Here is a 72,089-nt window from a genome sequence, read left to right as displayed (position 1 = left end):
TTTGTAGAGCATGAAGAGGGTGGCCTTACACCGGAGGGAAGCACGGCTGTATGTCAGTTTCGGCCCGGCCTGCTGGAAGACCTCCCCCTCGCTCTATATGGCACGATTTGTCGGGAATTTGTTGAGTAATATTTATCTTGAGAAAACATTTACCTTAACTAGACGATCAGCCACCGTCCTTCTGCTAGCATGATAAGCCCTGTAGGGAAACTAGTGAGAGAAATGAAATCAACTTGATTCAAATTAGGTATTCATAATCAGATATAAACAAAATATGATATATTATAACACATAGGATCATTTTATTGCATTTGGTTTCTGCTATTTTAAATATAACGCACATAATCTAAAAAAACGCACCTTATGTATTTTTATATATGAAAAAAGACGCACATGAATAAAAACGCACTAAAAACTTTATCACCTTAAATAGCATTTTCTGTGGAAGTTCTGATTCCACTTGACAATGTCCAATGTTCTGTATAATTAATGCCATCTAACGATATGCAACATATTGTGAACACGAAAATTGCATTCCCCTTATGAAGGACTGTTCTAAGTAATATAAACACACACAGGATCCCCTTCCTTAGTTTTGTTTTTGTTTCCTTTTTATAAACAAAACGCACCTAATAAAAAACGCACTTTATATATTTAATAAAATAAACCGCACATGAATAAAATGCACAAAAAACTTTTTTAACTTTTTTATTTGAAATAGTATACTCCCAGTATAATTTTGACTCCATTTGACAATGTCTTGCATAATCAATTCCACTGAACGATATGTAGTATACTGTGAACACAAAAATCGCACTCCTCTTATGAATGATTACTTTAGGGAATATAAACACCCAGATGAGTTAATATGTAGCGGATATTGCATGCATGTTTTAACATCTTTTAACATGTTTTTAATATATTTTTAATCCTCTATGTAATCAACTATATACAAAATGCCAAATGGCCAGATAGGTTTGTTCCAGGTTTTCGGGTTTACCCTAAGATGACGCAACAATTCTAATGAGAAGACTGATCCAGGACTATATATACCACTACATAATATACAAGACTTGACCACTGAGGAAGGAGTCTGTGTTAACTCCGAAACGCGTCTGGTGTATACAAGTCTCTAAGGAAGAAAAAACCGCAGTACACAAACTTTCGGAGCGCTCCCAATACTGCATACGAATAAGAAACAGTCTTGCCGTGTCTAGACTAAATAGACACGTGGAACGCCAATTAGTAAAGAGGGCCTAACACCTATAGACCCCGGCATCTAGTAGACTGTTTAATGTTCAATTACTCACCGTAGAACAAGCCGGAGATAAAATCTTCTGTGCCGCAACACGTGGGATGCCACGCTAGGCACGAAAACCTCGGACACCATCGCTCCAAACAGTGAGTAATACAGCCTTAGGCCTAGTTCACACAAACGTTTTTTTTTGTGAGTGTACGGGACGTTTTCTTGTTTTCCGTATACGGTCCGTTTTACGCAACCATTCATTTCAATGGTTCCGCAAAAAAAACGGAATGTGTTCCGTATGCATTCCGTTTCCGTATTTCCGTTTTTCCGTTGAAAGATAGAACATGTCCTATATTTGGTCGCAAATCACGTTCCGTGGCTTTATTAAAGTCAATGGGTCCGCAAAAAAAACGGAACACATACGGAAATGCATCCGTATGTCTTCCGTATCCGTTCCGTTTTTGCTGAACCATCTATTGAAAATGTGATGCCCAGCCCAATTTTTTCTATGTAATTACTGTATACTGTATATGCCATACGGAAAAACGGAACGGAAAAACGGAACAGAAACGGAAACACAACGGAAACAAAAAACGGAACAACGGATCCGTGAAAAACGGACCGCAAAACACTGAAAAAGCCATACGGTCGTGTGAACTAGGCCTTAATCAGCAACAGTGTAGTAGCAGATTGTTATGCCATAGCTACGATTACACCTTTACCAACTGAGAATATTATCCTTATCTGTATGGCATCATCTATACCGGAACGTGCATACCAATAAGTCGCTGTAAACACTGTCGACATAAAGGGGAACCACGCACACAAATAGTGCACCCAAGTTGGATATATAAGAAAACAATTTACTGGCCATAATCCAATAACGATATCCAAGACTGACAGTACTATTATATAATCACGGAATCGTTAGGTGCACTTATCCAATACCTACTGACTGGTCAACAAACTTTTAACAATCTTGCTTATATAGTCCTATATTAATGCATTTTTTTTTTGACATTTTTATTGATGTTTGTTAACCTCAGATATTTTTATTTTTTTATGTTTTTATGCAATAAATATCTAGCAGCATCACCCGATAGTGTTCTGTGTCATCTCCGCATGTAGGTATTTTCTTTCTGTGTCCGCTCCGTGTTTTTTTTTTTTTTTTTTGCGGACCGTATGCAGAACCATTCATTTAAATGGGTCCACAAAAAACGGAAATTACTGTGTGCATTCCGTTTCCGCATTTCTGTTCTGTAAAAAATAGAACATGTCCTATTTCCGCATTACGGACAAGGATAGGACTGTTCTATTAGGGGCCAGCTGTTCCGTTCCACAAAATATGGAATGCAGACAGACGTCATCCGTATTTTTTGCGGATCCGATTTTTGCGAACGGCAAAATGCATACGGTAGTGTGCATGAGCCCTTATTCAGGGAGATGCAATAACCAGGAGGCACTTTCCCTTACTAGTGACATAACTTACAGAAACGGATGCAAAATGAGCATAACGGATGCTCAAAATAAAGGATCTGTTTGAAAAAAAAAATTGTGTTCTGACGGATTAGAAGAATGGAAAACAAAATGGTGATGTAAATTGTGAATGGAACCTTAGGCATTTAGAAAAAGTAGCTATTTAATGGTATCTTATTTTCATCCTTGTGCTGATTTTTATTTTATGGAGTCTCATTATTGTTGCATCTCGATTGTAAATTGTGTCCATTCATGTCTACTAGTAACAGGAATACCGTTCAGGTTTTAATTATACCATCCCCACTATATATAGACATCTAGAAGACCATTAAATATGGCCACTGAAAAGGGAGCCTAGGCAGCTCTGACACGCGTCTGGCAGTGAAGCGCGATGCAGTGCAGGGCAAGGGAGAGTATCGGAGCATGAAATGCTCCACTCAATAGGGCCGGAGGGGTGAAGAACAGGTTATGACTGTGTTGCGCCTAAATTAGGAGTACTTCAGGCACAGACTGCGACTTCTCCCAGCTCACACAGGTCTAAAATTGTGGGCAGGGAAGGGGACGGGCTGGTAGGCCCATCTCATTCACTATTTTCTACGCCTGTTTAGAAAATGGTCTAAATGTAAGACAACTATGAATCTGGCTTACATTTAGAACTGGCGCAGGTTGTGCCAAAGTTATGGAGAGGCGTGCGCCTCTTGATAACTTGGGCGGATCTACCGCCAGTGATGTGCCTTTATTAAAGGGGTATTCCCATCACAGACAATGGGGGCATATAGCTCTTGGACCCGAACCTACAAAGAGAACGGCGCAGGGAGAGCTGTGGCTGGAGGACCCTGGATTTCCCAGGGTCTGTCCACCACCAAGCGCTGCTCCCACCTTCTCCCATAGAAGTGAATGGGAGCGCACTGCGCACACACTGCTCCCATTCATTTCTATGGGGCAGACGGAAATAGCCGGAAATAATCTAAAACGCTGGTCTTAATAAACATGCCCCAAAATGTATAAGGCTGAAAAAAGCCCTCTGTCCATCCAGTTCAGTCTGTTATCCTGCAAGTTGATCCAGAGGAAGGCAAAAAAAACAACAACCTGTGAGGTAAAAGCCAATTTTCCTCACCTTTTAGGGGGGAAAAAATTCCATTCCAATCAAGCAAATAGAATAACTCCCTGGATCAACAACCCATCTCTAGTAGCTATAACCTGTAATATTATTACACTCCAGAAACACATCCAGACCCCTCTTGAACTCTTTTAGTGAATTCACCATCACCACCTCCTCAGGCAGAGAGTTCCATAGTCTCACTGCTCTTACCATAAAGAATCCTCTTCTATGTTTGTGTACAAACCTTCTTTCCTCCAGACGCAGAGGGTGTCCCCTCAGTCCTGGGGATAAATAGATGATGGGAGTGATCTCTTTTCTGACCCCTGATGTATTTATATTTAGTTATTAGATCTCCCCTTAGTTGTCTTTTTTGTAACGTGAATAACCATAATTTTGATAATCTTTCAGGTTACTGTAAACCCCCATTCCAGTTATTACTTTAAGTGCACTTTTCTGAATGGATTTTACTAAAGGCAAAATCTGCCATGTGAACAATCGCTACGAGTGACTTTACACATTTTTTATGGTTCAAACAGTTTTTTTGCACATATTAAAATTTCAACATACACATTACAATTGAAAGAAAGAAACAGGTGCAATATCCTCAAGACGAGGGAGGAAATCTAAAGCAATCACAATCGCTTGCATATACATGTCAAATGCAATACCTGGAAAAAGAGGGATACATCACAAAAAACAAAAGACTCAACATACTAACAAACAGACATACAAAAACCAGACAGGAACAAAGGGGTAAGACAAGGGAGGGGAGTAGGGAGAATACCCTTATCTAGCCCATCAGAAAATACAGGGGATTTCCGAAACTGAAGCCAAGGTGACCAAACTCGTGTAAAGGTGGAGGAAACATTGTGGTCTTCTGCTCAGAGTTAATCCACAAGGATATCTACTGCCGAAACCCCGGTTATCCTGCGTAAAGTCTCAGTTGATCTTCATCTACAAGGAATGATTTGTTGCGTTGCTAAAACAAAGAGCCTCAGAATCCCTTTCTGTATTAGAGATGGATCTGGGAAACATGGATAGTAAAGCAGTCTCAGGCAAAGCAGGTATAGAAGACTGGCAAAGGAAGTTATGTAAAGAAAAAAAATTCCTGCCATAATGGGGCCACACCCTGGCAATCCCACCAAATGTGTAGCATCATCCTGATTGCGGAATTGCATTGCCAGCAGGAGTCAGGAACTGAGGGGTAGAATTGGTAGAGTTTTGCCGGTGTTCTTTACCACCATGTCAATATCTTGTAGTTGAGTTCTTGCATTTTACTGGACATCGACAGCTTGTTAGTCAGCAAAAGAGATTTGTGCCACTGTTCCTTGGTTATACTGGAGCCTAAGTCTTCCTCCCATGTAGATGGAAATTGGGGTGCGAAATAGTGATGAGCGAGCACCAAAGTATTTGGCCTGAACACATTGCTATATTCGTGTGCTCGGCCGAGCACCCGAGTATAATGGAAGTCAATGGGAGACAACCAGGCACCCCCCTGCTCTGAAGAAGAGTGTCTGGTTCATAAAAAAAGGTTAGAAAGTGATGGAAACCCCATCAAAATGGTTTGGAAACAGCATTAAGAGAATGGCTGGATGCATCTTAGACTCCTATTATATACAATAGACAACCACACAAAGGCTATATGCCAAAAGCCAGGTATGTGCAAGCCATCAATCTAACCATGAGACAGATGACAGGCTTAGTTAACATACCTTACAATGGCAGCCTTGTGCACAATAAGATATTCCAAACCAGCTCTCATCTGACTGAGAACCAGTAAACCTGAAAGTTATTTTGCATCTGTTGGATGGCTTGTGTGGACCTGCACACCTAGATCAATATCATTAGGGCGACAAAGTTTTCCGATTGTCCTAACATAAGAATATTAGACTGAGTCTTATGACAAGCTTATTAGTGTAGCCTTTTGCATGGAAAATTCGCCATTAGAATATTCGCGATCTACACTAGGATGATATCTGACACTGGGAAAGCTAGGTAATAACTCGCGATCTACACTGAGTTATTACCCAGCTTTTCCAGTGTCAGATATGATCACTGACTTACTACATAATTATTACATAATATTCGCTATATATTTTTTTTTTTGAATATTCCGAATATAAAAAAAAACTAATATAGCAATATAGTGAATATTATGTAATAATTATGTAGTAAGTCAGTGATAATATCTGACACTGGAAAAGCTGGGTAATAACTCAGTGTAGATCGTGAGTTATTACCTAGCTTTCCCAGTGTCAGATATCATCCTAGTGTACATCGCAAATATTCTAATCGTGAATTTTCCATGCAAAAGGCTACACTAACAAGCTTGTCAAGACTCGGTCTAATATTCTTGTCAGAAGACTATGAAACCCAATAGAGGGCGCTATTGAGTTATGAACAGCGCCCTCTATTGGTTTCATAGTCTTCTGACAAGAATATTTGTCTCGTCAAAAGACTGTGAAACCAATAGAGGGCGCTGTTCATAACTCAATAGCGCCCTCTATTGGTTTAATAGTCTTCTGACAAGAATATTTGTCTTAAAAATCAGATAAATCCCAGCAGACGTACTTGTTTCGAGGTATGCTTTATTCCATAATATAATAAATATAACAGGGCGCGTTTCGGCCCGTCCAGCCTCTGATATTGGTACGGTAGAGAAGACTCTGTCAGAGAGCACACTCACTCATCAGAAAGGAGGTACATTCCCTTGTCTCCACTGCATGCAATGTGGCAACGTACAAAAGGGCCAATATTGTCAACATCCTCGTACTGGAAAATCCTACAGGATTAAAGGTTATTACAACTGTAATACTACCAACGTTATCTATTTAATAAAATGCCCATGCAACATGTCGTATGTAGGGGAGACAATGCGGAAGGTTAAGGTTCGCATTAGTAAACATAAATCGACCATAAGAAAAAAAAATCTTCTATTTCCTATACCATTTAATTTTGATAGCTACAATCATTCTATAGCACAATTGAAATCAGGTCATTGAGCAAGTACATCTACCAAGGAGAGGAGGGGATCTCAAGAGGCTATTCCCTTACGTCCTAACCAGTGGCACAAATGGGGTATTCTGCCCCTGTGGATTGGTTAGGACAGGTGGAAGTTTAATGAACAATAAAAAAAACACTGGCATGCACACGCCCTCCCTGCCCCCAATAAAGAGGGGTGTGACCCTCCAAAGCATGTGTTTTTTTCTGTCCTGCGGACAGGACGGGACGGGTGGTGCACTCCTCCATCCCTGCGGTGGAGAGAGTGTTTTTTTCCTCCTTTTTTTATTTAAATCTCAGGGGTCTTATATGTTCCCTTGGGAACTGCGCCGCTCCTCCGATGCGGCTTAGGATGTCCTCCGGTTTTTTGCCGCTGTTGCCTCCCTTGTATAGAGCCCTGCTACTGTGGGGCTTACCTCATTTACTGAGCTGGAGTGCTGGAGCGGCGGTGGCGGCGTCCTGCATGTTCGGCTGGGCGCCGCCTTCCTGCGGAAGTGACGTCAGGTGACGTCACTTCCGGGTTTCGCTCCGGCCGATCGGATCGTCGGCCGGAGGTGTATTTTCATGTTATAGGGCCGTGGGGGGCCTTTAAATGTTTCAGGGTCCCTCTCTGGGTCCAGAATATAGAGTTTTTTTCTTTTAGTTTTTCTTTTAGTTTAAAGATATAAACTTAGAGGTTTACCCCGCCCCCTTTGTGGGCGGGGCTTTCTTTTTGGCGCCAAAAACCCTATTTAAACTGGATGAAGCTCCAGGTTCAGTCTCCTGGAGCGCAGCTTGCTGTTAACCTTGAGTGTGGTTTGGTGCTAGAGTGTTGCTAACCTCTGTGTGCTGAAAATCTTCTTTGTGCTTATTATATAGAGCTTGCTAGGATCTTCTGGGTAAAGATCCTGAAGCTTGCGATTAAGCTCTGTTTTCTTGAATTTTGCTAAATTCATGTCTCTTTTTAATTTTCAGCCATGTCGTCTACCGGTGGCGGTGAGCGAGAGCCCAGCAGGAAGTCCGCGGGCAAGAGGCGCCACCTGCAGCGCCATGACTGTCAGATCGTCCTGGAGGACTCTTACGATTTCTCCCGCTGCCCATCCTGTAGGGCCAAGACACTCCCCCAGCTGGAGCCATCTGTCCACGACGTGGTCGATTGGGTGAAGGGGTACATGGAGTCTAACATGAGCCAGGTCAACGCCTCCATACAGGAGCTGAAGAGTACCCTGGTCTCCAAACGTCATCGTCCCTCCTCCCCCCATCGTGCGATGGAGGTCTCGGGGGGTCAGGAGGCGAGAGAGGGTTCAGCCTCTTCCTCCTCGGATGATGAGGATGGATTCGCATATTTTTTTCCGCTGGAGAAGGCCCAGCGGCTACTAAAATCCGTCCGGTCGGGGGACCAGGACGTTGATCCGGGGGAAGCCTCATCCTCTGCCTCTAGGGGGCCTAGGGCCTTTAAAGCGGATGATTCTCTCCTGTCTCTGATGAAAACAGAGTGGAGAAAGCCAGAGAAAGGTCCAGTGTTGACCAAAATTATCCAGAAGGACCCTGATCCCTTCAGACGACGGGTCAAGTTTGCTGGACCCAATGGACCGGAAGGCGGACTGCGCCCTTAGGCGCGCTTATTCCTCGGCCTCCGCCTCAGTCGCAATTTCCTCGTCCGAAGTGGCGAATTTTCTAAAATCTAGATTTTCCCGAATCCAGTCTGACCTGGACCAAGGGGTCTCTATGGACGACATTCTGGCCTCATGTAAGACGGCCAGCCTTGCCATTGACTTCTTGTGTGACGCAGCTCCACAACAACTGAAGCTGGCATCCAAGTCCATGGCTCTTTCAACCGCGGGCAGGCGTCCGCTTTGGTTGAAACCTTGGAAGGCCGATACGACCTCAAAACATAACCTCTGTGCCATGGCATATGAACCCGGCAAACTCTTTGGTGCAGAGCTTGACCACATAATGGAGGGGCTGTCGGACAAGAAGGGCAAGTCCCTTCCAGAGCGGAACCGCAACCCAGACCCCAGAGGAATTGGGGTTCCCGTAGAGGAGGGAGATCCTCTCGGGGTTCTAGACCCCCAAGAAGTCCTCGGCGCTCTGATTGCGGGCCTCCTCGAGGCTCTTGGTATTTAGCCGGTCTGACTGGAGATCTCGGGCTCCCTTCTCCCCACATTCCCGTAGGCGGTCGCCTACAGCACTTTCTACCTTGTTGGCAGGATCATATCCAGGACAGTTGGGTCCTGCGTGTAATTTCTCATGGCTACCTTGTAGACTTGAGCTGTTTGCCTCTGGACAAGTTTGTCCAAACAAGGCTTCTTCCCAGCAACAAGCAGAAGATTCTAGAAAGCTACGTGCTAGAATACTTCCAGAAGGGGGCCTTAGAAGAGATTCCTCTCCAAGAGAGGGGAACAGGTATCTACTCCCCAGTTTTCCTGGTACCCAAGAGTACTGGTGGTTGGAGGATGATTATAGATCTGAGGTTCTTCAACCGTTTCATAAAACAAAAGAAGTTCTGTATGGAAACTATCCAGTCAGTGACCAATCTTCTTATGTCGGGAGATTTCATGGCAACCTTAGACCTCAAGGATGCTTATCTCCATATTCCCATCCATCCTGGGTCCAGAAGATTCTTAAGGATCGCGGTAAACATCGGGGGGGTCCTAAAACATTTTCAGTTTGTGGCCCTCCCGTTTGGGATTTCTTCAGCCCCACACACTTTCACCAAAGTAGTGGTCTCTGTGGTGGCCGCACTAAGGCTTCAGGGCCTGAGCATAGTTCCATACCTGGACGACTGGCTCCTCAGAGCTCCTTCCCAAGCGATCCTGTCCCAACACATCCAACAGGCTGTTACATTCCTACATCAGTTAGGATGGATAATCAATTGGGACAAATCCCAACTTCAACCAGCCACCTCGGTAAGGTTCCTGGGGTTCATGGTGGATTCAATCAGGATGACAATTCATCTCACTCCCGAAAGAAGGCAATCCGTGCAACAGACAGCCCGTTCTCTCTCTGTACCAAAACAGGTAACGATTCGAACGTGGATGAGGATGTTGGGACTAATGTCTTCAACCGCAGAGGCGGTACCTTGTGCATTATGGCACCTACGTCCGCTCCAGTCAGAAGTATTAGCCAAGTGGAATCACAGTCCGGTGGGACTCAATTCCGTGCTCTCCCTGCATTACAAAGTCCGATCCTCTCTGAGGTGGTGGTCCCACCTCACGGACGGCAAGTCCCTGATCCAACCCTCCTGGATCATACTTACTTCAGACGCATCCCTAGTAGGCTGGGGTGCGCATCTTCAGGACAAAACAGTCCAGGGAACTTGGACACCTCAGGAGAGGTTATTGTCATCGAATCTCCTGGAGATCAGAGCAATCAGCTCTTCTTCATTTTGCTCCCGTCATTCGAGGGAAGGCAGTGAAGGTACAGTCAGACTGCATGACCGCTGTACTGTATATCAACAAGCAGGGAGGCACGAGGTCACAAAGTCTCCTGAGAGAGATAGGGGTGATTTTGGATTGGGCAGAACTGAACCTCACCCACTTATCAGCCGTTCACATTCGCGGAGTTCACAATGTGATTGCGGATCGCCTGAAGCGAGGTCTTCCAACCGGAGAATGGTCACTTCATCCAGAAGTCTTCAAGGAGATAACGCTCAGGTGGGGCATGCCAGAGATCGATCTCATGGCAACGAGGTTCAACACCAAGGTGGAGAGGTATTTCTCCCTTTACAGGGAGGACAACCCGGTGGCAATAGATGCACTGTCAATCCCATGGAGGTTCAGGCTGGCCTACATCTTCCCTCCAATTTCAGGCAGGACCAAGCGTCAGTTATCGCCATTATCCCATACTGGCCGAAAAGAGCTTTGTTTTACCCAACTCTTACAGATGAGTCTGGGTCAATTTCTGAGGCTTCCCCCAGAGAGAGTACTGGTGTCGGGGGGCACCCAGGTCTCCTCAAATCTTCAAATGTTCAACCTGACGGCCTGGAGGTTGATCAGTCCCTTCCAGGGATAGAAGGGCTATCGGGGTCTGTCTTGAGAACCCTGGAGCACTCCAGATCAGAAGCTACCAATAAGGCCTACTCCAGAATCTGGAAGATCTTTTCATCCTGGTGTACAAGACATCAGCAAAGATCTGCTGAAGCTTCCATCCCGATGATCCTCCAATTTCTTCAGGACGGTCTGGACAGGGGGCTATCACCAGCTACCCTTAAAGTGCAGATTTCAGCAATCTCTGCTTGTCTCAACAGAGCTATTTCTCAAGACCCCCTTATCAAGAGGTTCCTGAAGGGAGCCTCAAGATTAAAGCCTACAGTAATCAGACCTATCCCGGCTTGGGATTTGTCGGTCGTGCTCAGGGGGTTATCATCTCCCCCCTTTGAGCCCCTAGAGGAGTCGGGATTCAGGTTCCTGACCTGGAAGATCACCTTCTTGTTAGCTGTGACCTCTGCAAAGCGAGTTGGGGAACTCCAGGCTTTTTCTGCCTTTGAGCCATATACGAAGTTCCTACAGGATCGGGTACTTCTAAAATTTTTACCTACCTTCATCCCAAAGGTTCCTTCCTTTGACAATATCAATCAGGTGATCTCCCTACCAACTTTGGCTCCACCCCCCTCCTCTGAGGAAAGAGGGCTCCATACCCTCGATATTGCGAGATGTCTTAGGATTTACCTGGAACGCTCCAAGGTATTTAGGAAGGATGAAAACCTCCTTATCCTTTTTTCCGGTACCCATAAGGGGAGGAAAGCCTCTAAGCCCTCCATCAGTCGCTGGATTAAAGAGGCAATTCGGGAGTCTTATATGTCTCAGGGCTCGGAGCCCCCTGAATTTGTAAGGGCCCACTCTACTCGAGCAGTGGCCACTTCTTTTGCAGAGAGAAGCTCGATCCCATTGGACGTGATCTGTAAGTCAGCTTCTTGGAGTTCTCACTCCACTTTTATCTCACACTATAGAGTGGATACCAGAATACATAGTTATTCCTCATTTGGCCGGACAGTGTTATCTTCCGCCAGGCATGAGGACCCTCCCATGGGGGTTTCTACTTGCTAAATCCCCATTTGTGCCACTGGTTAGGACGTAAGGGAATCGTTAATTTCTAACAATAATTTGTTTTCCCTTAGTCCTAACAGTGGCACACAAATTTCCCCCCCTATGTTATTAATTGTGATTGTTTGTCTACTTGTAATTACACATGCTTTGGAGGGTCACACCCCTCTTTATTGGGGGCAGGGAGGGCGTGTGCATGCCAGTGTTTTTTTATTGTTCATTAAACTTCCACCTGTCCTAACCAGTCCACAGGGGCAGAATACCCCATTTGTGCCACTGTTAGGACTAAGGGAAAACAAATTATCGTTAGAAATTAACGATTACTCAAAGGGGAGGCGTTCTGGATACACACCCTTGATACCTTACACCCTAAGGGTCTTAATAGGGAATATGAAGTGATGTGTTTTTAAATTTTGATTATATATGTTCTCTTGCAGACTACGACAACACGATCGTAAGTGGAAGACCCATTACTGTTGTAGTATTCACAAGGATATTATACTATTTATCTTTTGTTACAATTATGTCATTTTCAGTTTGAATTGATTGGTGCTGTCGTGTGACTAGACCTATAAATGCTACATGTTGTCAGTTATTAATGTGCAGTTGAAGAAGGCTGGACGGGCCGAAACGCGTCCTGTTATATTTATTATATTATGGAATAAAGCATACCTCAAAACAAGTACGTCTGCTGGGATATATCAGATTTTTGAGCTGGGGACGGCCCCTTCTCGTGCAAGCGTTTTTCCAAAGAGTGGTGAGCTGTCTATCTCTTAATTGAAGAATATTTGTCTTGTCATAAGACTGTGAAACCAATAGAGGGCGCTAGTCATAACTCCATAGCGCCCTCTATTGGTTTTCATAGTCTTATGACAGCTGAAAAACGAGGCAGATTCTGCTCATTTGCATGTCTTTCCCATATGCCCATGTTTAAGCAAATGAGTTTTTACATGACAAAACTGTGTAGAAAGGTTATTGAATATTATGTTTGGACAATCAGAAAACTTTTTGTTGCCCTAATGATATTGATCTAGGTGTGCAGGTCCACCCAGGCCATCCAACAGATGCAAAATAACTTTTATGTTTACTGGTTCTCAGTCAAATGAGAGCTGGTTTGGAATATCTCATAGTGCATGAGGCTGCCATTGTAAGGTATGCTAGCTGTTATCTGTCTCATGGATAGATTAATGGCTTGTACATACCTAACTTTTGGCATATACCCTTTTGTGTTGTTGTCTATTGTATGTTGTACATAAGAGGAGTCTAAGATGCATCCAGCTATTCTCTTAATGCTGTTGCCAAACCATTTTGATGGGGTTTCCATCAATTTCTAACTTTTATTTAATGAACCAGACACACTCTTCTCTTTTGAGCAGGGGTGCCTAGGGTTCTCCCATTGACTTCCATTGTATTCAAGCACCCGAATTATTCGGCCGAGCCCTCGGATCTGTCGAGCATAGCGATGCTCAAGCCGAACAGGTATTCGGCCGAGCATGCTCGCTCATCACTAGTGCGGCGGGTAAGGCACCCCATCCCTATCTTCTCAGTGAGAAACCTATTATAGATCAAAGAAATAGCATGTCTAGGAGCTGCAGTAGATACACACCTCATCAAATCGATATAAAAAAACCACATAGCTGCGATCCAGGTGCCACGGGGGACAGGAAGTTGCAGAGAACGCAGGACCTGGGTCTTGAAGGAACAAACAGAGATCTACTACAGGTTGAAGACCAGAGACAGTGTAGACCTCTTGGATTCTAATTATATTCCCACTAGGGGGCTGGGCGATAATAGGCTTCTAAGGCCTGCAGGAAAGTCGGGATGGTCTGTTAAAGGGGATTATGGTCCCAGTACTGTAACCATTTTGGTTCTGATTGAAAATTTACATCAGGATCAACAATTTCACACATTTATAATGGTGTTTTTCATCACTTTTGTGTTTTCACTGTATTTTTTGCACATATACTTTATTTTTATTTTTATGCTAAGTAGTGTGAGCTGTAGATGAGAGAACAGCAAGGGAGCCGTGCTGAACAGGAAGCTTCCTTATACTGTGGATTACAAAAGTAAAAGTGACAGTTTATGTGCCAGCCCTTGAAGCAAAGAGTTACTGAATGCAGCAGAAAGTTCAGCAACCACATGAGGGAGATTGCAGGGCTTTTGTAGGGTGGCGCATCTACATTGGGGCTCCATCTGAGGTAGACAACGTGCACCCCTTAGGCCGGGAAAGGAGAGATTGTACTGCCTGATTAAAAGGGTTATCTGAGATTAAAAAATGTCCCCCATATGCCCTGGCTCCTCACACTGAATATATTTACCTGGCTCCCTGCACCGCTGCTGCTTCTCCCCATACGAGGATGAAAACAACCGGTGTTGGAGGGGGGCAGGCGGAGACACGGACGAGCCTCCCTAGCGCCTCCCGTGATGCTAGGGAGTCTCGTTCCTGTCTGCCATTGGCTGTCCCCCTCCAACGCCAGATGTTTTCATCTGTGCACGGGGTGAAGCAGCAGCGGTGGTGCGGGGACCAGGAGCTGCGCAGGGAGCCAGGCAAGTATATTCAGTGTGAGGGGCCCAGGCATATGGGGGACATTTTTTAGTGTCGAATAACCCCTTTCAGGGCTTATGCACACGGCCGTTGCCTGGCCATGCCCGTATTGCGGACGTAGACATGTTCTATTTTCTTGCGGTGCGGACAGATCATGGACCCATTCAAGTTGAATGGGTCTGAATCAGTCTGTGGAATCCGCATGGATGTTGCCTGTGCATTGGGGACAGCAAATTGCAGTCCCCAATGCACGGAAGGTCTGAGCAACGGCTGTGTGCCTGAGCCCTAAAGAAGAAAGACCAGCCTCCCATATACAGGCTTGGGAATTGCATATACCAGCTGTAAAGACTGCATTTAATGTGTGAAGTGCTGCAAAGTAGCATCAGTAGAGTACCGTGGACTTGTTGCACTAAAACCCGGTGACTTGCATTGCCATCAGATCACTTCCGGGAACCCTGCTTTGCACCTCAAAACCTAACATATCACTACACTGGGAGGACTGCGACCATGAGTACAACTACTCCCATCCTCCACTGCCTCTCATGTGGCTCACTATATATGGCAGCACAGTGGCTCAATGGTTAGCACTGTTGTCTTGCAGCGCTGGAGTTCTAGGTTCGAATCTGACCAAGGACAACATCTGCATGGAGTTTGTATGTTGTCCCTGTGTCTGTGTGGGTTTCCTCTGGGTTCTCTGGTTTCCTCCCACACTCCAAAGACATACTGATAGGGAACTTAGATTGTGAGCCCTATTGGGGACAGTGTGATGCTAATGGTCTGTAAAATACTGAAGAATATAGTAGCTCTATATAAGTGCATAAAATATATATATATATATAATACATGCTAAGGCTGATTTCAGCCTGTAATTGTGGGAGGGGCGAAGGCCCCATAAATTCTCACGCGCACCGTCCATCCAGGCTGGTGTCTGTGGTGCTGAGGGCTGTTTCCGGTGCAGAGCTTGCTCCCAGCTATGTCAATATCTGGTGTCCCCCTAGGTGAGTTCGCGCTTTCGGTGCTCCGTCCAACCCGTTCTTTTCTTCAATGTCCTCCGGTCTCCCTCCCCTGCTTTCACCGACGCTGCTCTGCCTGTTTGCATCATTCAACTCCCGGCGCGGGGGTTCTCATCTGCATGTGGGGAGCGGTTGTGGGCAGCACTCACAGGTAAGCCGAATACGGCAGAAGCGCTGCTCTCACTCCTGCCTGGCTCCGGGTCACGTGGGCTGAGCAGGAGTAAGTTTCAGAGTACAGTCGTGGCCAAAAGTTTTGAGAATGACAAATATTTAGTTTTCACAAAGTTTGCTGCTAAACTGCTTTTAGATCTTTGTTTCAGTTGTTTCTGTGATGTAGTGAAATATAATTACACGCACTTCATACGTTTCAAAGGCTTTTATCGACAATTACATGACATTTATGCAAAGAGTCAGTATTTGCAGTGTTGGCCCTTCTTTTTCAGGACCTCTGCAATTCGACTGGGCATGCTCTCAATCAACTTCTGGGCCAATTCCTGACTGATAGCAACCCATTCTTTCATAATCACTTCTTGGAGTTTGTCAGAATTAGTGGGTTTTTGTTTGTCCACCCACCTCTTGAGGATTGACCACAAGTTTTAAATGGGATTAAGATCTGGGGAGTTTCCAGGCCATGGACCCAAAATGTCAACGTTTTGGTCCCCGAGCCACTTAGTTATCACTTTTGCCTTATGGCACGGTGCTCCATCGTGCTGGAAAATGCATTGTTCTTCACCAAACTGTTGTTGGATTGTTGGAAGAAGTTGCTGTTGGAGGGTGTTTTGGTACCATTCTTTATTCATAACTGTGTTTTTGGGAAAAATTGTGAGTCAGCCCACTCCCTTGGATGAGAAGCAACCCCACATATGAATGGTCTCAGGATGCTTTACTGTTGGCATGACACAGGACTGATGGTAACGCTCACCTTTTCTTCTCCGGACAAGCCTTTTTCCAGATGCCCCAAACAATCAGAAAGAGGCTTCATCGGAGAATATGACTTTGCCCCAGTCCTCAGCAGTCCATTCACCATACTTTCTGCAGAAGATCAATCTGTCCCTGATGTTTTTTTGGAGAGAAGTGGCTTGTTTGCTGCCCTTCTTGACACCAGGCCATATTCCAAAAGTCTTCGCCTCACTGTGCGTGCAGATGCACTTACACCTACCTGCTGCCATTCCTGAGCAAGCTCTGCACTGGTGGCACTCCGAACCCGCAGCTGAATCCTCTTTAGGAGACGATCCTGGCGTTTGCTGGACTTTCTTGGACGCCCTAAAGCCTTAACAAGAATTGAACCTCTTTCCTTGAAGTTCTTGATGATCCTATAAATTGTTGATTGAGGTGCAATCTTAGTAGCCACAATATCCTTGCCTGTGAAGCCATTTTTATGCAACGCAATGATGGCTGCACGCGTTTCTTTGCAGGTCTCCATGGTTAACAATGGAAGAACAATGATTTCAAGCATCACCCTCCTTTTAACATGTCAAGTCTGCCATTTTAACCCAATCAGCTTGACATAATGATCTCCAGCCTTGTGCTCGTCAACATTCTCACCTGAGTTAACAAGACGATTACTGAAATGATCTCAGCAGGTCCTTTTAATGACAGCAATGAAATGCAGTGGAAAGGTTTTTTTGGGATTAAGTTAATTTTCATGGCAAAGAAGGACTATGCAATTCATCTGAACACTCTTCATAACATTCTGGAGTATATGCAAATTGCTATTATAAAAACTTAAGCAGCAACTTTTCCAATTTCCAATATTTATGTAATTCTCAAAACTTTTGGCCACGACTGTACATTGCCAGTTCTTGCCTACCATCAGCAGGGGGCCAGAAGCTTAACTGCAGGACTGAAGCCGTGAAGCAAGATTCCACATTTATCAATATTCACAATGTTAAAAAAAAAAGGGAAATATACATTTAAAAAAAAGGGAGGTATACGTTTAAAAAAATAAAATAAAAAGGGAGGTATACGTTTATAAAAAAAAATAAAAAAATAATTCCACATGCATCTCATTTTCGGGGGATTAATCAATGCGGGCACTGGCGTTCATTATCCCCTCTTCCGAGGGGTTTATCTTAGGTTTTACAGCATTTAATTCCTTGCTATGTGGTCAAAAATATAAAAATTTTATTAGAGCATATTAAAAAATGACAAAAAATGAATAAAGCTAGTACATAAGATGCCGTAAAGCAAGATGATGAGAGTGGAGAACAGAAAAGAGCGCCACCCTGGGAGGAAAAACACACGGATGCAAAGATGAAAAGATATGGTATATAATGGTATATAGAATGGGAAAAGAAAGTACTGGGTACAGTGCCCAACCCATGAAATAAATGGATAAATGATAAAACCATAAAGTGCCAGGTGACCCCCTGACGAAGGCACGCCGAAACGCGCGTTGGGGTAGCGCCACCCTGGGTCTCTTTGCACACAGTCTGTTCAGGTGAGCTCTGGTCTCCTGCTGCCCCCCTCTGGCTATATGATCCTGTTGTTTTCCTACACTCGGTCTTTCTATGCAACATACTTCCATCTTACATGTGCTTGCATTTTTATGCCATTGGGGGTGCATGAGTTGACCTTGCTTTACCTGGCACTTTATGGTTTTATCATTTATCCATTTATTTCATGGGTTGGGCACTGTACCCAGTACTTTCTTTTCCCATGCTATATACCATTATATGCCATATCTTTTCATCTTTGCATCCGTGTGTTTTTCCTCCCAGGGTGGCGCTCTTTTCTGTTCTCCGCTCTCATCATCTTGCTTTACGGCATTTTATGTACTAACTTTATTCATTTTTTGTCATTTTTTAATATGCTCTAATAAAATTTATATATTTTTGGTACTATGAGCTCTCTTTCTATTTGTTTCTGCTGTTTCACTCGGGAGCTTCTACCGAGTTATACTTTTGGTGTATCCCCTGTGGCTATATTGGGTGGGCACTGTTCCTTACCTGTCCCGGGGATACCCTGGGTCATTTTTGTTTATCTTGCTATGTGGTCATTTACTTATGATGTTTCATTTTTGTTCTTGATTATGTCCGGTTTCGCATGTCGCATGTGCAGGATTATTACAAGTTCTAACAGAGATACCAAGCCTGCTTACGCCACATAAACAATCTTTGACCATTCAAGGTTTGTATGTTATTTATGCACCTTCCTCAGTTTCAGCATACGTTTCGCAAATTTCACTTGATCTACCTACCTCTGCTCCTCCATAAATGTAAAAAAAAAAAAAAAGTTTTTATATTCCATTTGACCTGTTTGCGTTACTCAGGCCACACTTCTTTTCTTTTCTACCGCCTGTTTACGTTTCATGCTATGTTTTTGTCTCTCGTCTTCTGCCTGTTTGCGTTATTCAGGCAGTTGTGTCGTCCATAGCCTGTTCATGTCAGTCAGGCCACGTTTGTTTTTCCATGTCTCCTGCCTGTTGCGTTACTCAGGCTAGGTTTTTCGTCACTTCTCTGTCTACCGCCTGTTTACGTTATTTAGGAAGTTGTGTCGTCCATAGCCTGTTCACGTCAGTCAGGCTACGTTGTCTTTACATGTCTCCCGCCTGTTTGCGTTACTCAGGCCACGTCTTTCCACCACTTCTCTGTCCACCGCCTGTTTACGTCATTCAGGTAGTTGTTTCGTCCATAGCCTTCACGTCTGTCAGGCTTCGTTTATTTTTTCAATTTTTTTTTCGTCACTTTTCTGTCCACGTTATTCAGGCCGCTCTCCCTCATCTTACATTCTCCAACCACTTTTCTCAGGGCACTCTCATCCACGTTCTTAACCTGTCTGCCAATTCACGGTCTCTTGGTTCTCACTTCAGTCTGTGTAGGAGCCGGTTTGCTTTTACATACTCCGACTTAGGGCACAGTTACTTCCTGGTCTAAGGCTTTCAGGTTCCTTCGTCACCACTAACTTGCCTGGTATTCAGCTACGCCCACGGATGGCCGCTTTTCAATACACGTCATCCTATTTCATGGTTTATTCAAACTGTCGCCAGGGTCACACGTCTAGACTGTCGGGTGCTTCCGACTCCAACTTTTCCCAGGCCAAAATTGATTTATAATGCTTTCTTTTAAGTTGATTGCGGTTCGTATCGATGATACAATCCAGCTTCGAGGTCGTCATCACAAGCATCGCCCACCAGCTTTGTGATCAGGTATCGAACCTTCTTTTACTAGGTTCTTATTTCACAGGTTCCATTTCAGTCTTCCGCACTTCATTCACTCCGTATCTTCTCACCGGACCACTATACACCCTGCAGCAGAATAACTTCTAGCCACAAACATGGGTTTAAGGTTCCTCCATAATCAGGGGGGATGATTGTCTTAATGGTAGTCCCTTACACTAATTTATTTCAGTTTCAGCATGTCACACCTGGCAGACATCGACGAGGCCTCGTCAATTCCAGAAACCCCAGCATCTGAGCATGCAAGTAATATGTCTCTAAGAAGCTGGACGGTTCCCAAGCTGATCGCTGAACTAAACAGAAGGGGCATCCATTACCCAGCTTCCGCTCGCAAAGCGGAGCTATATAGACTCTTGATTTCCGAGCCTTCTTCTCCAATGACTGAGCAGGTGTCCATGTCAACAATACAATTATCCTTTACACAACTGCATGCCACAATAAACTGCTTAACTTCCTCAATTTTGGATGTTCAGAACACGCTGCAGGTGGTGAAATCTAGAGGCTCGGCAGCCAGCCTATTCGCGCCTCCTCCCCCAGCCGCTTCCACGTCACATTCCAGCTCCCCAGGTAGAGTCCTCAACATGACGGAGGTAGCTCCATCCCATTTAGTCACAGATGGCATTAAGAGAGATATATTGGAAGGGAAAGACGTCAACCTAGCTGCCATTCTTATAGCCACACACGACACAGTGGAAAACAAAACGATCGCATGCGAAAATGTTTCCATAGTCCTTAAGTCCAGAGATGCCCCTCTGAACAAAAACGTATCCGTCCCTGAGTTTGTATTGGCATTCAGTCTATTTAGGGACATCATCTCTTCTGCCCACCCAGAGAGAAGGGAGGAACTGGATCTTTACATGTACAGGGTCACCGACTTTGGGTACAAGTATGGAGGGCATGCTTTTTACGATTATCATCGTTCTTTTTTAGCAAAAGCAGCCGCAGCTCTTGCCCAGTTCCACCGGGTCACCAATTGGGCGTCCCTGGACATGGAACCTTTTTGCCGTAATTTCGCTGGGCTTAAAGCTCCATGTATCACTTGTCAATCGATCCTCCATTCCTCAGAGTGGTGCCCAAATGTTAGTCTTACAGTGGCCCTAAGTCGACCTTTAGCCGGTCCCTCAGGGTCCCTACAGAGGCAGAACTCCAACACAGATAAAATGGGTCGCCCCATAGTGTTTTTAGGAAAAAGTCAGGTCTGTAATAATTACAATTTAGCGTCATGTAATTATAATCAATGCAGAGCACTCCATGTTGTTCCTCTTGCTTCAGAGCTCACCCCATAATGGCTTGCCCCCAGAGAACATCCAGGCATAAATGACTAGGCGGGTTTAATGTTGACCTGCTGGGGCTACTGCTTTGGGACCGTCATAGCCCTCGTTTCATCCAATTCTTACTTGATGGGTTCACGAACGGTTTCCACACACGGCTCGTTGCCCTTCCTCAGTCCACCTGGGAAGGTCCCAATCTAATATCAGCAGTCAATGACACCAGTTCAGTTGATTCTTTAATCCAGTCAGAAGTGGAAAAGGGTTTTCTTATCGGTCCTTTTCTCACGGTCCCCTTCGATTACTGGAGAGTCAATCCCATCGGTATTGTCACCAAAAAATTCTAATAAAAAATGCTTAATCTATGATCTCTCAGCGCCTCATGGTTTAGACATTCCTAGCCTTAACTCGTTAATTCCCTCCGAAGAAATTTCAATGACCTACTCCTCACTTCAAGAGGCCATTTCACTCATCCTATTAGCAGGTCAAGGGGCATGGTTGTCTAAGGCAGATATCGTAGATGCCTTCAAACTGCTACCTATTAACCCTCAACTCTGGAAGTTTTATGGTATAAAATGGGAAGGCCTCTATTACTTTGCTAACGGTTTGACATTTGGTTCCAAGAGCAGCCCTTGGTTATTCGACCAGTTCGCTCAGGTCCTCTATTGGATTTTGGTGAACCACTGAGAGTGCCCAATGGTTATTCACTACTTGGATGATTTCCTCCTGATAGAACAACCTGATGTCAAACCCTGCAAACTTAATAGCCTGTTACAACTATTCGAAGATCTCAATATTCCGGCAGCGCCATCCAAAATAGAAGGGCTCTCCACAGTAGTAACCTTTCTAGGCATAATCCTCAACACAGGAAAAATGGAGGCAAGACTGCCAGAAGAGAAGCTCGTTAAAATCAAGGAGATCATCTCCAAATTTGTGGGTTCCCAAGTCCTCATGAAGCAGGAGTTACAATCTCTCTTAGGCATGTTACATTTTGCAACCAGAATCATGCCCCAAGGCAAGGCTTTCATGTCCAGACTGTTGGATCTGATTCCAACAGCCACAGAGCAGGACTCTCCGGCATTCCTGGATTCCCAAGCCATGGCCGACTTGGCAATGTGGAACACCTTCCTGGCCAGTTGGAATGGGATATCTTTATTTGTTCCCCAATGGAATCCCACATCCCCAACGGTTTTCTCAGATGCAGCGGCCTCCAGAGGTTTTGCAGCCATATACCAAAACCAATGGTTTGCAGGCCATTGGCCCCCCGAAGTTTACTCACTCAAAGAGTACCTTAGATCCTCCCCCGTTGCTAGAGATCTACCCAATTGTGGCCGCTGCTCAAGTCTGGGGCAGGCTATGGGCCAATTCACCAGTAACCTTCATCACGGAGAATCAGGCAGTGGTGGATATCATTAGCAAAGGGCGGTCAAAGTCTTCTTGCATCATGCCCTTTGTTCGCAAATGTTGCTTTACAACTTTCAAGTGTCATGCCGACATATCCAAGGCATTCAGAATGTAAAAACCGGATTCCAAAAAAGTTGGGACACTAAACAAATTGGGAATAAAAACTGAATGCAATGATGTGGAGATGGCAAATGTCAATATTTTATTTGTAATAGAACGTAGATGACAGATCAAACGTTTAATCCGAGTAAATGTATCATTTTAAAGGAAAAATACGTTGATTCCAATTTTCAAGGTGTCAACAAATCCCAAAAAAGTTGGGACAAGTAGCAATAAGAGGCTGGAAAAAGTAAATTTGAGCCTAACGAAGAGCTGGAAGACCAATTAACACTAATTAGGTCAATTGGCAACATGATTGGGTATAAAAAGAGCTTCTCAGAGTGGCAGTGTCTCTCAGAAGCCAAGATGGGTAGAGGATCACCAATTCCCACAATGTTGCGCAGAAAGATAGTGGAGCAATATCAGAAAGGTGTTACCCAGCGAAAAATTGCAAAGACTTTGCATCTATCATCATCAACTGTGCATAACATCATCCGAAGATTCAGAGAATCTGGAACAATCTCTGTGCGTAAGGGTCAAGGCCGTAAAACCATACTGGATGCCCATGATCTCCGGGCCCTTAAACGACACTGTACCACAAACAGGAATGCTACTGTAAAGGAAAGCACAGAATGGGCTCAGGAATACTTCCAGAAACCATTGTCAATGAACACAATCCACCGTGCCATCCGCCGTTGCCAGCTGAAACTCTACAGTGCAAAGAAGAAGCCATTTCTAAGCAAGATCCACAAGCTCAGGCGTTTTCACTGGGCCAGGGATCATTTAAAATGGAGTGTGGCAAAATGGAAGACTGTTCTGTGGTCAGACGAGTCACGATTCGAAGTTCTTTTTGGAAATCTGGGACGCCATGTCATCCGGACCAAAGAGGACAAGGACAACCCAAGTTGTTATCAACGCTCAGTTCAGAAGCCTGCATCTCTGATGGTATGGGGTTGCATGAGTGCGTGTGGCATGGGCAGCTTGCATGTCTGGAAAGGCACCATCAATGCAGAAAAATATATTCAGGTTCTAGAACAACATATGCTCCCATCCAGACGCCATCTCTTTCAGGGAAGACCCTGCATTTTTATCCCGCTTTAATTTTCGTAATTTTTTCCAGGTTATGCCAGAAGCAGAACAAACGGGATTACCCCCTCCAGCTTTTCAGACTCTACAAATGGACTAGAGAACTTCATATCCACAGCCAAAACCCTCGTCCATAGGTCGCTTTCCGCTAACACGGCCAGAAATTACAAGACCGGCTGGAGCACCTTCAAAAAATGTTCCCATCTCCATCCAAGATTCAACTCAGATAAGACCACCTATTTAATGGCCTTTTTGGCATATTGTCATTAACATCTCAAACTTTCCTACAATTCAATTAGGTTATATTTGGCCGGGGTACAGTATCATTCAATGTTAAAAGATCCAGGCAGTAGATCGATTTTTACTTCCCATGCAATCAAGGCAACTCTCAGAGGTATTCAAAAAAGCAGCAGGAATCCCACCCCAAGCAGACAGCCAGTTACAGGGGAACTGTTCAGGAAACTCTCTCATTCCCTAGATGGCAATCCTTTTGGGCTCCAACCTAGCACAGTCATCAAGGCAGCTATGTATCTAGGTTTTTATGGATTCCTACGTCCAGGAGAGTTTACCGGGCCTTCTCCCAAAGGTTTAACCAGAAGCCAACTAGCATAGAATCATGATCATTACATCCTATATCTGCCATCAACTAAAACATCTCAAACCGGGCACCCTGCTCAAATCAAATATTTTCAAACATTCAATAAGTGGTGCCCTGTCCAAGTCCTTAATAATTTACTAGCAACCTTGAGTAATTACTCCCCGACGACCCGTTACTGCCATTCAAATCCAAAACCCTCACTACAGCACAGTTCGTATCCCATATCCGCATTTTAGCTACAGGGTTAGGTGTTGACCCCAAAACCATTTCAGGGCACTCTTTTCGCATCGGAGCTGCTTCGGCGGCTTCCAAACACAACGTGCCCTGCCACATCATTCGTAAAATGGGTCGCTGGCAATCGTCGTGTTTTAAGAAGTACATTCCTAACCCGCATCATGAAATTTCTAAAGCCTTCTGTAACCTAGTTTTGTAATTCTTGTTCAATAAACCAGGTCACCCTAATTGTGTTATTTTCCCCCCTTATAGGCCTACCCACGTTCGTGGCCAAGGGCACAATTCAGGCCACTCGCCAGACAGCAGGTGGATAGTCAACTTGTTACCGTCATGCTCAAGTTCCATTTCCGCAGCCACGACCGCAAATATATATAGTCCATATTTACAATCTGTTGGGGTGATTTATTAAGATGGACAATTTATAATCTTATTGTCACGACCCATGGTCATGGTCGTGACTCTGGAACCGCATGCAGTTGCCTGCGGTCTTGTCTTGTTGTCAATCACAGGTTGAGGGCTGTAGTATGTTGCCTCACCTGTGGTTGCCGCTGGCAACATAATGTATGTGGCAGTTTAGCAGCCTGAGCTGGTGCTAGGCAGCTGCTGTCAAATGCATGCGGTTACACCTGGTTTGGTGTGTGTGTATGTATGCACTTTGTATGTCTGTTTGTTGTGCACGAGGTTGTGTTTGTGTGCACTGTGTCACCTCCCTTCTCTTGTGGTTGTCCGCGGCAACGTCTAGTGTTGTGTGCATGTGGTGGCAGTGTCTCGGCCTGCTGGCTGTTCCTTAGGACATGATTGCCATGCATGCCGTTGCCGGCGGTAACAGGTGAGTGTGTTTATGTGCTTTTCCCTTTAAGTAGCTTCACTACCTTGCCTGGTGTAGGAAGGGTTAACTTCCTTCTTTCTGTGTGAACACTGGGTGTGTCCGAGTATGGGTGTGGCTACTTTGGGCTATAAAGCCTCAGTTGAGACCTGATGTCTGAGGGGTACTCCAGCCTTGATTGTAAGCTGGAGGCACCCTCCTTGTATTTACCATCTGCCAGTGAGGGCCACCCTTGTGGTTATAAACTTATGTTAGACATTATTGTTCTTTTATATTATATGTCTAGTGGTGTCTTTATGTTTATTGCAGCGTATGGTTCCTGGGTTCCTGTGTGATGTGTCCGTCTATGTTGTTGTGGACTGCAGCACTTGTGCACGGGTTCCAGGCTGTGTGTCTGTGGCAGGTAGGTGTGATACTGGTTTAAACTACCTGCCATTACCATATGTCTGTATATGTTCCCCTTCTCCTTTATAGCTTGGCCAGTGAGACTCCTGTTGCTCCGTGTCAAGGAGGAACAGGTCGTCTCACCCTTCTCCTAGTCCAGGGCCACCCTGATGGCTAGTAGGAATTACAGGTTCCAGTGTATGAGCCCTCCCACCATCAGGGTCGGCTCATACGGCTAGGAGACAGGGTCAGAATTAGGGATGTGATAGGAGGTGACCAGCTCCCTGATTCCTGTCCTGGCCTAACAGCTATACTTCAGAGAGACATCGCCTGGCTGAGGGTTTCCCCCATCCCCAACCGTGACACTTATATACATTTGGAACAATTATGGCAATGCAGACTCTTGCAAATCTTTCTTTAAAAGTTCCCGTAATTGCAAAATCTCTCCCTATATTGATTTGGATAAAAATGGTATAATGAATTAAGTCCTGTGCAAAAATCACTGTAAGGGACCCTTACACACATGAATTGTATCTGGCATTTTTAGACCACAAAAAAATCTCTACTGGAACTGCTTGTGTTTTTTCCGATACCTCATGTTTTTTTTATTGCTGTTTGGGTAACCTTTAAATAAAAAGTGAAAAAAAAAATGAAATGTTTGGATGGCATTTTTTCACTATAGATAAGGTGGAAAAACATCTGGAAAAAGTCCATGTAGGGCAAAAACGTGATGTGAATACAACCTAATAGGCTTTGATTCAAATAAATAAAACCTAGTGACAAGGTATTTGGTTTCCAAAGGCTGCGTCACATTGGTTGATCCACCACGAATGAAATACTCATGGCATAGTCTAGCGATGTCGTGTGTGTCTTTACTATTAATAATGCCTTCACAAAAATAAATATTTGTCTTGTCTCGGAACGGACACAGAAAAAAAATACATTCATGTGCAAGAGGCCTAATACTGCTGCGGAAAAACGAACAAACGCTCATTCATCAGGCAATCGTGATCTTTCAGCATTTGCTGGTGACAGATTGGGCTGTCTAATCACGATCTGCTACCGGCAAATAACTAGACAGCATGGGGATGAGCGATGGCTCATGCTGTGGAGAAGATCGCTGCATGTAATAGTGGCGGTCTCCTCCACTAGTGAGCAGGTGATTGCTGGGAAGGACCGCTTCCTTCCCAACAATCGCCTGCAGAATATGCTGGTGTAATACAGGAATTAGCATCGAGTCTAATTGGATTATCACAGGGGATGTACGGTATATTACCCAAATTGGCTCCAGACTGAGTTGCACTGTTGTAGCCTGTTCACACGAGCAAGTTTTCCACGCGGGTGCAATGCGTGACGTGAACGCATTGCACCCGCACTGAATTCTGACCCATTCATTTCAATGGGTCTGTGTACATGAGCGTTTTTTTCACGCATCAGTTCTGCGTTGCGTGAAAAAAGCAGCGTGTTCTATATTCTGCGTTTTTCACGCAGCCCTGGCCCCATAGAAGTGAATGGGGCTTCAGTGAAAAACGCATTTCATCCGGAAGCAAGTGCGTTTTTCACTGAAGGTTGTTTGTAAACCTTCATATACACTCACCTAAAGAATTATTAGGAACACCTGTTCTATTTCTCATTAATGCAATTATCTAGTCAACCAATCACATGGCAGTTGCTTCAATGCATTTAGGGGTGTGGTCCTGGTCAAGACAATCTCCTGAACTCCAAACTGAATGTCAGAATGGGAAAGAAAGGTCATTTAAGCAATTTTGAGCGTGGCATGGTTGTTGGTGCCAGACGGGCCGGTCTGAGTATTTCACAATCTGCTCAGTTACTGGGATTTTCACGCACAACCATTTCTAGGGTTTACAAAGAATGGTGTGAAAAGGGAAAAACATCCAGTATGCGGCAGTCCTGTGGGCAAAAATGCCTTGTGGATGCTAGAGGTCAGAGGTGAATGGGCCGACTGATTCAAGTTGTAGAAGAGCAACGTTGACTGAAATAACCACTCGTTACAACCGAGGTATGCAGAAAAGCATTTGTGAAGCCACAACACGCACAACCTTGAGGCGGATGGGCTACAACAGCAGAAGACCCCACCGTAACCACTCATCTCCACTACAAATAGGAAAAAGAGGCTACAATTTGCTCGAGCTCACCAAAATTGGACTGTTGAAGACTGGAAAAATGTTGCCTGGTCTGATGAGTCTTGATTTCTGTTGAGACAGTCCGAATTTGGCGTAAACAGAATGAGAACATGTATCCATCCTCTGATGGCTACTTCCAGCAGGATAATGCACCATGTCACAAAGCTTGAATCATTTCAAATTGGTTTCTTGAACATAACAATGAGTTCGCTGTACTAAAATGGCCCCCACAGTCACCAGATCTCAACCCAATAGAGCATCTTTGGGATGTGGAGGAACGGGAGCTTCGTGCCCTGGATGTGCATCCCTCAAATCTCCATCAACTGCAAGATGCTATCCTATCAATATGGGCCAACATTTCTAAAGAATGCTATCAGCACCTTGTTGAATCAATGCCACGTAGAATTAAGGCAGATCTGAAGGCAAAAGGGGGTCCAACACCATATTAGTATGGTGTTCCTAATAATTCTTTAGGTGAGTGTGTATATATATATATATATATATATTTTTTAAGTGCATGAAAAATGCATCTGCAGCATCCCACTCAGGACACGTGGGAACTGCAAAATTACTGTAAAACGGCATTACCATATTGCATGTCATTTCGTCTTACAACACCTGTTGTATCCCTGTTCATAGGCTGGTCTGGTGTAATTTATACATCCCACCACTAGATGGGGATAGTACTTAGGTCATATATATACTTAGGTCAGGCCTAGTGGGACAGATTAGATTAGGAGGTTAGTGAAGAGGAGAGACAGTTATTAAACTGAGGCTACACACCACGGAATAGTGGGTGAAGCCAGATACAGAAATGAGGTAGAGCCAAGGTATGAGGTGCAGGAGAGCGTTTTCCTTCTGTGACCTTCTTAGATCTTAGATCCTATCACCAGAGGATAGCGTTTTCGTCCCTGGAAGAAGAAAACCAAGCTAAAGAGAGACATCGGTGATAACAGCCATTACTAAAGGCTTAATGGGCACCTTTGCACATGGTGGAGGACAATCTAGCTACAGGCAGCCTCACCATACATTGAAGAATACAGATTAGCTACCTGTTCAGAGCTTGGAAGAAACAGAAGTAATAGGACTAAGCATACCAAATAAGTATTACAGACAACCTCACCCAATTACTCTGGTTTACAGGGAACCTGAAGCAGAGTGACTTACCAGAGATACTCATACAGAACCTTCAAGCTAAGCTAAACCCAGTCAAACCTATTAACAATGGATCAACAGAATTCCTCTAAATTCCAATAGACTGAATTCTGTCTGGATGTATATGCCGCAGCTGAAACCAACATCAGTAAAAGTTGTGAGTTGTATCCTACCACTGTCTACTTCATTCTTACCATTGGTTGTACCACCATTAATTAACGGTACTGGCGTCACGACAAATAACACCAAGGGACCCAGCCGCCACAAGCACCCTAAACACCACTGCCACCAAGTGCACCTCGACCTCCATCTAGGCTGATGCTTCCCTACACAGTGTGCCCTGGAGGATTTCGTGCTGTCTTCCTCAACACTGTGCTGCCAGCCCAGGGAGGCTTTCTGCTAACCGTGAGTAAACCGATGGACTGTGTGTTATTATTTGGCCCCTCATCAGTCTACCGTGCACCTCACGTGTCGCCCCTGCGGTTCTGGCTGGCTGCACATCAAAAGTGATTGCATCCACACGGAAAAACTGAACAACTGAACGCAATCGCAGACTAAGGCCTCATGCACATGGCCGTTGTTTTGGTCCGCACCCGTGCCGTCGTTTTGGCCGCAAAAGATGCGGACAGCATTCCGTGCGCTGTCCACATCCGTTGCTCCGTTCCGTGGCCCCGCTAAAAAAATATAACCTGTCCTATTCTTGTCCACGCTTTGCGGACAAGAATAGGCATTTACTGTATATTAAAGGCTGTCCGTGCCGTTCCGCAAATTGTGAAAAAAGGCGCACGGACGTCATCCGTGTTTTGCGGATCAGCGATTTGTGGACCGCAAAACACACCATGGTCGTGTGCATGAGGCCTAAACTAACTGAACTTGCTTGCAAAATGGTGCGAGTTTCACTGAATACATCCTGAACGCATCCGTATCCAATCTGTATCGTTCGTGTTTCCTTTACACGGACAATATTACACAATGGTGGCATTACAGTATATAGAATCACACGACAAATTCCTAACATCACATGACAGATAGTATATGAGGTATACAGCGTTCCATCTGGTTTTCATGTTAAACCCTTTTTCTACACAAGATGGCAGCATAAAACCCCTGTCCGCACAATGCTGATTTTTGTAGCTTGTAAAAAAGTTTTTTTGTATCATTATAAGATTTATAGATATTCAGACAGGCATGGATTCATAATCACATTTGTTGGAATAAAAAAGGAATCAAATCAGTTTCTTTAGTGTAGAGGACATATTACTGTCAGAGACAGCTGTGTAATAAACTAATGTTGAATATACCATTAGTTTCTAGGAAGCTCAGTTTTAGCTGATTTTCAGCAATTTGCTGCAGTCTGTTCTCACAGCATTTACAATGTTTGTTTAGTATACGCTATACAGATAGATGCCATTTGGGCATGCATAGGGCTGGTATATGGCTATGGTATACAACATCAACAAAACAGAAAGAAGTGGAGCTTGGGTGCACCAGGAGCAATAGTGATGTCATCATTGCACCAAAGATCTAATTTGTATATTAAGAAAAAGTGAGAATGGAGCCTCAGATCAATAAAAGAAAAACAGCTTGATGAACCAAAGCTATGTGGTTATGGAGTTTGATTTGGAGGTTGCTGGTGACAGATTCCCTTTAACTCTGCAAAACAATAAGGTACTTTTATTGAATATTATAGTGAAAGAATTGTCCATCTCTGTACTAAAGCACTTTTGATAATACCAGTTGTCAAGATGCAGGCATGGGGGTGGGGTCAGTGGTGACAGATCCACAGTCTCCAACAGTTTAAAAGTCCAATATCGTTTATTATTTTCCCAACAGTACGGTGGCATTCAAGTTCAACATTCACTTGGTTTAACCCACGGCAACAGAACATAACAGTAACAAACACCTGCCCGTGCCCGGCCATGTGGTTGAAGGGGTCTGCCTGAAAATCTCCCTGAAGGTAGACAACCTCTTTAAAGGGGGTGTCTGGGCTTTTAATATTGATGACCTATCCTCAGGATCTGACACCCAGCACCCCCGCCAATCAGCTATATGAGGAGAAGGCGCGCGCAGTGTGCACGCACCGTCTCCCGTCTCTCTTCCTGCTCTGCTGCTGCTTTGCCATAGACAGCAGCAGTGAGCATGAAGAGGCGGCTGTCACGAGGGTGTCTAGAACCACGCCTGACTCCGTTATACCCGGGGTCAGGAAGTCGCAGCGGTTGGCTGCGCGCTCTATGTAAGATAGGGCTGTTTCCTTATGGTAGCTTTCTGGGTTTGCTTTGCAAACCCTTTTGGCTCACTCAGGGATCCGTAGCTCCTTCTCCTCAGCTGTTCCTTGTCCAGCACTCCCAACCTCCTTATATTCCCCTCTCACACTTCTCTGGTTGCCAGATATAGAGCTTCCTGCCTGGACATCTATTCTGACCCTCTGGAGCTGTGTTGCTGCGTTCTCTGGTTGTTGGTCCAGAACGCTACCCTCCGGATCCCTGTTGGACCTTTGTGGTCTGCTGTGGTCGCCCACCTGGGTGTATGTGTTTGTCTGTATTGTCTGTCCTCTCCCTGGTGTTTCCCTCTTAGTGTCAGTGGTGCGGACTAGCGATCCCACCGGCCCGTTAACTATCTAGGGCTCATTTTAGGGAAAGCCAGGGTTCAGGCACGTGATCGCCGCACGGGTGAGGAACCCGTCTAGGGACGTCAGGGCAGTCAGGTGCCAGCCGCAAGGTGAGTCAGGGGTCACCACCTTTCCCTCTCCCTTGGGCAGGGCTTTCCCTTTTCCCTCCCTGTGCGTGTTGCCGGTCATTACATTATATCTGGCCCTTATTTTGTGTAGGTAAAAAAAAAAAAAGAATATATATATTTTTTTACCTACTTAGAATCCAGTATGGATCAAATTGCTGCTCTGTCCAAACAGTTTCATGGCCTGTCTTTGGAGGTGGCAGGATTGAAGGCGTCGGTCCTCCAGCAACAGCAGCAATTACAACTGACCGCAAGCCCAGCGGTTGCTACTGGTAACCAGGTTGTTGCGGAACCCAAGGTCCCTCTCCCTGACAGATTTTCTGGGGGAAGGGACAAGTTTTTGACATTCCGTGAGGCCTGTAAATTATATTTTAAACTGCGCCCTTACTCCTCTGGTAATGAAGAACAGCGGGTGGGGGTTGTTATTTCCCTGCTGCAGGGGGACCCGCAGTCCTGGGCGTTCTCTTTACCTACTGATTCCCAGGCTCTTCGGTCAGTGGATGAGTTTTTCGGGGCCTTGGGTCTCATATATGACGACCCTGACCGAGTCGCACTGGCTGAATCAAGATTACGGAGACTCCTACAAGGAGAGCGGCCGGTAGAGGAGTATTGCTCTGACTTCCGTAGGTGGGCTACGGATACCCAATGGAACGACCCGGCTCTCAGGAGTCAGTTCTGCTCTGGGTTATCCGAAAGGGTGAAGGATGCGCTTGCATTATATGAGACCCCCTTTTCCCTTGATGCGGTTATGTCCCTTTCTATCCGAATAGATAGACGCCTTAGGGACAGGTTGAAAAAACCGGAGCCATTGGTAACCCCTCCCAAGCAGCAGTTAGTCTGTACGGACTTAGACGAGCCTATGCAGCTAGGAGGAACTACTCGTCAGGTCCGTCCTCCTGAGGCTCGCCGTAGGCGTGGGGTTTGTTTTTTTTGTGGGGAGAGGGGTCATTTCATTAATGTCTGTCCTTCTTTCCTCAGAAACAAAAGACCGTCGGAAAACTACTAACCCCAGGCTGTGTGGAGGATGTCAGCCGGGGGGTATACGTTTCCTCCATACGTACATCGCAATTTGTGTTACCAGCTGTTATTGTTTTTGGTGATAAGACGGAGACTATTTCTTTCTTTCTAGACAGTGGAGCAGGGGTAAATTTGATAGATGCCCATTTTGCCCGCACTATGGGTTTGTCTCTCTGTACGCTACAGAGACCTATTCCCATATTCGCTATTGATTCTGCTCCTCTGTCTCAGAGAAACCTCACCCACATTGTTCATAATTTACACCTTCGGGTAGGGGACCACCATAACGAGATGCTTTCATGTTATGTTCTGGAGGGGCTTCCCACTCCGGTAGTGCTGGGTCTTCCCTGGTTGGTAGCGCACAATCCAGTGGTGGATTGGCAGGCCAGGGAGATATTGGAGTGGAGTGAGCAGTGCAGAGAAAATTGCTTAAATAGCTACATTTATTTCGGATTTTGAGGACGTTTTTTCTGAAAAGGGTTGTCAGAAGTTACCACCTCATCGTCCTTATGATTGCCCGGTTAACCTTATTCCCGGGGGAAAATTACCCAAGACCAGGTTATATAATCTTTCAGGTCCAGAGAGACAAGCCATGAAAGATTATATCTCCGAGAGCTTGGCTAAGGGACACATCAGACCCTCTTCTTCACCCGTGGCTGCAGGGTTTTTCTTCGTTAAAAAGAAAGATGGGGGCCTGAGTCCTTGCCTAGATTTTCGCGAATTAAATCGGATAACCATCCGAGACCCATACCCTCTTCCTCTCATTCCTGACCTGTTTAACCAGATTGCGGGTGCTAGGTGGTTCTCCAAACTTGATCTTAGGGGGGCCTACAATCTGATTCGTATTAAGGAGGGGGATGAGTGGAAGACAGCTTTTAACACCCCTGAGGGGCATTATGAAGATCTTGTTATGCCTTTCGGTCTGACCAATGCTCCTGCCGTCTTTCAACATTTCGTTAATGACATTTTTAGTCATCTAATCGGCAGGTTTGTGGTAATATACCTAGATGATATTTTAATTTATTCGTCTGATCTGAGAACACATGAGGTGCATGTCAGACAAGTACTGCAGGTCCTACGGACGAATAAATTATATGCTAAAATTGAAAAATGTGTCTTCGCCGTTCAGGAGATACAATTCCTAGGTTATTTTTTATCCGTATGGATCCTAGGAAGGTCCAGGCAATTTTAGATTGGAATCTTCCTGAGAACCTCAAAGCACTGCAACGGTTCTTGGGCTTCGCGAATTTCTATAGGAAATTCATTAAAAATTATTCACTTATTGTAAAACCCCTTACTGACATAACGAAGAAGGGGACTAATTTTTTTAAATGGTCTGACGCCGCTAAAGTTGCTTTTTCCTCTCTAAAAGAGAGGTTTACCTCAGCACCTGTACTAGTCCAACCTGATGTCTCTCAGCCTTTTATTGTTGAAGTCGATGCGTCAGAGGTGGGAGTGGGGGCGGTGCTGTCTCAGGGTCCGTCTCCTGGCAAATGGCATCCTTGTGCTTTCTTTTCTAAAAAACTACCTGCAGCAGAAAAGAACTACGATATTGTCAATAGGGAACTATTAGCTATTAAACTAGCGTTTGAAGAATGGCGTCACTTTTTAGAGGGGGCAGTCCACCCCGTCACTGTGATTACGGACCACAAAAATCTTCTGTACCTCGAATCAGCTAAGCGTCTCACCCCTAGACAAGCTAGGTGGTCCCTATTTTTTTACCAGGTTTAACTTTGTGATTACCTATCGTCCTGGGGCAAAGAATACCAAGGCTGATGCACTATCTCGTTGTTTCCCTGGAGGGGGTAATGTGAGTGATCAGGTCCCCATTCTTCAAAGAGGAGTGGTTGTTTCTGCGGTACACTCTGTTCTGGAGGGGAAGGTGTTAGAGGCCCAGGGGGACGCCCCGGTCTCTTGCCCCTCAGAGAAATTGTTTGTACCGTTGAACCTGCGTTTCAAATTATTAAAGGAACATCATAATTCGGCACTTGCTGGGCACCCGGGTAGTAAAGCAACCTTGGAGCTATTGTCTCGTCGTTTTTGGTGGCCAAGGTTGCATCAGGATGTATTGGATTTTGTGTCGTCTTGTTCTACCTGTGCGCGCGCAAAAGTTTCACATACACGTCCTGCAGGGTCTCTATTACCACTCGTCATTCCCAATAGACCATGGACACATCTGTCAATGGATTTTATCACTGACTTACCTTTGTCTGCAGCTAAAACAGTTATTTTGGTAGTAGTGGACAGGTTTAGCAAAATGGTACACTTCATTGCGTTACCCGCACTACCTAATGCTAAGACTCTTGCTCAGGTATTCGTCAGTGAAATCGTGAAGCTTCACGGGGTCCCCTCCGATGTTGTTTCGGATCGGGGTACCCAGTTTATTTCTAAATTTTGGAAAGCTTTTTGTTCCCGTTTGGGGGTACACTTGTCCTTTTCCTCAGCTTTCCATCCTCAGTTGAATGGACAGACTGAGCGTACCAACCAAAACCTGGAGACATATCTAAGATGTTTTGTGTCTGAAAACCAAGAGTTGTGGTCATCATATTTACTGTTAGCTGAGTTTGCCATAAATAATCGTCGTCAGGAATCCACTGGCAAGTCACCATTTCTTGGTGCATATGGTTTTCATCCCCAATTCTGTACTTTCAAAGAGGGGGGGTCTTCTGGGGTTCCCGAAGAGGAACGGTTTTCGTCATCTCTTTCATCGGTATGGCAGAAGGTGCAAGCTAACTTGAAAAATATGGGAGGTAAATACAAATGCATGGCTGATAAGAGACGGTCGCCAGGTCCGGACCAAGGAGTGAATGACTATGTGTGGTTGTCTACTAGGAATATTAAATTGAAGGTTCCCTCTTGGAAACTGGGTCCTAGGTTTATTGGTCCTTACAAAATTGTAGCCATCGTCAACCCCGTGGCTTTTCGCCTGGAGTTACCTCAGACTTTTAAAATCCATAATGTCTTTCATAAGTCGTTACTCAAGAAATATGTTCCACCTCTAGAACCGTCGCCGCTGCCACCCCCTCCTGTTGTTGTGGATGGTAATCTAGAATTTCAGATATCCAAAATTGTTAATTCTCATCGGGTCCGCCGCTCTCTTTAATATCTGGTGAATTGGAGAGGTTACGGTCCCGAGGAAAGAATGTGGGTTCCTGCGTCTGAGGTAAACGCCGACAGGCTAGTTCGGGTTTTTCATGCCTCTCATCCTGAGAGACCTGGTCCTGAGTGTCCGGAGGCCCCTCGTAGAGAGGGGGGTACTGTCACAAGGGTGTCTAGAACCACGCCTGACTCCGTTATACCCGGGGTCAGGAAGTCGCAGCGGTTGGCTGCGCGCTCTATGTAAGATAGGGCTGTTTCCTTATGGTAGCTTTCTGGGTTTGCTTTGCAAACCCTTTTGGCTCACTCAGGGATCCGTAGCTCCTTCTCCTCAGCTGTTCCTTGTCCAGCACTCCCAACCTCCTTATATTCCCCTCTGACACTTCTCTGGTTGCCAGATATAGAGCTTCCTGCCTGGACATCTATTCTGACCCTCTGGAGCTGTGTTGCTGCGTTCTCTGGTTGTTGGTCCAGAACGCTACCCTCCGGATCCCTGTTGGACCTTTGTGGTCTGCTGTGGTCGCCCACCTGGGTGTATGTGTTTGTCTGTATTGTCTGTCCTCTCCCTGGTGTTTCCCTCTTAGTGTCAGTGGTGCGGACTAGCGATCCCACCGGCCCGTTCACTATCTAGGGCTCATTTTAGGGAAAACCAGGGTTTAGGCACGTGATAGCCGCACGGGTGAGGAACCCATCTAGGGACGTCAGGACAGTCAGGTGCCAGCCGCAAGGTGAGTCAGGGGTCACCACCTTTCCCTCTCCCTTGGGCAGGACTTTCCCTTTTCCCTCCCTGTGCGTGTCGCCGGTCATTACAGCGGCGCGTGCACACTGCGCGCATCGTCTCCTCTTACAGCTGATCGGCAGGGGGTGCTGGTCGTCGGACCCCCACCGATCTGATATTGATGACCTATCCTGAGGCTAGGTCATTAATAGTAAAAAACCCGGAGAGCCCCTTAAGGTCTCGTTAACCCGATCGTATGTGTTTTGTAGGCCGTTTTTTCCGGATCTATATATATATATATATTTATTTATTTTCAGTAGTGGTTCCGTTCTGTTTATCCGTTCCGTTTTTCCGTATGGCATATACAGTAATTATATGGAAAAAATTGGGCTCGGCATAAAATATTCAATAGATGGTTCCGCAAAAACAGAACGGATACAGAAGACATACGGAGTACATTCCGTATGTGTTCCATTTTTTTGCGGACCCATTGACTTGAATGGAGCCATGGAACATGATTTACGGGCAATAATAGGACATGTTCTATCTTTGAATGGAAAAACGGAAATACAGAAACAGAATGCATACGGAGTACATTCCGTTTTTTTTTTGCATAACCATTGAAATGAATAGTTCCGTTTATGGACTGTATACGGAATGCAAAAAACGTGTGAACGAGCCCTAAGGCTGTAAAAATCTGCGGAAAGGACCCAAATCCACATTGACACCAGGACCCAAATCCACATTGAGACCAATGAATTTGGAAATGGATGTCCAACAAGCTCATATACTGTAGGTGTAATGGCCAGGTGGCCATATAGTGTCAGGAAGTTGCTCTTTATACAGTTCCCTAATATTTCAGTGAAAGTACCTCCATTTATAAAACTAAACCCAGACTGTTATTATTTTTCAACATGAATTTTTTTACATACAAAATCTACAAACCTTGCTGAGGCATGTAGCCTTTTCACATCTCCAAAAGTTTGGAAATGCAATTATATATGCTTTGTTGTGCATGTCCCATAAACCTGCCACTTTCAAGATTAGGCTTAGTCACCTATAAAGTCATTATCAGTCTCCATAAACTAGTTTAGGCTCTGGGGTGTCAGGGAGGCCAGGAGTAGACTGCAATTATCTAATTGCTAGAAAGAATTCTAAGTCTTGAAACCTTCTGTTTTATAATCAAGAATATGAAAGGGTCAGGAATTGAAAAGTCAGGCTAATTATCATATCTATGAAAATAGCATGTCAGTTGGACAATGTCAAGACTTTTAATTTTCCATGAAATTGAATTCATTTTGCATGTTGTTTAGTTCACCATTAGGAGGCAGCGGTGTACAATACCTGCAAGGAAAAATATGCTCAAACTGGTATAATTCAGTCAAAGAATATGAATTAAAAGCTAATCTGGTTTGTATTTAACAGGAAGCTGAAGGTAAAATAGATTTTATCTCTTTTTCAAGTTTTCATCATCACTCTGCTTTATTGTATCTTTGATCTGAGCTGTTAATTTTATGTAGCTTCCTTTATTTTTATGCATATCTTTACACACAAAAATATTGGAGTGATAAAACAAACTATTCTTCATAGTTTTTAGTGGTAGTTAGTGGTTTTCTGCAGTATGTAATGGCTTAAAAAGAGAGAATGATATTCTAAATTCTTGTCCTAGCTATACTTGTAATAACTCATACAAGATGGGACAGAAATTAGTCCTGTTTTAGCGTCTTCATTTTTAAATACTTTTTTAAGTATTGTTTTGTAATAGTTGCTCAACCAGTTTATGGGAATAGAGGATCTTATGACTGAAGAAGATAGCTCTCTGTCTGCGTTATACGCTACTTGGTCCCCTTTGTCTCGATTTAGATCTTCATTGGATTTGGCCCATGGTTTTCTAGATATTCTTTGCCTTCTTAAAATTTTATTTTATTTTCTGTTTGGTGCCTGAGATTTTCCTTCTTTAAAAAGAGGACCTTTCACCACTCCTGACATGCCTGTTTTAATAGCTTCATGCATTCCCCATTTAATAACAATTCTGGAACATCTATTCTTATGGCTCTATGTTGTGCCATTTCTTTATTATTTCTACTAGAAGTTATGAATGAACTACCGGCAGTCTGCAGTAAGGGTACAGAGGGGAGGTAACAAGTTGGGGGGGGGGGGGGTGTACCTGCACAGTCTGAAAATGGCAGCACTAATTGGATAGAGTGAGACTGTGCAGGTACACACCCCCAACTGGTTACCACCCCTCTGTTCCCTTACTAATGAAGCTATTAAAACAGGGATGTCAGGAGTGGTGACAGCCATCTGTCACTGTCTCTCCCGTGACAGGGTTCAGAAGATCTAAGAGGCTGGCTGCACGTGATGTGATCTGACAGTCTCTTTGGTTTCACTTGTTTCTGTGTTGTTGCTGGTTATGACCACACCTTTTGTCTCAGGTGTATCTTAAGTGGTCATTCCAACTCATCTATTTAGTCTGGTCTCACCCATCATGCTATGCAGTTGATAGCTCCTTTTTGGTTTTGTAAGTGCTGGTGTTTGGTTCTCCTCGGAGTTCCTGCTCGTCTGCTTACCTTGGAGTTAAGTGTCTTTTTCCTATTTCTTGTTTGTTTTGGTATTAAGTCTGAGGAAGTCTCCTGTACCTTCAGCTGGGAACGAACAGGTTATCTTTGTGCTGACACTAGTTCCAGGGCCCTTAAGGGTCAGATAGGGCTCTAGGTTCCTGCTTATGAACATTCCTACCATCGAGGTCTGTTCATACTGATAGTAGTCAGGGCTCAGTTCGGTTTAGGAATTTACTAGGTGGTGACCTTTCCCCTTTCTGCAGGTAAATTACAATAGCACTAGATTATCAAACATTTTTGCTGGTCACCAGGGAACCTAAAGCTCAGGCACTCTCTGCCTGGAGAAAGATTTAGGAATGCACACACAGGCACTTTAAGAGGCTGGAAGTGAAAATGAACGTGTGAGATTTGCTGCAATGTTCTGTACACATCGACATCTCATCTCCACTTATTGCACTGCGCAGTGTGACTGAATGGGCTGTGAACCCCCATGAATGTGCACATATAGGTCTGCACATAAGTAATAGATGAGTTCAATGAAGTGAGTATGGGTGGATAAGTACGTACTTATTTTCATAGTGAGGAAAATGGATTTTTTAATTCTAAGTAGTGACCTCACAAGTTTTGAAAATGTATACAATATTACTGTTACAGACATACATATTTATTATTATTCCATATTCATTTATAGCATATTTGTAATATTGTACTTGTTGATTATTAGGTTAGAAATACCATGGGCATCCTGAATGCAAAATGGAGCTCTTGTTCAAAACAGATCTTGTTCTTCTAGGGTATTGTATGCACGTCCTTGCTCTGAGCTGCTTTTCTAATTGTACGGATATATTTCCGTGTTGACAATAAAAGTGTTTTTAAGTGATGGTATATTGCTAGTGAAGTACCTTTTGTTCTCAGGATAAGCGGGTTCTCAGCCGTGATCCCACTAAACAGGATGTGAAAGCATACTCTATATTCCATCATTTCTTTACAATGGTTTTAACATGCTTTTTTTTTAGTAGCTTATAAGAGCATTTCTGAAGTTCTATGGAGTAGCTTACAGAGAATAACGCTGTACGCCATTGACCCCCTAAACGCCATGAAAACACTGCAAGCCAAAACGCTGTAGACATTCTCATATTTTACTGTACACTTTAAACTGACATCTAGACACTGTGTTTCAGCCAAAGTCTAATTACATCCTCTGTGCTTCAGTGTTACACAGTACAGTATTATAATAATTTGTACATTGCATAATCTTTCCTTTGTGAATTATATTGCTATTTAATGACCATATTTTACAATTCCTTCTGAACTTGTGTTGACATCAGTTAGTTTTCATTTCTCCTATCCAAGTAAACAAAATCTGTGACCTAATGATAACTGGCTGCTATGGGCAACAGTAATATTTATTCTTTCAGATTTTTATAAAGAGACTCCATTGTCTCTGATACAGCTCTAGTGGCATAATATTGCTGGACGCTAACGGTAATTCTTAGCCTCTGCCCGAGACCAGGGTACGTCATTCATTTGTAATCAATTGGAAGTTGGCATTAATATGATATTTACGGAGCATAAACGATTTACTGCCGACAATCTTTAAAGAATCAGGGACAACATAATGGGGCACATTTTATAAAAAGTGTAATTTGCAAGATAAAGCCAAACTCATGAAAGTTGAGCCTGTGAAAAGGCGAATTTAATGAAAAAAGCTAAAAAATTGTTCCTCATATAAAGTAAAGTAATTGAATTGATTCATCTTTCTATTTTTTTCCCTTTAAATAAAAAATCTGCAACGTACACATGGTTAGACGCAGTTTGTAGAGCATGTGTGCAACAGATTAACAGACCTGGACTGAAAACCATCGGCCATGAGGAGAGCATGCAAACAATCCTGTCCAGGAAATATTTCTTTATTAATGATTTAAAATACATAAATGTTACTCAGTTTATTTTAGAGTAAGTTCTTCTTGACAGATCCTTTTTTAAACTTTTTAAAATCCATGTTAAAACAAGACATACACTCACCTAAAGAATTATTAGGAACACCTGTTCTATTTCTCATTAATGCAATTATCTAGTCAACCAATCACATGGCAGTTGCTTCAATGCATTTAGGGGTGTGGTCCTGGTCAAGACAATCTCCTGAACTCCAAACTGAATGTCAGAATGGGAAAAAAAGGTGATTTAAGCAATTTTGAGCGTGGCATGGTTGTTGGTGCCAGACGGGCCGGTCTGAGTATTTCACAATCTGCTCAGTTACTGGGATTTTCACGCACAACCATTTCTAGGGTTTACAAAGAATGGTGTGAAAAGGGAAAACATCCAGTATGCGGCAGTCCTGTGGGCAAAAATGCCTTGTGGATGCTAGAGGTCAGAGGAGAGTGGGCCGACTGATTCAAGCTGATAGAAGAGCAACGTTGACTGAAATAACCACTCATTACAACCGAGGTATGCAGCAAAGCATTTGTGAAGCCACAACACGCACAACCTTGAGGTGGATGGGCTACAACAGCAGAAGACCCCACCGGGTACCACTCATCTCCACTACAAATAGGAAAAAGAGGCTACAATTTGCACGAGCTCACCAAAATTGGACTGTTGAAGACTGGAAAAATGTTGCCTGGTCTGATGAGTCTCGATTTCTGTTGAGACATTCAAATGGTAGAGTCCGAATTTGGCGTAAACAGAATGAGAACATGTATCCATCCTCTGATGGCTACTTCCAGCAGGATAATGCACCATGTCACAAAGCTCGAATCATTTCAAATTGGTTTCTTGAACATGACAATGAGTTCACTGTACTAAAATGGCCCCCACAGTCACCAGATCTCAACCCAATAGAGCATCTTTGGGATGTGGTGGAACAGGAGCTTCGTGCCCTGTATGTGCATCCCTTAAATCTCCATCAACTGCAAGATGCTATCCTATCAATATGGGCCAACATTTCCAAAGAATGCTATCAGCACCTTGTTGAATCAATGCCACATAGAATTAAGGCCGTTCTGAAGGCAAAAGGGGGTCCAACACCGTATTAGTATGGTGTTCCTAATAATTCTTTAGGTGAGTGTATATTTTAATGATGTTTTTATAAGTGTTTTTAAGCTTCTTTTATAGATTGAGATTTTGTATAGGTGTTCACTCAGTGGCGACTCTAGGAACAATATATAGGGGGGGGGGGGGCACAAAGATACCATAGTCAAAAATGGGGGGGGCAAAAAACAAAATAAGTATATATAAATAAGATTACTAAATACGAGAGAATTGCGGTATGCAGGGATACATTTATAATAAAACAATTTACTTACAAAAGAAGCTATTCATTCGTCTGCTGTGCCGTCCTCTGCTTGCTTCCGCGGATTCTTTCTGTCTCTTGTTATGGTGGATCTGTGGGAGACACACTGTTATTATGCCTCTCATCACTCCCATATAAGCCCCCATGCCTCTCATTAGCCCTCATATCAGCCCTTTTGCCTCATTAGCCCCCATTATAAGCCCTTTTGCCTCATTAGCCCCCTTTATTCCTCTTATTAGCCCCCATTATGCCTCTTATCACTACCATATCAGCCCCCATGCCTCTCATTAGCCCCCATATCAGCCCTTATGCCTCATTAGCCCCATTATAAGCCCTTATGCCTCATTAGCCCCCATTATGCCTCTTATTAGCCCCCATTATGCCTCTCATCACCCCCATATCAGCCCCCATGCCTCTCATTAGCCCCCATATCAGCCCTGATGCCTCATTAGCCCCCATTATAAGCCATTATGCCTCATTAGCCACATTATGCCTCTTATTAGCCCCATATGCCTAATTAGCTCACATATGCCTCATTAGCCCCCATTGTGTCTCTAATTAGCCCTCATGATGCCTCTCATTAGCCCCTATTATGCCTTTCATTAGCCCCTATTATGCCTCTTATTAGCGCCCATATGCCTCATTAGCCACCATATGCCTCATTAGCCCCCATTATGCCCCATTATGCCTCTAATAGTCTAATTAGCCCCCATTGTGTCTCTAATTAGCCCCCATGATTCCTCTCATTAGCCCCTATTATGCCTCTCATTAGCCCCCATATGCCTCATTAGCCCCCATTATGCCTCATTAGCCCCCATTATGCCTCTAATAGCCCCCAGCAGCCTCATTTTTTTTATAAAATAAAAACCACTTACCTCTCCTGGTCCTGGATGCCGCCTGTAATTTTCTTTCTCCTCAGTCGACTGTGCTCTGAACTGGCGCGCACAGCGTGAGGTCACAGAGCGCCCTCACGCTGTGCGCAGCCCTGCACAGCCGACAGCCGAGGACCAGGAAGTGGTAAGTACAGAGCGTTCACCACTTCCTGGTCCTTCGGTACTAATGAGCGCTTCCATAATGGAAGCGCTCATTAGTATTCACCTGGGGGAATCAGCAGGGGGGCACCCGGTGGGGCAAAGAACAACATTGCCCCCCCTCTAGCAACGCCACTATGTTCATTTCTAGCCAAAAAGTACCACTGACCCGCCCAAATGACCCCTGTCGCATTTTTTAACAAAATGAGAATTTCTAAAAGAAAAAGGGCACATCAATATTCTGTGTGAAACCAGCCTTATTATGAATTATAGAAGCATTTAGATTTTATCAGAGGTTACCAATTATGGATTTAAACGGGTTCTCCGGGCTTTTAATATTGATGAGCTATCCTCAGGATAGGTCATCAATATCAGATCGGCGGGGGTCCGATACCTGGCACCCCTGCCAATCAGCTGTTTGCCGGAAAGGTGCACGCAGATGTGTCACTCTTCTGGCTTGCTGCTACTATGTCTATGGTGAGCAGGAAGAGAGATGGGAGATGGCACGTGAGTACTGCGCACGCCTTCCCTTCATACAGCTGATTGGCAGGGTTGCTGGGTGTCAGACCCCTGCTGAGGATAGGTCATCAATATTAAAAGCCAGGAGAACCCCTTTAACCACCTCAGCTCCCCTAGCTTAAACACCCTTAATGACCAGACCACTTTTTACAATTCTGCACTACACTACTTTCACGGTTTATTGCTCAGTCATACAACTTACCACCCAAATGAATTTTACCTCCTTTTCTTCTCACTAATAGAGCTTTCATTTGGTGGTATTTCATTGCTGCTGACATTTTTATTTTTTTTGTTATTAATCTAAATTTACCGAAATTTTTGCAAAAAAATGACATTTTTCACTTTCAGTTGTAAATTTTTTTTTTAAAAACTACATTTCTATATTAATTTTTCTCTAAATTTATTGTTCTACATGTCTTTGATAAAAAAAAATGCAATAAGTGTATATTTATTGGTTTGGGTAAAAGTTATAGCGTTTACAAACTACGGTACAAAAATGTGAATTTCCGCATTTTGAAGCAGCTCTGACTTTCTGAGCACCTGTCATGTTGTCCTGAGGTTCTACAATGCCCAGACAGTAGAAAACCCCCACAAATGACCCCATTTCGGAAAGTAGACACCCTAAGGAATTCGTTGATGGGCATAGTGAGTTCATAGAACTTTTTATTTTTTGTCACAAGTTAGTGGAAAATGTGTAAAAAATGTCCTGTGAAATCCTAAAGGTGCTCTTTAGAATATGGGCCCCTTTGCCCCCCTAGGCTGCAAAAAAGTGTCACACATGTGGTATCGCCATACTCAGGAGAAGTAGGGCAATGTGTTTTGGGGTGTATTTTTACATATACCCATGCTGGGTGAGAGAAATATCTCTGTAAAAGTCAACTTTTCCCATTTTTTTATACAAAGTTGTCATTTTAGAGAGATATTTCTCTCACCCAGCATAGGTATATGTAAAAAGACACTCCAAAACGCATTGCCCTACTTCTCCTGAGTACGGCGATACCACATGTGACACTTTTTTGCAGCCTAGGTTCGCAAAGGGGCCCAAATTCCCAAAACATGATGGCACTGTTTAGGGGAGGGGGGGATCTGTGGATGGCACTGTTTAGGGGGGGATCTGTGGATGGCACTGTTTAGGGGGGATCTGTGGATGGCACTGTTTAGGGGGGAGATCTGTGGATGGCACTGTTTAGGGGAGCGGGGATCTGTGGATGGCACTGTAGGCGGATCTGTGGATGGCACTGCCATCCACAGATCCCCCTACAGTGCCATCCACAGATCTCCCTCCCCGACGCTCACAGCAGTATATTTATAAACTAATCAGTAACTACTTTAACTTTAATCACTCACTGACGTCACGCGCCTGCGCCGCCTAGTGGGAGGAGCAGGCACGTGACGTCAGTGAGTGAGCGCCGCCCCCCCGCACTGCCTGCTATTACCGGAGCTAAGACAAAGTAAGATATCCCATATCCAAATAAATTATAATCCAAGTAAAAAGCTCAGCAATGAGCAATGATTAAAGTTAAAGTAGTTACTGATTAGTTTATAAATATACTGCTGTGAGCGGCGTGGCCCTGTATATTCTAACCCCTGTCACCATGGGAACGCCTGGGGGTTAGAATATACCATCGGATTTGAGTTTTTACGATCTCACTGAGCTCGTAAAACTCAGATCCGATGGTATATTCTAACCCCCAGGCAAGCGTCCCCGTCACCATCAGATCTTCTGAGTTACTCAGCCGCAAAACAAGCACACTTGCTTGTAATGTATATAATTCCACATGTGTTAATTCATAGTTTTGATGCCTTCAGTGTGAATCTACAATTTTCATAGTCATGAAAATAAAGAAAACTCTTTGAATGAGGTGTGTCCAAACTTTTGGTCTGTACTGTATATAGCTCTGGCAATGCGCGGATCCGCAAAACACATACGGATGTCTGAATGGAGCCTTACAGGGGGGTGATCAATGACAGGGGGGTGACCAGGGAGTCTATATGGGGTGATCACCCCCCTGTAAGGCTCCATTCAGACGTCCGTATGTGTTTTGCGGATCCGCAAAACACATACGGACGTCTGAATGGAGCCTTACAGGGGGGTGATCAATGACAGGGGGGTGATCAGGGAATCTAATATGGGGTGATCACCCACCTATCATTGATCACCCCCCTGTAAAACTCCATTCAGACGTCCGTATGTGTTTTGCGGATCCGCAAAACACATACTGACGTCTGAATGGAGCCTTACAGGGGGGTGATCAATGACAGGGGGGTGATCAGGGAGTCTATATGGGGTGATCAGGGGTTAATAAGGGGTTAATAAGTGACGGGGGGGGGTGTAGTGTAGTGGTGATTGGTGTTACTTACAGAGGTGCCTGTGTCCTCTGGTGGTCGATCCAAGAAAAAGGGACCACCAGAGGACCAGGTAGCAGGTATATTAGACGCTGTTATCAAAACAGCGTCTAATATACCTTTAAGGGGTTCAAAAAATCGCATCTACAGCCTGCCAGCGAACGATCGCCGCTGGCAGGCTGCTGATCCACTCGTTTACCTTCGGTTCCTGTGAATGCGCGCTCCTGTGTGCGTGCGTTCACAGGAAATCTCGCCTCTCGCTAGATGACGCGCTGGCGCGTGAAGGTGCCTGAATCGACCGCCTCCGGACCGCAATCCTGCGTTAGGCGGTCCGGAGGCGGTTAAAGGACCTTTCCTGAAACATACAGTAAACATTCTGTAAAGATGCAATATGACAAGAACCTAATAATCTCCTTGTCAACTAGTTTGTTCCTGATAATCTACTAGTGATTAGTGGCATAGACAAGAATTGTTTTCGCAATATTTCGCTAATTTTTCGCATAATATTCGCAATAAATTTGTGAATTCTAGAATTCACGATCTCCCATCATTATTTGCGCACTAATGATGCACATTTTTTTTTGCGCAATACGTGCAACTTCACATTTTATCTGATCTAAGTAGATATTACTGTTTGGTGCACTAAGTATTGTTGTGACATCACAGCACTATGTCTGCAGCATGTATGTATGGACAGCAGAGAAACAGTAATTCCTATCACACTACCTAACACCCTGCACTAGAACAGCTACACTATATCACTATCTAACCTACACTGACTATCTCCCACTAACTATCTATATTATATATATATGAGCTAACTAACTATCTAATGTAATTGGATAAGGAATAGGATCCAGATGAAAGCACAGAGCACAGCAATGACACTGCTCTCTGTCAGAACTGCAAAAAAAACCTGCAGAAAATGGCTGCTAAGGAGTTTCCTATATAGTAAGGGCTAGGCAACTTTCCTATTGGTTGCTAGGGATGTTGCTAAGCTAGGATAGAGATATCGCAGCCTTCTCATTGGCCCACAAGCAAGAAGCAGTGAGAGTACTGATAGAAAAAAAAACTAGAATATTCGCAATTATGAATACATAGCACTATATTCTAGATTTTCGCAAATTCTCGAAGTGCCGATATTCGCGATAAAAATTAGCGATTAGAATATTCTACCCAAAAGGGCAGCAGATCACCCAATCAGCAAGCAAAATACTCATTCGTTGGGTAAAACAATCGTTCATGCAGACACCTAAATGATTGTTTCTAGGCAGCAGATCTTGCTCTCTAAACAGCGATCTGCTGCCCAGGAACAATGCAGCCGTATGAGGAACAGCGACAGCAGGACCATCACTTGTCTGCATACTGTGAAGGCGAAGCGCTGCGTGTACATACTCCCGAGCTGAGAAGGAACGCTTCCTTCCAGTGCTGCATGTTAATGGGTTTTTATACTGTCTTTGGGACAGTCTAATAAATCCCTGCTGTAATAGTAACCTAGTAATATAGTTTATAAGGCTGAAAAAAAGACATCTGTCCATCCAGTTCAGCCTGTCATCCTGTTATCTCGAACTGACCACTTTCAGCAGGAAGAGCGTTTTCAGACCGTCCCTGAGAGGGCACTGACAGTGTAGTAGCATTGAGGGCAGGATGATGAAAGTATTCAAGTGGGTCACCGGGAACCCTTCCATCATCCTGCCCTGGCTGCTACTACACACTGTAAATGGAGCCTGAGAGAAGGGTATGGATGGGGGCGTACCCTCTGTCAACCCTCTTACCTCTCCTGCTGTGGACTCTGGTGCCAAAAGAAAACTGCTGTCAAAGAGTTGGCCTTAGATAACAAACATCACCTGATACTGGCTGATGGGGCGACAGCTTGCTGCACGTGATGCCAATAGCACGCATTCCAGCACCTCATCCACCCTGACTGTTTGGCTGCGGTGGGTCAATTGCAGTGACGTCAATTAAAGGGGCTGTGTCACATCAGCAAGTGGCATTTATCATGTAGAAAAAGTTAATGCAAGTCACTTACTAGGGGTGAGCGAATCGACTTCGGATGAAACATCCGAAGTCTATTTGCATAAAACTTTGTTTTAATACTGTACAGAGTAGGAGCTCAGTAGGGTATTAGAATGTATTGGTTCCGATGAGCCGAAGTTATTGCTTTGCGAAGTCTCGCGAGACTTCTCGCAATAACGTCATAAATTTATTTGTACTGTGAAAAAACCTTTTCCATGTGTTAACCTGGAACCGAACCCGAGTTCGGGAAATGTTTTTTTTGCACTGAAATTCGGCTAAGGCCTCATGCACACGGCCGTTGTTTTGGTCCGCATCTGTGCTGCAGTTTTGGCAGCTCGGATGCGGACACATTCACTTCAGTGTGGCCGCAAAAGTAGCGGACAGCACTCCGTGTGCTGTCCGCATCCGTTGCTCTATTCCGTGGTCCGAAAAAATAAATATAACCTGTCCTATTCTTGTCCGCGCTTTGCGGAAAAGAATAGGCAGTTATATTAAAGGCTCTCCGTGCCGTTCTGCAAATTGCGGAACGCACATAGACGCCATCCGTGTTTTGCAGATCTGCGATTTGCGGACCGCAAAAGACACATCGGTCGTGTGCATGAGACCTAAGGCTTCTCTTTTCAACAGATTTGCTGAGAATTTCGCCCTATGATTTGGAAAATTCAGTGTCCATCCCATGTGGACATGCCCTTAAAGTGGAAAGGGGAGTCTTTTTTTTTTTTTTTTTTAAAGGGGACAGTACGAGTAAAAAATGACAAATAATTACTGTGCAGGCCGCTGCAGCCAATCACCAGTACCACTGAGGACAGTGATTGGCTACAGCAGTCACATGCCATGTCGGTAACAAGCAGTGGCAGGAGGACTGGTAGTGTGAAGAATGGCGCTAGAGAAGAGGTAAGTATACTATAATTTTTTTATTTTACATCACTCAAAGGGTTTGTCCAATATTTTAGATTGTCTTGGACGACCCCTTTAAATGTGAACATCAGCTTTTTTCTGCTTTTAGCTGTATTATTATTGTAAGTGAATGTCAGATAATAAATATTACATCAACGTTGTTGTTTTGAGGCTTTTAAAGGCAATAACAATGCAGTCATTCATCTTTCCTTCTCTACAATGGTGCTTGTGCGGTAGCTCTTCAGCGGCTCGTCAATTGGCGGATTTTCTGCAAAGCTTTATGTCACTAATAGATGGATGAATCATGCTAACTTGCCTGTAGATCCCATCCGTGCTGGTAGTTGTTTTATCGCCCCCATAACGTCCAGCTATGACCTGTTTTCCTGAATATTCAAGCAGACGTCGTGTGCAGTATGAGGGGGCACCGTAACATTGGTTTGCAATTATTTTCCAGCTATGTGAGATTCATGATGTCTTTGTGCAGCCTTAGGGCACACGGGCAGAGACATGTTTTTTTCCTCCTAAGAAGTAAGTTGTCAGGGCTGTAATATATTTCATTTGCCACAGTACAAGATGAGTGATATTGAAACTGAGCAATGTCAAGTTCTGCAGGCGATGACACAGCTAGATAAACACTGCCGAAACTCTGTAATCATGCTCAAGAAGCAATAGTATCATTGGCCCCAGGGAATAATATCATTAGTAAGAAGGAATCATTTTGACTATTGTCATTATATGGCTAAATGATAGCAATTCGAACACATCTCAGCTGTTCCAGTGTTTGTTTCCTACTTAATAGCTGGTAACTCTCTCCAAAAATAACATGATGTAACAAGCTCACCCTCATTTTTCCCTGGAGGGGGCAGTATTTTACATTCTGCACTAATAATGAATTACTTTTCACCTAGCTGTCCTCTTTAAAGGGGAAGTAAACATAAATCATACAAATACATTTAATCCATAGGCAGGGGTGCACCTAGCCTTTCTGCTGCCTGAGGCAAAAACTGAGTATTCACTCTGGTGAAGTCTTCTCTTGATTGTTGACTTTGACACGCATACACCTACCTCCTGGAGAGTGTTCTTGATCTGGCCAACTGTTGTGAAGGGTGTTTTCATCACCAGGGAAAGAATTCTTCGGTCATCCACCACAGTTGTTTTCCGTGGTCTACCGGGTCTTTTGATGTTGCTGAGCTCAGGTGTGTTCCTTCTTTCTAAGAATGTTCCAAACAGTTGTTTTGGACACGCCTAATGTTTTTGCTATCTCTCTGATGGGTTTGTTTTGTTTTTTCAGCCTAATGATGGCTTGCTTCACTGACCGTGACAGCTCTTTGGATCTCATCTTGAGAGTTGACAGCAACAGATTCCAAATGCAAATAGCACACTTGAAATGAACTCTGGACCTTTTATCTGCTCATTGTAATTGGGATAATGAGGAAATAACACACACTTGGCCATGGAACAGTTGAGAAGTCAGTTGTCCCATTACTTTTGGTTCCTTAACAAGTGGGAGTCACATATGCAAACTGTTGTAATTCCCACACTGTTCACCTGATTTAGATGTAAATACCCTCAAATTAAAGCTGACAGTCTGCAGGTAAAGCACATCTTGTTCGTTTCATTTCTAATCCATTGTGGTGGTGTATAGAGCCAAAAATGTTAGAATTGTGTCAATGTCCCAATATTTATGGACCTGACTGTATGTCTACATGGTGATCCCCAAAGTGATGTCATAAACAATTTAGGAGAGATCTTGCAGACAAAGCACTTTGGGGGAGATTTAGCAAAACTGGTGTAAAAGAAAACTGTCTAACAACCAATCAGATTCCACCTTTAATTTTGGGGGCGGAGCTCCTGTGCTGTGTGTCTGTGTAAGGTTTTTATTTTCCTCTATAAATTTACTAGGAGTTGTAGTTCTTTCCTTATACTCACTCCCTGTAATGTCCTCTGACAGCCCATAAGAACATTCTAGAAATGCTGAGAGCTGTAGTTTTTTCCGATTATATCCTTCTCCATGTAATGGCCACTGATGCCCCATAATTGTCTGGAGATGCTGGGAGTTGCAGTTCTCTCCTCTTATTTTTCCTATACATGTAATGGCCACTGATACTCCATAATTATAGTCTGGACATACCAGACCAGGAGTTGTAGTTCTGTCCTCTTATACCCATCTCCTGCATTGCAGATGGTGGTGTGAAGTGGGACATAGGTGAGTTTTTTTGTTAGGGGGCTACTAGGGGCCTTATATTAATACTGCAGGTACTGTGGGGGCATTATTATTATTATTATTATTATTATTATTATTGGGCACAGAAAAATCAGCAGAAAGGCTAAGTTTCCCCCCCTGACCATGCCATATACTGTATGTGTTCTTAGGCTGAGGTCATACTGTATGTACACTGCAGTTCCAGTAATAGTGGTCCCTGAGACTGGAGCACGGGGACTGAATTGAAATATATACTATATACAGTTTGTTGCTCCTTCAGAGGTCCACCTAAAGTGTACCTTTATGTTAAAAAACCTTTGACAGAGCTCTGTCTCTCCTGCTGCAGGATATGGACTTGACCGGTAGGTATCCAAGTGCAGCGACCCCACAGTATGCCAGAACACTGTGAGAGAAGTGCTTATATAGAGTGCTGTCTCACCTAGGTGCTGGAGACAAACTCAAGAAGGGCTCATAAACTTTGGATTATAATCCTCCTTAGCACTGTGTGAGCGCTTCATTCTCCTCACTTTAGCAATCGGTGGGGTCTCAGCACTTAGACCCTCACAGATCAAAACTTTTGATAAGTAGTTATGACATCAGGGACACTTTAAAAACTGAACAATAGGCACGTATATTAGGGCAAGTTCAAGTTTCTAATTTAGAATGAAAAACTTTGTACTGCAGGACCAAATAGATTATATTCAAGACTTTTAAAAAAATTTAGTTTAATTACTGCCGTGCAACTGATCATATTTTTAGCGATCCTGTAGTGACTGGCATAGTGCCAGGGACTGGCACACAGCAAATATGGTGCTTGTTTGAAAAAAATGGCTCTGGGACTTTCCTAGGTAATTATAAACCAGTAAGCCTAATTTCCATTGTGGGAAATGTTTAAAGGACTATTAAGGGACTTTATTTATAAACAGACTGTACAAAAATATGTGGAAAAACATGGTTCCATGTAAAATCCTCTAAAAGACAAGGGGGCCCTGCCTTTCCCTAGAGAAGAAACAGTTCAGTCTCCAGACAAGGCTTCTTTACCCCAAGAGCTGTGAATCTGAAATTGTATACTGCAGTGATGCCCAACCTACGGCCCGCGGGCCACATCCGGTCCGCGAAGCCATGTGATGCGGCCCGCGCAGTGACTGTAGGCGGAGCTTGCAAGCAGTTGAAGAAGAAGGTGGTACACGCCTGGGCGGCTGCAGTGGCACAGTACCATTCCGAACTTCGTGGCAAATCAGGGAAGGAATGTAAGTATAATAAGCTCTGTGACTGTACAGTGTTGTGTCCGTGTCTCTCACTGCTGTCGTTCCCGTGGGTAAATGTTTGTAAGGGCAGTGCTGAGCTCCTACTGTGCTGTGAAGGGCTCACAATTCTGTATGTTGGGGAAGTGCTGTGTCTGTATTCGTGCGCTGTGCTGGTCCTTGTGACCGGACTGTACGGAGGAAGGAAGGGCTGACTCTTAATGGTGGGCATAGGCGGCAGTGGTCTGTGTGTGAGCAGTATGGTTTCAGGAGTGAGTGTGGCTGGTGCTGGTACCTTAGTAAGGAAAGTTGGGATATCCTGAAGGGCCAAAGGTATCCATGTGGCAGGGGAGCCAGCAGTATATGGCTTTGAGGAGTAAGAAGGGAACCCCTTCTTGTTTGGGAAGGCCAGGACATTGGTGGTGTTCATTGGTCTTAGTTGGAATTGTGACACTTGTAGTGGTGGTCTGAGCTGTGGCTGGCAGTAGACAGAGTAATAATGCTCATATGTGTCACCTTCACAGTAGTAATGGTCACATGTGCCCCCTTCATGGTAAAAATGCCCAGATGTGCCCCCTTCATGGTAAAAATGCGCAGATGTGCCCCATTCATGGTAAAAATGCGCAGATGTGCCCCCTTCATGGTAAAAATGCCCAGATGTGCTCCCTTCACAGTAGTAATGCTCACATGCCCCCTTCACAGTAGAAATGCTCACATGTGTCCCCTTCTCAGTAGTAATGCTCACATGTGCCCCCTTCATCAGGGGCGTACATAGAAAGCACTGGGCCCCATAGCAAGAATCTAAATTGGGCCCCCATTCACCTTTTATAGCCCCTCCCACTACCCATTCCAGGCCTCTCTCTTTGTTCCATGAACTATGCTTGCTGCTGCGTTTTTTAATTTATGCCATCAGGGCCGGATTGGGATTACAAAACAGCCCTGGCACACAAAAGAGGTATAATAGATGCAGTGTGTACAGATGTATAGTGTATACAGCAGTGTACTGATATTTGAGGAACGTGGTATAATATATGCAGTGTGTACAGGTATATAGTATATAGTATATACAGCAGTGTATTGATATGTGAGGTACAGGGTATAATATATGCAGTGTGTACAGGTATATAGTATATACAGCAGTGTCTTGATATGTGCAGTACAGGGTATATTATATGCAGTCTGTACAGATATATAGTATATACAGTAGTGTAATATGTGAGGTACGAGGTATAATAGATGCAGTGTGTACAGATATATTGCATATACAGCAGGAACTGACATTTGAGATACGAGGTATAATAGATGCAGTCTGTACAGATATATTGTGTATATATAGCAGCTGCTAACATGTGAGGTATGAGGTATAAATTACAGCTCGTACCTCACATATCAATCCACTGCTGTATATACAATATACCTGTACACACTTCATCTATTTTACCTCGTACCTAACATATAAGTACACTGCTGTATATACTATATATCTATACACACTGCATATATTATACCTCGTATCTCACATATCAGTACACTGCAATATATACTATATACAGTATCTGTACATATTGCATCTCTAAGGGTCCATTCACACGTCCGTTTTTTCTTTCCTGATCTGTTCCGTTTTTTCAGGAACAGATCTGGACCAGATCTGGACCCATTCATTTTCAATGGGTCCTGGAAAAAATCAGACATTGAGCTGTCCGTTTTTTTCCAGGACCCATTGAAAATGAATGGGTCCAGATCTGGTCCAGATCTGTTCCTGAAAAAACGGAACAGATCAGGAAAGAAAAAACGGACGTGTGAATAGACCCTAATACTGTGTAATATATGCAGTGGGTGTGTGTGTGTGTGTGTATATATATATATATATATATAATATATACAGAGCAGTGTATTGATGTGAGGCATACAAGGTATAATACTGTAGATGCAGTGTTTACAGAAATATGTGGTCAGTTATGCATTATGGTCACTGCGTGTGAGGTACATGAGGTAGTGGTCACTGTAACTGTCTGAAGTATTATACATCAGTGAGCAATGAGTAAAACAGGGCATGTGTGGGGGAGGGGGGTGATGAGAAGTGGAGGACCTCCTTTTACCACTCCATTCCAGTCTGTATGGATCAATGAAGAGCTGATTGTGAACTTCTAATACTTGCTGTTAGGGGTTGAAGGACCTGTGATGATGTCATCACAGGTCCTGGCAGATGTACCTTTCAAACCTAGGAACTACACCATCTTTGGTGCAGTTCCTTTGCTAGATCCTGCAGGACCTGTGATGCTGAAGATGATGTCATCACAGGTCCTGGCAGATGCACTGTTCTAACCTGGGAACTACACTTTACACTGTGCAGTTCCCTTACAGGACCTGTGATGACATCATCAAAGGTCCTTTAGTTTTAGAACGATAGACAGGAGACATGAGGGGGCGGGGCCTTTCCTCCACTGGGGCCCCTCTTCCTCACGGGCCCCATAGCAGCTGCGTGGTCTGCCTATATGGTAGGTACGCCACTGCCCTTCATGGTAAAAATGCCCAGATGTGTCCCCTTCTCAGTAGTAATGCTCACATATGCCCCATTCACTGTAATAATGCTCACATGTGCCCCCTTCACAGTAGAAATGCTCACATTTGCCCCCTTCACAGTAGTAATGGTCACAGGTGCCCCCTTCACAGTAATAATGCTCACATGTGCCCCCTTAATGGTAAAAATACCCAGATGTGCCCCCTTTACAGTAGTAATGCTCACATGTGTCCCCTTCTCAGTAGTAATGCTCACATGTGCCGCCTTCATAGTAAAAATGCCCAGATGTGCCCCTTCACAGAAAAAATGTCCAGATATTTGCCCCTTCACAGTAGTAATGCTCACATGTGCCCCCCTTCACAGTAGTAATGCTCATGTGTCCCCTTTTCAGTAGTAATGCTCACATGTGCCCCTTTCATGGTAAAAATGCCCAGATGTGCCCCCTTCTCAGTAGTAATGCTCACATGTGCCCCCTTCACAGTAGTAATACTCACATGTGCCCCCTTCACAGTTGTAATGCTCATATTTGACGCCTTCATGGGAAAAATGTCCAGATGCACCCCCTTTACAGTAAAAATGTCCAGATGTGCCCCTTCACAGAAAAAATGTCCAGATATTTGCTCCTTCACAGTAGTAATGCTCACACGTGCCCCCCTCACAGTGTTTGCATTTCTTTCTGGCAAAGCTACCTAGTTCTGGTCCGCAAAATTTATACCATGTCTAGTGCGGCCCTCAGACGGAAAATGGTTGGGCACCACTGGTCTACTGTATATGAGGAGGTGGTCACATCCCTTTCCTTCATCCACATCCTGTACCAACTATAGCAAATATGTAACTATACTGTTCAGTAGCTTAATTCACTTGCAGGCTTTACACAACATTAGCCAGTTCCCACCAATAGACTTTAAACGCTCAGCCGTTCGAGACATATCTTTGCACTGACGTTTTAAACGGGGAGACATCTGGCAGTGACAGCAGGGGGCCCCATAGGGAAGGCAGGGGTGGTAATGTGTACAAACCATAGCCATGTATGGATGGCACAGCCAGGGTTAACAATCCTGGCTCAGCGCTTGTAAGAGGTTAGATATGAGCTACCCTTGGGGTCAGTCCAGACTGGAGTTTGAAGAGAGAGAAAGCTGCGACTATTCTCCCTCTCCTTAGGCCCAGAAAGCACCAAAAGACTCAGATCTCTACATGATCTACAGAAGGAGAGAAGGAGAAAGACAAAGGAGAGAACTTCAGACCCTAGATTCTGCATGGCCGAGCATTGAAGTCAGTAAGGTAACCTGCTACCAAAAGCAGTTAAGACTTTACTGCAGTGAGGGACACTGTTAAGATACCTTTCATACTCAGACACGACTTGGCCAGTTGTATCACTAAAACCCTATATCCCACAGTAGACATTACAGTCACTATTACAAGAGTATGACTGCCGGCCATAGATTCTACAGGAGACTTGATACAGATAGGTAGGGTAGAGGGCTATAACTCCCATCTTTGCCTAAATGCATACACCACTATCTGGGAGAGAATGGCACTGTGTACATTTAGGACTGTCTGCTATAATTGGATCTTCTACATTTCCCATTCTGCACTTAAGTAAAAGATGTTTTGTTCAGCTACATCTGGCCTCGTTACTGACTCCTGCACCATATGCCGGCCATTGAACTCCACACCCCCTGCCTTGCACCCATACAAGCACATAACATCACAGGCACCTCAGCTACCTTCAGAAAGGAGCTCTAGGACCAGGGTGTGCCCAGAGCCAAGAAAGGGTATCTCCTCCTCCTTTATCTGCACATTTTATTGGAAAAAATGTAACTTTTTATTTTCATAGCCAATTGTTTCTAAATTCTATGAAATGCCTGTTGGGTCAAAGTGCTCACTACACACCTTGGAAAATTGCTTGAGGGGTGTAGTTTCCAAAATGGGGTCAATTTCGGGGGCTTTTGCAGATCCTTTAACAGGACAGCCTATACTTACTATCTAAATTTCTAAATAAGGATGCTAATGGTAATTATCAGACAGAAGAAATAATACAGAAAATGTGATTTTATGGTATAATAAAATAAATTATATTAAATAAGATATTATATTTCAGGTCATCTTAAAGGGGTTATCCGAGTTATTTTTTTGTTCTTTCTATGTTCCTAACTGGGCAAATATAACAGCTTTCCAATTCACTCACTTTATCTCCAGTGGCTGGTTTCTCAGATTTCACTGAGGGTCACATGACCTGTGATGTCAGCTTCTCTCCCTGCTGTGATAAAGGTTGTTTACAAGCCTGTAAACGAAACGTCACTGTGCTGGCCACGCCCCCTTCACTGCCGGCTGTGTGCTCTATCCTAGGAATCTTAACCCCTTCAGCTGCACAGACTCAGGGCTGAAGTGTTTACTGTGTAGCTGCAGGCAGTGAGGAGACAAATGCTGGGCACAGGAGCTGAAAGAGAAGTTCTGCAAGCATTACAGGTAGGGGGAAGATCCTGTGTGTATTAGCAGTGTCATTATATAAGTGGAACTCGTAGTTGATTCTCCCAGCACTCAGGGCAGCTCTTGTATCCACTCCCTTAGCAGTGTCATTGTACAGCTGGGACTTGTAGTCCTACACATACAACATGCTGCTGAGTCTCCCAGCAGGCAGACATATCACTCAGGGCAGCTCTTGTATCCACTCCCTTAGCAGTGTCATTATACAGCTGGGACTTGTAGTCCTACAAATACAACATGCTGCTGAGTCTCCCATGTCACTCAGGGCAGCTCTTGCATCCACTCCCTTAGCAGAGCAGGGGGAGGGGCAGAGATTGTTTTTATTGCATGTAAACAAAGGGCCAGAAAAGAACCAGAGAAATGAGGAAATATATATATATAATATATATTTTGCATAAAACTTGCTTAGCTCAGTTATATATCAGATTTTCAGTGCTATATTATTTTTTTTCATAACTCGGACAACCCCTTTAACATTAGTGGAATTGTACGCAATTAGTGAACTTGTCTAAAACCTGTTCATAATATTTGTTATTGTTAATAATTAATATGCTGACTTAATGTCATATGATCTAACATCGGATCTGTACATTATATAAACTGTAGCTGAATTCATGATTAATAGTTATGGACTACTGTAGACCACAGCTCTATTGACATCCAATAAAAATATTAATAAAAGATCTGACCGTGTTGCTGCACCTTTGAGAGCTTTAGAAGTATACAAAATCTGTTCCATATCATACTGTAGAAGTAAATTTTCAAACATGACATAGCACCCCAAAATAATTCCATCAATATCTGCTGTCCCAAGGGGTTATGAGAGATGGGTGCTCCTGAATTCGACAACTTCCTGAGCTACTGCACTGTTTTCTGTGAACTCCAGCACTTGACTTGCACAGGAGCTGCTCAATAAAAAATATTAAGAAAGCAATTATGTAAAAAACCCTCAAATGGCCCATTTCAACTAGGGTCTCTGTCACTACTTTATACTTTGCTCAGGTAAGAAAGCATAAAACTGGTGACTGATTCCCTTTACAGTGGTGTTTAAAAGTTTGTGAATCTTTCAGTATTTTCTATATTTCTGCATAAATGTGACAAGTCCAAAAAGTAGATAAAGATAAATAAATCGAACAAAATAAGTCAAAGGTATTAGACTTTGTAATTTATTTTTTTAGAAAAATGATCCAATATCACATGTCTGTGAGTGGCAAAAGTATGTGAACCTTTGCTTTCAGTATCTGGTGTGACCCCCTTGTGCAGCAGTGACTGCAACCAAAATGTTTCTAGTAATGTTGATTAGTCCTGCGCAGAGAAGTTTTAGCACATTTCTCCATAGACAACATGAACTGTTCGCTTCAGGTCCTTCTACAACATTTGTATTGGATTAAGGTCAGGGCTCTGACTTGGCTAAAACTTTAACTTTATTCTTATTTAACCATTGTTTGGTAGAACAACTTGTGTGCTTAGGGTCGTTGTATTGCCACGTGACCCACTTTCTCTTGAAATTCAGCTCATGGACAGATGTCCTGACATTTTCCTTTAGAATTTTCTTGGATAATTTAGAATTCATTATTCCATCAATGATGGCAAGATGTCCTGGCCCAGATGCAACACAACAGACCCAAACCACGATACCTTCACCACTGTTTCAGAGATGGGATGCTGGAAATATAATGCTTCTCATTTAAACAAAAAAGTTGTATTTTGGTCTCATCCGTCCATAAAACATAGTTCTGATAGCCTTCTGGCTTGTCCAGGTGATCTTTAGCAAACTGCAGAAGGGCAGCAATATTCTTTTTGGAGAGTAGTGGCTTTCTGCTTGCAATCCTGCCATGAGTACCATTGTTGTTCAGTGTTGTTCTGATGGTGGACTCATGAACATTAACATTAACACTAACGTGAGAAAATTATTTAGTTGTTAGTGGTTACCTTGGGTTCCTTTGTGACCTCGTGGACAATTACATGCATTGTTCTTTGCATCGTCTTTGTTGGTCAACCACTCCTGGAAGGGTGAAAATGGTCCTGAATTCCCCCCATTAGTACTGTCTGTCTAACTGTGGATTGTGGAGTCTAAACTCTTTAGAGGTAGTTTTATAACCTTTTCCACCCCGATGAGCATCAGAAACAGTTTTTCTGTGGTCCTCATACATCTCCTTTGTTCAAACAACTTCCACAAATGTGTTGTGAAGATCAGACTTTGATAGATCTGTTCTTTAACCCCTTCATGACCTTGCCATTTTTCACCTTAAGGACCAGGCCATTTTTTGCAAATCTGACATGTCACTTTATGTGGTGATAACTTTAAAATGGTTTTACTTATATAGGCCATTCTGAGAATGTTTTCTCATCACATATTGTACTTTATGACAGTAGTAAAATTGAGTCAAATTTTTTATTTATTTATTAAAAAATGACAAATTTACCCAAATTTTTTTTTAATTAGCAAATTTCCAAATTTCCATTTCTCTACTTTTATAATAGATAGTAATACCTCCAAAAATAGTTATTACTTTACATTCCCCATATGTCTACTTCATGTTTGGATCATTTTGTGAATGCCATTTTATTTTTTGGGGACGTTAGAAGGCTTAGAAGTTTAGAAGCAAATCTTGAAATTTTTCAGAAAATTTCCAAAATCCACTTTTTAAGGACCAGTTCAGTTCTGAAGACACATTGTGAGGCTTACATAATAGAAACCACCCAAAAATGACCATTTTATAAACCACCCCTCAAGGTATTCAAAACTGATTTTATAAACTTTATTAACACTTTAGGTGTTCAACAAGATTTAATGTAAAATGGAGATGAAATTTCAGAATTTCACTTTTTTGTCAGATTTTCCATTTTCATAATTATTTTTTCCACTAACAAAGCAAGGGTTAACAGTCAAACAAAACTCAATATTTATTGCCCTGATTCAGTTTACAGAAGCACCCCATATGTGGTTGTAAACTGCTGTACAGGCACACGGTATTGTGCAGAAGGAAAGGAATGCCATATGGTTTTTGGAAAGCAGGTTTCACTGGGATAATTTTAAGCTGCCATGTCACATTTGAAGATCCCCTGATGCACCCCTAGAGTAGAAACTCCAAAAAGTGACCCAATTTTAGAAACTACACCCTCAAGGTATACAAAACTGATTTTACAAACTTTGTTAACCCTTTAGGTGTTCCACAAGAATTAATGGAAAAAAGAGATGAAATTTCTGAATTTCATTTTTTTGGCAGATTTCCATTTTAATCTATTTTTTCAGTTACAAAGGAAGGGTTAACAGCCAAACAAAACTCAATATTTATTGCCCTGATTCTGTAGTTTACAGAAACACCACATATGTGATCGTAAACTGCTGTACGAGCACACGGCATTGCGCAGAAGGAAAGGAATGCCATATGGTTTTTTGAAGGCAGATTTTGCTGGACTGGTCAAAAACACCATGTCCCATTTGATGCACCCCTAAAGTAGAAACTCCAAAAAAGTGACCCCATTTTGGAAACTACGGGATAAGGTCAGTTTTGTTGGTACTCTGTTAGGGTACATATGATTTTTGGTTGCTCTATATTACACTTTTTGTAAGGCAAGGTAACAAAAAATAGCTATTATTTGTTATTTACAACGTTCATCTGACAGGTTAGTTCATGTGGTATTTTTATAGAGCAGGTTGTTACGGACGCGATAATACCAAATGTGACTACTTTTTTTGGTTGTTTTAGTTTTACATAATAAAGCATTTTTGAAACAAAGATTTTTTAGTGTCTCCACATTCTGAAAGATGTTTTTTTTTTTTTGGGAGACTATCTTGTGTAGGGGCTCATTTTTTTGGGGATGAGATGAGCTGTTTGGTACTATTTTAGGGTGTATATGACTTTTCGATCGCTTGCTATTACACTTTTTGTGATGTAAGGTGACAAAAAATGGCTTTTTTGACACAGTTATTACTTTATTATTTTTACGGTGTTCATCTGAGGGGTTAGTTCATGTGATAGAGCAGGTTCTTAAGGATGTGGCGATACCTAATATGTCTACTTGTTTTTATTTATGTAAGTTTTACACAATGATATTATTTTTGAAACAAAAAAAATCATGTTTTAGTGTCTCCATAGTCTGAGAGCCCTATTTTTTTCAGTTTTTAGGCGATTGTCTTAGGTAGGGTATAGTTTTTGCGGCATGAGATGTCGGTATGATTGGCACTATTTTGGGGTGCATATGACTTTTTGATCGCTTGCTATAACACTTTTTGTGATGTAAGGTGGCAAAAAATTGCTTTTTTGTCACCGTTTAAAAAAAAAAAAGTGGTAATGTGGTATTTTTATAGAGCAGGTTGTTATAGATGTGGCGATACCTAATATGTATACTTTTTTTTTAATATACTTGTTTTACACAATAACAGCATTTTTTCACCACCTCCTGTCCGCCTGTTGACTATAAACATCCTGGAGGTGTTTCTCTATCTCTGAATGGACGTTTCTGAACGTCCATTCAGGGATCGCAGCTGCACGCTAATCTTGCAGCTGCAGATCGGGTTGCCCGCTGTCAGTGAAAGCAGGGCAACCCAGAGAGAAGGCAAGGACAGTTCCCAGGTGTCCCTGCCTTCTAGATCGCTGTATACACAGCGCTCACAGAGCGCTGTATATACAAAGCAGGAAGCGATATGCGCTTCCTGTTCCGGCCCGGCGGTCACAGGAAAAATCAATAGTGAAAAAAAGAAAAAGTGAAGTTAAATGTCCCCCAGAGGTCTTGTATGACCTTATGGGGGACGAAAAGGTTAAATAAAAAATAAACAAAAAAGGTTTCACATTTAAAAAAAAAAAATTCCCCAGGTAAGGAATTTTCCATTTTTTTTTTTTAAATAGAATATTTTTTTATAAAATAGACGTATTTGGCATTGCCATGTCCGTGACGGTCGATTCTATAAATATATCACATGATCCACCCAGTCCGATAAACACCATAGGAAAATATAAAAACTGTGTAAAAAAAAAGCCATTTTTGTCACCCTACATCACAAAAAGTGCAACACCAAGTGATCAAAAAGGCGTATGTCCCACAAAATGGTACCAATAAAACCGTCACCTTATTCTGCAAAAAATTAGCCCCTACATAAGAAAATCACAAAAAAAAAAAAATATATAGCTCTCAGAACATGGAAAACCTATAGAAGAAACGAAGCTGACTACGTACTGTTATCAAATATCATAAATACTTTATTAGTTGCAAAACATGATATATATCAGGGACATAATCATTAACCACCTCCGGACCGCCTAACGCAGGATCGCGATCCGGAGGTGGCAGCCCTGCGCACAGTCACGCATATATGCGTCATCTCGCGAGACGCGAGATTTCCTGTGAACGCGCGCACACAGGCGCGCGCGCTCACAGGAACAGAAGGTAAGAGAGTTGATCTCCAGCCTGCCAGCGGCGATCGTTCGCTGGCAGGCTGGAGATGTGTTTTTTTAACCCCTAACAGGTATATTAGACGCTGTTTTGATAACAGCGTCTAATATACCTGCTACCTGGTCCTCTGGTGGTCCCCTTTGTTTGGATCGACCACCAGAGGACACAGGTAGCTCAGTAAAGTCCCACCAAGCACCACTACACTACACCCCCCCCCGTCACTTATTAACCCCTTATTAGCCCCTGATCACCCCATATAGACTCCCTGATCACCCCCCTGTCATTGATCAACCCCCTGTAAAGCTCCATAAGACGTCCGCATGATTTTTACGGATCCACTGATAGATGGATCGGATCCGCAAAACGCATCCGGACGTCTGAATGAAGCCTTACAGGGGCATGATCAATGACTGTGGTTATCACCCCATATAGACTCCCTGATCACCCCCCTGTCATTGATTACCCCCCTGTAAAGCTCCATTCAGATGTCCGCATGATTTTTACGGATGCACTGATAGATGGATCGGATCCGCAAAACGCATCCGGACGTCTGAATGAAGCCTTACAGGGGCATGATCAATGACTGTGGTTATCACCCCATATAGACTCCCTGATCACCCCCCTGTCATTGATTACACCCCTGTCATTGATCAACCCCCTGTAAAGCTCCATTCAGATGTCCGCATGATTTTTACGGATGCACTGATAGATGGATCGGATCCGCAAAACGCATCCGGACGTCTGAATGAAACCTTACAGGGGCATGATCAATGACTGTGGTTATCACCCCATATAGACTCCCTGATCACCCCCCTGTCATTGATTACACCCCTGTCATTGATTACCCCCCTGTAAAGCTCCATTCAGACGTCCGCATGATTTTTACGGATCCACTGATAGATGGATCGGATCCGCAAAACGCATCCGGACGTCTGAATGAAGCCTTACAGGGGCATGATCAATGACTGTGGTTATCACCCCATATAGACTCCCTGATCACCCCCCTGTCATTGATTACCCCCCTGTAAAGCTCCATTCAGATGTCCGCATGATTTTTACGGATGCACTGATAGATGGATCGGATCCGCAAAACGCATCCGGACGTCTGAATGAAGCCTTACAGGGGCGTGATCAATGACTGTGGTTATCACCCCATATAGACTCCCTGATCACCCCCCTGTCATTGATTACACCCCTGTCATTGATCAACCCCCTGTAAAGCTCCATTCAGATGTCCGCATGATTTTTACGGATCCACTGATAGATGGATCGGATCTGCAAAACACAAACAGGCGTCTCCCTGGAGCCTTCCAGGGGGAGTGATCAATGACTGTGGTGATCACCCCATATAGACTCCCTGATCACCCCCCTGTCATTGATTACCCCCCTGTCATTGATCACCCCCCTGTAAAGCTCCATTCAGATGTCCGCATGATTTTTACGGATCCACTGATAGATGGATCGGATCTGCAAAACACATACAGGCGTCTCCCTGGAGCCTTCCAGGGGATGTGATCAATGACTGTGGTGATCACCCCATATAGACTCCCTGATCACCCCCCTGTCATTGATCACCCCCCCTGTCATTGATCACCCCCCCTGTCATTGATCACCCCCCCTGTCATTGATCACCCCCCTGTCATTGATCACCCCCCCTGTCATTGATCACCCCCCCTGTCATTGATCACCCCCCTGTAAGGCTCCATTCAGACATTTTTTTGGCCCAAGTTAGCGGAATTATTATTTTTTTTCTTACAAAGTCTCATATTCCACTAACTTGTGTCAAAAAATAAAATCTCACATGAACTCACCATACCCCTCACGGAATCCAAATGCGTAAATTTTTTTAGACATTTATATTCCAGACTTCTTCTCACGCTTTAGGGCCCCTAGAATGCCAGGGCAGTATAAATACCCCACATGTGACCCCATTTCGGAAAGAAGACACCCCCAGGTATTCCGTGAGGGGCATATTGAGTCCATGAAAGATTGAAATTTGTCCCAAGTTAGCGGAACGGGAGACTTTGCGAGAAAAAAATTAAAAATATCAATTTCCGCTAACTTGTGCCAAAAGAAAAAAAATTTCTATGAACTCGCCATGCCCCTCATTGAATACCTTGGGGTGTCTTCTTTCCAAAATGGGGTCACATGTGGGGTATTTATACTGCCCTGGCATTCTAGGGGCCCCAAAGCGTGAGAAGAAGTCTGGTATCCAAATGTCTAAAAATGCCCTCCTAAAAGGACTTTGGGCACCTTTGCGCATCTAGGCTGCAAAAAAGTGTCACACATCTGGTATCGCCGTACTCAGGAGAAGTTGGGGAATGTGTTTTGGGGTGTCATTTTACATATACCCATGCTGGGTGAGAGAAATATCTTGGTCAAATGCCAACTTTGTATAAAAAAATGGGAAAAGTTGTCTTTTGCCAAGATATTTCTCTCACCCAGCATGGGTATATGTAAAATGACACCCCAAAACACATTCCCCAACTTCTCCTGAATACGGCGATACCACATGTGTGACACTTTTTTGCAGCCTAGGTGGGCAAAGGGGCCCATATTCCAAAGAGCACCTTTAGGATTTCACAGGTCATTTACCTACTTACCACACATTAGGGCCCCTGGAAAATGCCAGGGCAGTATAACTACCCCACAAGTGACCCCATTTTGGAAAGAAGACACCCCAAGGTATTCCGTGAGGGGCATGGCGAGTTCCTAGAAATTTTTATTTTTTGTCACAAGTTAGTGGAAAATGCTGATTTTATTTTTTTTTTTTTTCATACAAAGTCTCATATTCCACTAACTTGTGACAAAAAATAAAAACTTCCATGAACTCACTATGCCCATCAGCGAATACCTTGGGGTCTCTTCTTTCCAAAATGGGGTCACTTGTGGGGTAGTTATACTGCCCTGGCATTCTAGGGGCCCAAATGTGTGGTAAGGAGTTTGAAATCAAATTCTGTAAAAAATGACCAGTGAAATCCGAAAGGTGCTCTTTGGAATATGGGCCCCTTTGCCCACCTAGGCTGCAAAAAAGTGTCACACATCTGGTATCTCCGTACTCAGGAGAAGTTGGGGAATGTGTTTTGGGGTGTCATTTTACATATACCCATGCTGGGTGAGAGAAATATCTTGGCAAAAGACAACTTTTCCCATTTTTTTATACAAAGTTGGCATTTGACCAAGATATTTATCTCACCCAGCATGGGTATATGTAAAATGACACCCCAAAACACATTCCTCAACTTCTCCTGAATACAGAGATACCAGATGTGTGACACTTTTTTGCAGCCTAGGTGGGCAAAGGGGCCCATATTCCAAAGAGCACCTTTCGGATTTCACTTGTCATTTTTTACAGAATTTGATTTCAAACTCCTTACCCCACATTTGGGCCCCTAGAATGCCAGGGCAGTATAACTACCCCACAAGTGACCCCATTTTGGAAAGAAGAGACCCCAAGGTATTTCGTGATGGGCATAGTGAGTTCATAGAAGTTTTTATTTGTTGTCAAAAGTTAGTGGAATATGAGACTTTGTAAGAAAAAATACTTGTGACAAAAAATAAAAAGTTCTATGAACTCACTATGCCCATCAGCGAATACCTTAGGGTGTGTACTTTCCGAAATGGGGTCATTTGTGGGGTGTTTGTACTGTCTGGCCATTGTAGAACCTCAGGAAACATGACAGGTGCTCAGAAAGTCAGAGCTGCTTCAAAAAGCGGAAATTCACATTTTTGTACCATAGTTTGTAAACGCTATAACTTTTACCCAAAGCATTTTTTTTTTACCCAAACATTTTTTTTTTATCAAAGACATGTAGAACAATAAATTTAGAGCAAAATTTATATATGGATGTAGTTTTTTTTGCAAAATTTTACAACTGAAAGTGAAAAATGTCATTTTTTTGCAAAAAAATCGTTAAATTTCAATTAATAACAAAAAAAGTAAAAATGTCAGCAGCAATGAAATACCACCAAATGAAAGCTCTATTAGTGAGAAGAAAAGGAGGTAAAATTCATTTGGGTGGTAAGTTGCATGACCGAGCAATAAACGGTGAAAGTAGTGTAGGTCAGAAGTGTAAAAAGTGGCCTGGTCTTTCAGGGTGTTTAAGCACTGGGGGCTGAGGTGGTTAAAAGCCAAGTGGGCAGAGAAAAACATCATCCTGAAGGGACACAGGCTACAGGCAATGTTATCATGAATTAATATATGAATAAATAATAGAGTGTCAACCAGCAAGGATGGCATTACCCTAACGCCGAAACGCACGTTGGGGTAACGCCATCCTTGCTGGTTGACACACGGCACTTGTTCTGGTAGGTTCTCTCCTATAGTCCTTATATGCTGTTGGGCTGTATGGGCAGTAGTGGGTGATTACTTCGGGATCCTTTTTCTGGACCGGCAGTTATTATTCTCTTCACCTGCGGCTCCCCATATATACATTGTGGTATTACATATGACCTACCTCTGTGATGTTTATTATTTATTACTTATTTACGCATCAACTCATTTATTATTTATTCATATATTAATTCATGATAGCATTGCCTGTAGCCTGTGTCCCTTCAGGATGGTGTTTTTCCCTGCCCACTTGTCTTTTAATGATTATGTCTCTGATATGTATCATGTTTTGTAACTAATAAAGTATTTATGATATTTGATAACAGTACGTAGTCAGCTTCATTTCTTCCATAGGTTTTGCATATTTTATGGGAGCTGGTACTCGTGATTGTATATAGGTTGATCCTAGTACTGTTGCCGCAACATGGATTGTATATGCTAACTTTAGCTCAGGCATGAGGATCCCTTTTGTTTTTTCTGTTCTTGTATATCTCTCAGAACATGGACACATTAAAACATTTATTTTTTTGTTTCAAAAATGCTATTATTGTGTTAAAGTAAAATAAATAAAAAAGTATACATATAAGGTATCGTCACGTCCGTAACAACCAGCTCTATAAAAATATCACATGACCTAACCCCTCGGGTGAACACCGTAAAAAAAAAACACCAAAAATTGTTTAAAAAAAAAGCAATTTTTGTTACCTTACATCACAAAAAGTGCAACACCAAGTGATCAAAAAGGCGTATGTCCCACAAAATGGTACCAATAAAACGGTCACCTCATCCCGCAAAAAATTAGCCCCTACATAAGAAAATCATTAAAAAAAATTAAAAAAACTATAGCTCTCAGAACATGGACACATTAAAACATTTTTTTTCTTTCAAAAATGCTATTATTGTGTAAAACTTAAATAAATAAGAAAAAGTATACATATTAGGTATCGCCACATCCGTAACGATCTGCTCTATAAAAAAATGTCACATGAATTAACCCCTCAGGTGAACGCTGTAAAAATAAATAAATAAAAACTGTGCTAAAAAAACCATTTTTTGGTCACCTTGCCCCATAAAGTGTTATAATGAATGATCAAAAAATCATATGTTCCCAAAAATAGCACCAATAAAACTGGCACCTTATCCCCTAGTTTCCAAAATGGTGTCACTTTTTGGGAGTTTCTACTGTAAGGGTGCATCAGGGGGGCATCAAATGGGACATGGCATCTATAAACCAGTTCAGCAAAATCTGCCTTCCAAAAACCATGTGGCGCCTCTTTTCTTCTGCGCCCTGCTGTGTGCCCATACAGCAGTTTATGACCACATGTGGGGTGTTTCTGTAAACCGCAGAATCAGGGTAATAAATATTGAGTTTTGTTTGGCTGTTAACCCTCTATGTGTTAAAGAAAAAAATGGATTAAAATGGAAAATCTGCCAAAAAAGTGAAATTTAAAAATTTGATCTCAATTTTCCTTTAATTATTGTGGAACGCCTAAAGGGTTAACAAAGTTTGTAAAATCAGTTTTAAGTAACTTGAGGAGTGTAGTTTCTACAATGGGGTCATTTATGGGGTTATCCACTATGTAAGCTCCACAAAGTGACTTCAGACCTGAACTGAATTGCTTCTAAAATGCTAAGTCTTCTAATGTCCTAAAAAAATTAAATGACATTTCCAAAATGATGCCAACATAAAGTAGACATATGGGGAATGTTAAGTAATAAATATTTTATAAGTTATCACTTTCTGTTCTGAAAGCAGAGAAATAGAAATTTAGAAAATTGTGAATTTTCTAAATTTTTGGTAAATTTGGGATTTTTTCATAAATAAAGGTGAAATATATTGACTGAAATATATGACTATCATGAAGTACAATCTCTGAATGGCTTGGATAAGTAAAAGCGTTCCAAAGCTATTACCACATAAAGTGAGATGTCAGATTTGCAAAATTAGGCCTGGTCAGGAAGGGGGAAAATGGCCCGGATGTGAAGTAGTTAAACCAAAAAAATCATGTTTCAGTGTTTCCATAGTCTGAGAGCCATCGTTTTTTATTTTTTATTGGGCGATTCTTAGGTAGGGTATCTTTTTTGAGGGATGAGGTGATGGTTTGATTGGCACTATTTGTGGGGCGGCATACGCCTTTTTGATCGCTTGGTGTTGTACTTTTAGTGATGTAAGGTGACAAAAAAAGTTTTTCTTTAAATTTTTTGAATGTGTTCATTTGAGAGGTTAGGTCATGTGATATTTTTATAGAGCCCATCAATAAGGACGTGGCAATACCTAATATGTCTACTTTTCTTTTTTTCCCTATTTTTACAATTATTTTTACTTTTTTGGGGGAAAAGGAAGTTTTGTTTTTTTTACTTAAAACTTTAAATTTTTTTGTAAACCTTTTTTTTTTCTTTTTTTTACACTTTATTTTTTGTCCCACTTTGGGACTTCAACTTTTGGGGGTCTGATCCCCTTTACAATGCATCACAATACTTCTGTATTGTGATGCATTGGCTGTAAATATATTACAAACTGTAATACACTTGCAGCCTGCTTGCCTGTGAGATCCAGGGGGCTGGATCTCGCAGGCTCTCCTGGAAGGCAGCCACGATGCCTAAGGAAGGCATCGGGCTGCCTTCCCTGCCATCGGGTCCCCGTCACAGCAGCACGGGGACCAGATGGAAGCTCCGATACCCGCAAGAACATTGCAGGTGCCGCAGTCAGCACATCAAGGGTTAATGCATCGGCATCTGTGATTTTACCAAAGATGGCGCATGCAGCAGGGGACCGGCTATCAGTGACTGCCCGACCCATGCCGCTGATCACGCGGGCGCATCTCCTGCACCCGCCCGATCACATTGCCGTACATGTACGGAGCGGGTCCTCTACGGGTTTAATACAACAGGTCACCTACCGTCATCCCATTGCTATAAAACACCTAATTTCACCTTCAAATTATCTGAGTCCTAAAGGCTCACATACTTTTGCCACTCACAGACATGTGATATTACATTCTTTTCCTCAATAAATAAATGTCTAATATTTTTGACTCATTTGCTTGATTTGGTTATCTTTATCTACTTTTAGGACTTGTGTGAAAATGTGATGTAGTTTTAGGTGAAATGCAGGCAGAAATATATAAATTCTGAAGGGTTCACAAACTTTTAAGCATAGGTATAAATAGCGTGCAGTGGAGGAAGAAATTTCAATTACTGGAGCCCTTTACTTTCCTGTTGATGTTGGCTGCAGGATCAGATATGTGTGCCTGTAGAGAGGACTTGTTAGCTAATAAAGTCAAGTAATTACAGCAGCCTGCTATGTGAGATGGATGTAACCAAGGGATTAACCTATAGTGGACAGAGGAAGATTGAGCAATTGCAAGAGTAATGTGAGTTATCAGGCTTCTTGAAACAGCGAATGGTGTCCAAGGTGCAGTTTAGCTATATATGCAACATGGCAGACAATAAAAACTTCCATGAGTAAATTATGGAAGAAGGAAATTTTGTGTTTTCCCTTAAAGGGGTAAAACACTTGTTTGTGTTCTTGAGCAGGGGTCTTCAAGTCTCTTGTGTGAATGGAGTGGTAGTGTACATGGATGACCACCATTTTCTTCTATAGGACTGCTGATTACAGCGCTTAGCCATTTCTGTCATGAAAATCCAATATAAGTGACTGGAAGAGTGGTCACCCATGCTCACTACTGCTCCATTCACACAGGGGATTTAGGACCCCCAACAATAATGCAATCCGGTTGGTTGAAGTTATCCTCGATCCATAGTATTGGGGAAAACTAGTACATCGCTGGGGTCCTACCACTATACCCCTTGCAGCCTCCCTGAAAAAAACAGAGCGGCTGGTCAGGTATGCATGCCGTGGCTCCATTAAATTCTATGGGAATTCCAGAGATAGTAAAGCACTGTACTCGGATATCTCCGAAACTCCCATAGAAAGGAATGGAGCGGCCACGCGAATGTGCGACCAGCCACTCCTTTCCTTTCGTTCTCATGATCAGTGGAGATCCCAGTAATGGGACCCCCACTGATCTAATAGTTATCCCCTATAATATGGGGGATAAGACCATCATCTAAAATGCCGGTCTTAATAAATGACTCCCTATGTTAATATAATACTTATGTTTTCATAGGTTTGGTTCCTAGTAGTGTTTCCACTTGCCATATCCTCTTCAGTTCTTATGTAGCAGCTAAGGAATCTTTCTCACTCCGACCAGTCAAAGTCAGTGAAATATGAAGGATGCAAAGCTGCAAGAGTTAAAGGGGGTTTAAGGGTTATAGATATTGATGACCAGTCCTCAGAATATGTAATCAATATCAGAGCAGTGGTAGCTTGGCACTCCCACTGATCAGCTGTTCGTTCTAGCTCCAGTAGCTGCTACTATCACTGAGAACAGAGACCAAAGCTCTGGTAGTTCTGGCACCAGCGACTTCCATGAATGAACAGCTGATCAGCGGTGACGCTGGATGTTGGACTCCACTGATCTGATATCGTAAGGATAGGTCATCAGTATTGTTAACCTAGAAAAGAATAAGGCTGAGGTCTAGAACCCCCATGGCTACGTTAAAGGGGATGTCCAAGTTATTTTTATTGATGACCTATTCTCTGGATAGGTCATCAATATCAGATTGGCGAGGGTCCAAAACCCCCAACAATCAGCTGGTTGAAGAGAAGGCACACGCCGTGCCAGCACAGCCTTCCCTTCATTGTTTACCTGCTCGCCTTCGACATTGCAGCGGTGAGCAGCTGTAATTACAAGAAGCCCTCCCACTCACTTCAATGGGACGGCTCTGTAGTATAGACTTGAATAGGAACAATCTGTCCCTTTGGAAGTGAATGGGACAGCTTCTTGTAATTACACCTGCTCACCGCTGCTGTTGCAATTGTGAGCAGGTAAAC

Source organism: Bufo bufo, chromosome 2 (genome assembly GCF_905171765.1).
Source record: "Bufo bufo chromosome 2, aBufBuf1.1, whole genome shotgun sequence".
In the NCBI taxonomy this organism is placed as follows: domain Eukaryota; kingdom Metazoa; phylum Chordata; class Amphibia; order Anura; family Bufonidae; genus Bufo; species Bufo bufo.
The sequence above is the reverse complement of the archived record's forward strand: the minus strand, read 5'-3'. Positions refer to the sequence as shown.